Genomic DNA, 72,089 nt, shown 5'->3' on the forward strand with positions numbered 1-72,089 from the left:
TGGTGATTGGAGAGCCAAGAATGCCGCACAACACTGTGCATCACACCACACAACAGACCTCATGCAAGAGATTTATTGGGCGATGGTGGCGCACGCCTTTAATCCCAGCACTCAGGAGGCAGAGGCAGGTGGATCTCTGTGAGTTCGAAGCCAGCTTGGTCTACAGAGGGAGTTCCAGGACAGACAAGGCTACACAGAGAAACCTTGTCTCGGAAAAAAAAAAAGATTTATTGGGGTGGCATGAAAGGCTGCCTCTGAGTGGGGATATGAGAGAGAGAGAGAGAGAGAGAGAGAGAGAGAGAGAGAGAGAGAGAGAGAGAGAGAGAGAGAGAGAGAGAGAGAGAAACATGTCACATTGACCTTTAGTAACAATGAAGATTGAAGGTGGGGTGGAGGATGGGAGAGCACCTGGAATGTGGGCAGTTCTAACAGATGGATCTCTCATTATTCCAGCCCATTTTCTGAAAAGGCTGCTCTTTACCCAATGAATTAGTTTTGCCCTTTTGTCAGAGCTTGGGTCTCCAGTCAGAGTACATCTGGCTGAGCAGAGAAAGCACCTCTACAAATCTGTTCTAACATATACACAATGGGAATTCTGGGAAATCTGGTCCCTGCCAGCCTTATCAGAGCCATGGAAAAATGTAAGGCTTGCAAATAATAATACAAAGGATACTTATTAAAAGCAGATATTTGAATCTTGTAATGGTTAACCAGTCAGTGAAAGGCCAGCCACTGGGTGCTCATACTTGATCAGATTGTTGAAACTGAGAACAGCCACCCTAAAACAATGTCAGCAGAACCTTTGGGTGACAGCCCAGATAAAAAGCAGCAGGAGAAGTCAAGCTATTGCTTTTTGCCTGGCTGTCTTCACTCTCATAGGCAAGTTCATCTACTCTGTTGCTGCCACTGCTGCATTCCTTTACTGATATTAAGAGCCAGCTTATGGCTTCCAGCTTGGACTGAAGACCAGCAGGTCTTCAGGGATCCTCTGGGCCTTAGTACCAGGTTGGGACCACTGTGGTGTTCAGCTTTGTGGACTGAGCATCTACTGGATTCTCAGCCTCTCTGGGTGAGACAGCCATTTTTGGACTACCCAGACTGTATTGTGTAAGCTCCTCAATCTGCTGTTACTGTATATTCAGTCTATCAGTTCCTTTCCTATAGAGAACCCTGACTGATCAAGTCTTAACAGAAATAAGCTTTCTCCTGACTGAGCTTCTCTATTTCCCTCCCATCCTTCTGGAGTAGGACTTGAGCTGCAGTTCCATTGACTGGGGCAGAGGGAGAAGAGTGTGTTGGTAGAACGAGTCATAGGATCCCGTAGTAGAGAGGATGGGTGTTTGAAAAGCTGAGTATGCAGCTAAATACAAGGGCTTTGTGGGAATGGAGTAGTGGTGGGAACAGGGAGGACTGAGATATGGGTGGAACTCAGATCACACACTGCTTGCAACACCAGGCTTTGGACCTTTATCTTCTGCCTCATGGACAGCTCTTGATGGCTGTGTGATTGGAGCTCACCCTTGCTCTTCAGAAGTCCTACTCTTTGGCACAGAGTGGTCAGGTTGGGACTTGTGTGTGTGGGGGGGTGGCAGCCCTTGGAGGAAGTCACCTTCCCTGTGATGGTGGGATGCTGAAAGAAGAGGCCAGGAGAACATCAAAATCCTCCTTGCTCTTTAAAAGAAGTTTTTATTAGCATATATCAATTATGCATAATTATGGGCTTCATTTTGACATTTTCATACATACGTATAATGTATCCTGATCCTGTTTACCTTTTCATTACCCTCTCTTGTCTGCTTCCATGTCTTTTTGTGTGTGTGATTGAATGAGTTCCTCTAGGCCTGCTTAGAGGAGCATGATGGAGGGGTTATTTGCAGGAGCATAGGCACCTCACCAATGGCTATACCATTGAAGAACATAATTCTCCCTCCTCTACCCTTCATTAACAGCCTCTAGCTCCTCAAGCTTGTTTCAAGCATTAGTTCCTTCTGGAATTGCCTGGTGTCTGTCAAGTGTGTAGAGTATTTGAGATGAGGTGGTAGCAGGCTCTCTTGCTCATTCCAGAAGCTCCATAGAAGCTACCTAGAGAGAGGCCGGTGGCCCTCAGCACATGCCACGTGAGTGCCGTCAGGACTAACCACAGAGGACAGCGAACTGTGCAGCCCTTCCTGGTGCCATCCCATAGCAGGATGGTAGTTCACCAAAGGATGGCATGCTGCTCGGATCTTGCCTTTTCCCTGTGAACTTCCTCTGTTCTGAATGGCTAAGGTGTGGGCTGTGCTCCAGAGTACTTCGGTCAGTGTGTGAAGACACACTCTGGGAGTGCAGGGTGGCATTCCGGGAGTCTCACTTCCTGTTCCGTGGTTCAGAATTCTGGGTCCTCATTTGTGTCTCCTGCTCACCAAGAAGAGCTGGGCCTTGGCTGGCCGAACTCCGAGGGAAGTCAACTGTAGAAGAGAAGTGGGGGAAGGGCCAGGTCCATCCCTGGGGGAGCCAGTGCCGGGTGAGAGGGTGAGCTCTTGGGCTGGTCCGGAAGCTGTGTGGGTGGAAGGATTTTTTTTTTCTTTTTGGTGCCTCTTCAATCCTATCAGCGAGACATCCAATTATGCCACTTATCTGAGGCCATAATTATTAAAATATCCCGAATTGTGATGCTAATAGCAAATTTGCTAAATGGAAATGAATTTTTAATATCATAATTTGCCTTCTCCTTTTTATCTGATTCATTTTCTCTGTTGATGTCACTTCATTAAGGGCAAGTGAAACACAGAGGACCTTCAAGCCCTTTCTGCTTAGGACATGTTTAGTTAGGTTTCAGAATGTCTTTGAGTTTTCCAGGACCTGCCTAAGACATCATGCCCAGTGGGCCCATGCTCATGTGTTCTGTGGACCTAGACCTCATATCCAAGAATCACTTCTCCTTAGGCAGAGAGATCTGGTCCTGATGCAACTCTATGATGCCCTGCCATTTGATGTGATCTAAAAGAGGCCCCACTATCCCTAGGCCAAACTAGTTGATGGTCACTTGCGAAGTCACATAAGCAGCATAAGCCAGATAGACAGGAGAGTGTTGTGCATGGTGGCTCAGGATCTCAGCCCTTCGGTGTGTTTAGGAACACACTTTGGAAGTCTCAGATCTGCAGGCTGGTTTGTTCCTGTATTTCACTGAGCCCAGAGGAGCTGGAGCTGTGTGTCCCAAGGAAGATGTTGCTTCTCTCCACTGTAGAGTAGCCTGTCCACAGGTGTTGATGCCAGCATTCAGTGAAACTCCCCTGCATTATGCCTTACATCGAGTCCAGGGGGTAGGAGCTGAATGCCATGCCACCCTGGGATTGTTAATTGTCACTGTCCACTGGACTATATTTAGGCTAACCTAAGAGCTACACCTCTGGGTGTGACTGTGTGTTTAGCTGAGGAGGGAGACCTACTCTGAATGAATCGGAAGGGGAAAAAGAGAAAGTCAGCTGAGCGCCAGCATTCATCTCTCTCTGCTCCCTGACTGTGGACCAGTGTGACCAGGTCTTCCCCGCCATGATGGACTGGACCCTCTCAAACTGTGAGCCAAGCAAAGCCTCCTCCCTTATGTGGCTTTGTCAGGTATTTGATCACAGCCTTTATTAGCTAGCACATACCCAACCCTGAAACCATCCTCCCCTGAAGATGGGCGGCCTCCCAATGGTGCCTCAGGGACAGAACATATTTTTAAAGAAGGAGCCAATAGGACTCAATCAACAACCTGAGAGTGGAATGTAAAGAAAGGATAGAAATAAGCAGAATTGGAGAGAGCAGTTCTTGATCTGAGGAACTGGATGCATGGTGCTGCCTCTCTGAGGTGGAGATCGTAGGGGAGGGACCCTTTGCCCAAAGACCAGGACTTTGGGTTTTGATGGTCTCTGTTTGCAAAGGCAGGTGAAGGTATTTCATAGGTTTGGGGGCATGGAATCCAGAGGTGGAATTTAGGAAACATTAACATTTTGCTATTGTTTGTAGCTAGGAGACTAGAACAGAATGTAGTCCAGGTATCAGAAAACAGGAGTTCTTTAAAAATGCATCATCCTGGGTCTGAAGAGATGACTAAGAGCACTTACTGCTCTTGCAGAGGACTCAGGTTCCAGTCATAGCACCCATATCAAATGCTCACAACCATCTGTAACTCTAGCTCCAGGTGATCCAACACCCTCTTCTGGTCTCTACAGGCATCTGCACTCACATACACATACCCTTCCATATACATAATTAAAAAATAAATCTTTAAAAATATATTCATCAAGCTGAAGGGCATCCACCTATCATCCATCCATCCACCTACCCATCATCTATCTATCCATTCACCCATACATCATCCATCCATCCATCCACCCACATATCACCCATCCATCTACCCACACATCATCTATCTATCTATCGACCCACCCATCATCTATCCATCCACCCACACATCATCTGTCCATCCATCCACACACACACATCATCTATCTATCCACCCACTCACACATCATCTGTCTATCCACTCACCCACCCATCATCTATCCATCTACCCACACATCATCTATCTATCCACCCACCCACACATCATCCATCTATCTACCCACACATCATCTATCTATCCACCCACCCACATGTGATCTATCTATCTACCCACATACACATCATCTATTCATCCACCCACCCATCATCCATCTGTCCATCCACCCACCCATCATCCATCTGTCCATCCCCCCACCCATCTGGTAAGATTCTTTTTCAATATCAGAACAAATTAATTTCTATCCTGTTTCTTTGCCCCACTGTATATTTTATATCTGGATAAAGAAGGGGAAGTTTTCAGCATTGAGAGGGGGAGATTAACATAGAATGGCTCCAAAATTGTAATCAAACTGTGGTTCCCACTCGAGGCACTTTTAGACTAAGCATCCAGGAGTCAATGTTGCCTGGGAATGCTCTTGTGTGCATGCGTGAAAGGGAAACACAGCCTCTAAGCTTCCAGGGTTCTAGAAATAGACTTTCATTTTTTTAAACAGTGAACAGTTGAGAAAAAGCTTTTAACATTTTAAATACCCTTTAACCACAGATATTTATTTCTGTGAACTGATTTACATATAATTAGAATACCTACAGGTTCTAAGGGGGAAAATACATCCTTTTCCTGAGCTATAGAAATCCAATGTCGGAGGCTTTTAGGGAATAGGGAATAATAAAACAGGAAAAAAATACCAGAGTTCAATTTCTTTTATAATTCACCAATATTTTCAAGGCTCCCAAATAGATTTCTTAAAAGTAGTTATGAGGTGAGGTAGTTCTATATTTTCCATCAATTTTTTTCTAATTAAAGCTGGATTTGGAAAAGAAAAAGAAAATGCCTTGTACCCTAGAATAGTTCTTTATGTCGAAGACGCTGTAATGTGAATTTCTTAATGTTATATAATATGATATCGGAGCAGCTTGGCAGGTTCATGAACTGGGGAGTAGAAGCTGTTTCTTTGGTAATTATGTTTTGTTGTTTTGTTTTTAATTGGAGAATTAAAAGATGTGGGGAAATATTCCCATGTTTGACTTTTCTAGGAAGACTTTGGTTAGTATGAGCCTAGTGAGATTAGGGCCTTGCCTAATGGGTACTTTAGCTGCCCAGCCTCACCAGTCCCTGAGTGGTACAGACATGGGATGCTATGTCGGTTTCAACCATGGGTGCTCCAGACAGGCCCTTGAGCAAAGGGCTCTAGGAGGTAGGGCTGGGCCCACCTGGTCCATGCTTCCTTACGGACAGTTGTTTTCATATTTAGAATGCAGAGGAGAGGCACCGTTGTCTCTTCTATTAGGCACCCCCAGTGTACCAAGTGTTCCGGGTTCAGCACATCCAACCCTGGCCTTTGTTTCCAGGACAAGCTTTCTGGAAGAAGTCAGGCTCTACTTTAGTGAGAGAAATGAAGACTGCTTGCACACCAGAGCAAACCTGTATCCCAGTGGCCACCAGCTCCAGAGCCTGGCAGGCAAAATGGAATCCAGGCACTGAGAAAGATGTTCCTGAAGCAAAGTCCTGAGGCAGAGATGTTTTATCAGGTATTTCTCTGGCTTGTGGGGTGTGAGTAAAGGCAATGATATTTCAAAGTAGGTGGAGTTATTTATGTATGTGTATGCACGCGTGCACGTGTGTGTGTGTGTGCGCGCGCGCGTGCGCACACACATGTACACATGCACACATGTGTTTGGAGGTTAGAGGACAACTTTGGATGTCCTCTAGGTGCTTTCTACATTTTTTTTTAAAGATAAGGATATCTACCTGGCCTGGAGCTCACCCAGAGGACTAGACTGGCTGGCCAGCAGGCCCCAGGAGTCTGTCTGTGTCTTGTTTTCTCAGAACTGGAAATATAAAGTCATGCATCCTTCTGCTCCTTCCATTTCCCCCTTCCCCCAACACAGATTGAGAGATTGAACTCGGGTCCTTGTGACTGCAAGGCAATCATTTTACCAATTGGGCTACTCCTCCCCTTAGCCTCCATCTTCTTTATGTCCTCTCTTCTTCCTGCTTTAACAAGATAGAAAGGACTGGATTACTTCCCAAGTCGCCATGGAATGTGACCTAACAGTCCCAGTGAAGCTTTATGCTTTTGTTAGGCTGAGCAACAGGGATTTAAGGACTTGGTTGTTATAGCAGCAGAGTGAAACATTTTCCTTGCAAGTATAAATCCTCTTTCAATGTTATTCCTGTACTTCATGGGGTCTTTCGACACTGGCATGGTTCTGTCCAGAAAGATGCAGCTTCAAGAAGATCCTCATATTGCCTTGGTTGGAGACATTGTTGGGCTCCCACAGCCAACTCCCAAATAACTGCATAGAGACTTCTTATTAACTATGAAAGCTCAGCCTATTGCTTAGACTTGTTCCTACCTAGCTCTTATAACTTATATTAACCCATATTTTTATTAATCTACATTCTTTTACCTCTCTCCCATTCTGCGTGTCTGACTTGTTCCACATCTGTCTGGCTTCTCCACTCTTCTTCCTCCCAGCATTCTCTCTGCCCTGAAAATCCTGCTTAGCTATTGGCCATTTACCTTTTCATTAAACCAATCACAGTGACATATCCTTCACACAGTGTAAAGGAATATTCCACAACAGGCCATCACAGACCTGCTTTGGTGCTGGAAAAATTTCTGAGTGATGATAATCAGCTTAGGGCTTGGAGTCAACTTCTCAGCTCTGGCCTTCGTGGGCATGTGGACATGTGGGTGTGATTCTATTTTCCATTTCCCAAGATATGTAGGAAATGAAATTGTTCTCACATTTTAATCAAGAACACGTGATCTACAGTAGGAAGAGCAGCCTCCCATATAAAATCGTGTGGGGGGTCATCGCTCATCTCCCTTTGAAGTGATTCATGACTCTCTAAGGTAATAAAATACCTTGCTGAAATACAACGATCTGTCCAAGCAAATAAAAACCTGACAGAGTTACTGTATGGTGTTTTCTAGGGAGCTGTAACTATGATAGCTAGTTCAATGAGAACTAAGTGGGAAATCCAAATACTAGCCAAGCTGCAAAGGAGAAATGAATCTCCACCGGGGAAGCTTGTGCCAGGCAGTGCTCAGGGCTCATAAACTATATGGACTTTCAGTGTGAGGGGACTTGAGGTGGGCAAGCAGGCTAGCATCCTGGCATGGATACACCAGAGCCGCCAAACTCCCGGCCTCAGATCCCTACTATCTATATCCTCAGTGACCTAGTGCCAGGCTCTTGGGCATTCTCTCCTCTCTCTGTCTCTGTCTCTGTCTCTGTCTCTGTCTCTGTCTCTCACTCATCATTTGAGGCAAGGTTTCATGTAGCTTAGGCTGACCTTGAACTTCTAACCTCTTTGCCTTCATCTTTCAAGTATTAGAATTAGACATAGGCCACCAGGATCAGTTTAGACCATGTCCCTTACAGAAGGGACATTTTCATTTTTCTGTGGATGTGAGATTTGTTTAGGGACAACATAAACTAATGAAGAGTTAATGAGTTTAGAATTAACTAATGGAATTAAAAAAATAAGAAAGAGGAAACACGGGGAACCTCACCTTTGGATCTGGACTCCTACCCCGTGTCCTCACATAGGCATCATTCTCTCAGGGGTAGGGTGGAGACCCTTAGCTGGGTCCTCTCATAGCATTCTTAACAGCTAGCCAGTTGATCCATGTTCAGATCTTTCCAATGTTTGGGAACACATTGCTTGTCCAGGGAAGCCTGTTGGGGGGCATTTTCTATGTTGAGATGAAGCCAGCTTTCAGCCACAGATACAGTTCCACCCTTCGCTCATGTTCGACAAATCTGGTCATCAGCTCCCTGGGAATTTTTTTCAAAGCACTCCAGTCTTGTGCTCCACACATGCACATAGCTCCTCACAATGTCTCTTCAGGCTGAGGACCCCAGCTTTATTCAGAAGCAAAGCTTGGCTGGCATCCCTGACCTTCTGTGTGGCCTCCCTAGCTTGTTCTTATGGTCCAAGGCCCAAAGGGGAGGTCCTTGCTGTTACGTTCACCTGGTACCAGATGAACTCACAAGTGCTCCACCAGCTCAAAGCAAGCAGAAGATGGCTTCCAGCTTAAACAGTTTTACTCTTTGCTAGGTGTGGTGGCACAGACCTGTCTCTAATCTCAGCACTGGAGAAGCTGAGGCAAGAGGATCTCAAGTGCAAGTCAGCCCAAGCTTTTGCCACAAAACAAAACATAGCCCACAAAACAAAAAACACTTCTTCCCTCCAACTTCTCTCTCTCACAATGATGTCACTAGAAAACACCCCATTTCCTATATCATTCAACTATGACAGAAAGGTTGTCATGATTACAAAAGCATATTGGTGGCCTCTATATACAAAGTACACTTTGCTTATGTTTTGGACACAAAATTCATGTTCTTCTCCCAAATTAAAAGTCTATTAGTTGACTGACAGCTGTAGGAGTGGATCCGTGAAAAGTTACCGGTGAAGAGAGGCTCCCTGGCTTCTTTGAAATTTTATTTTTAAAGAATTAGTTTTATTATTTTATAAGTGTGTGTGTGTGTGTGTGTGTGTGTGTGTACATGTACGTGTGTACACGTGTGTATCTGTGAAGGCCAGAAATGGGCACTGGATCTCCTGGAGAGAGTTATAGGTGGTTGTGAGCCTCACATAGGTGCTGGGAACCGACCTTGGGGCCTCTAGAAGAGCAAGAAGTGTCCTTAACCCCTGAGCGCCATCCCTCCAGCCCCCCAATTTGCTTTCAAATAGTTTACAATTCAGAAGCAGACAAAACCCTGGGTCACTTCATTCATGAAACTCCTGTCAATGATAATATCTTACACAACCAGGATGTATTGTCAGAAGCGGGAAATTCATAGTAGGGCAAGACTTTTAAATCATTTTGGGGCTTTATTTGAATTCCACAAGTGTTGTTTGTTTGTTTACTTAAGGTAGTGAATATCAAACCCAGGGCCTCCCACATGTTAGGCAAAGTACTCTATCAATAACCTTCATCCCCAACCCTCTCTTTACTTATTTTGAAATATGGTCTCACAAAGTTACTCAGGCAAGCCTTGAACTTGTGATCCTTTTATGTCAGCCTCTCAAGTAAGCTAGGATTATAGGCCTGTGCCATCCGGCCTGGCTCCCAAGGTTTTATAGTGTGCATTATCTATGTGTATATCTGTAAGTACATGAATAGATGTCACCCCATTTGCAGTACAGAGCTTTGTCACCAGCACAGTAATTCTCAATCACTTGCATTTCCAGCCCCAATGCCTGGCAAGCACTCCCTATAATTTTGCTTCTTTGAGAATGCTATGATTGACCTTTTAAATTCAATGTAATGCCGCCAATGCAATAGATATCTTCTGCTTTCATGTTCTCATGAGACTAAATTATTGGACAGTTTTTATATGAAACTTGAACAATGTGCCAAAGCCTCCTAGTGTATACAGTTAAATAAATAAGTCATTGACTTATGGATATAAGAATGAATTGTGCCCATGGCCAGATATGGATTGGCCCCCAGGAAGCTCTCAGCTGTCCCTCTGGACTTTGGAGCTGTGAATGAGACACATCTGAGTTCCTGATTTTTTTTTTCTTCTAGCCACCTGTGTGCTTTAAACACTGACCTAAGGCTAGCGAGATGGCTCAGCTAACGAAGGATTTCTGCCAAGAGTGAAAACCTGAGTTTGGTCTCTAGGACCCACAGAGTGGAGAGAACCAAATCCCACAAGTTGTCCTCTGACCTCCACATGGGTGCCATGGCACACGTGCCACCCTTCAGTAAATACATAGTTTAAAAATAAATACTAGCATGTCTTCCTAGCATCTTGAGACAGCAGGAATGTCAGGGAAGCATTTTAGTGGTGGCATTGGGGTGTCACATTTCCAACTCCCTCCTGCATTTGCCCTCAAGAGGAGGAATGCTGTGAGAATTTCAATTCCAGTAAACTCACAGGTGATTAACCCCAGAGTGAAAATATCCACTGTACTTTGGTAAATATTAATGTTTTTATTGAGCACGTCAATTGTAGATGGGAAAAGGAAGATGTATAAAATTGATAATTAGATAGAAAAGATAGAGTCTCACATTTAGGGATGGGAATGATTTTATCTGTTTTTCTATTTATGGTACTATAATTTGCAGAGCATTTGAACCTTGCTTTATACATCCCTTCAATGATCTAGGAAGCTTAACACAATGGGAAATTTCTCTCCATTTTTCCTTTTTTCTTTCTCGATGGGGTCTCACGCATTCCATGCTGACCTTGACCTTGAACTATGTGGATGAGGACAGTCTTAGTCTCTTACCTCCACCTCCTGAGTGCTGGAATGGCAGGCAAGTATCACCACACCCCATTCATGCCCTGCTGCAGAGGAGCCCAGAGGGTCCTACATGATGGCAAATATCCTAGCAACCGAGCTTCATCTCCAGCCCGGAGAACAAAAATTTCTAAAACCCAACCCTCAAGGAGTAAAAATTTATTGGCCACGGGTCAGCTAATTAGTGTCAGAGTTTAAAGAAAGTAAATTTTGTGTTGATTGCATTTACAAATATAATCAAATAGACACGTGTATAGTTGGATACTGGTAATTAATTTCTTTAGTTCAACAGACATTAATTGAATGCCTACTTTGTGCTTCTCTGATAGGCATCCAGGAATTATTTGGTGAATAAATAATAAATGGATGGATGGATGAGGGAACAAATGAGGGAACAAATTTAAGTTGATGAAAACGTGACCAGATGTTTTGGACTCTTAAACCTAAGGATAAGACCAAGATCCACAAAAGAATCTGTTATAGTTTCTTAAATATAAAATGATCTTTATGACTGAGAACTTTGTGTATTCTTCCAGCCAAATTTAGAAAAGAGCATTGAATACTGTATTATATAGCCCTTGGAGACCATGCTTGGTATTTTCTCTATGTTTTGACCAACTATAGAAAACTTCTATCTGAAACATACTTTCAACCAGAAAAAAAAATAGCAGTATTATCTCCCTCATTAGTACTACCAGCCTACAGAATAGCAATGCTAATGCTAACATTAATATGCATGATGATGCTAATTCTAATATGACTATTAAGTGACTCTCTTTCAAAGTCCTTCTTGAGTCCCAAGCTCTGTTTCACATGGCGTCACTTAGTTCCCACTACTACCATGAGAATTATCACAATGTCTTTAAAGATGAGGAAACTGAGGCTTGGGAGCTTCCAGAGTTTTCCCAAGGTCATGATGACAAGTGGTACAATCAACATGAGCACAGTGACTTACTGTCTTGAAGCATGAACAACTGGTTCCATTCTTCAAATATTTGCTCCCTAATCTCTCCAAATTTGTGTATCTGATCATGTGGAAATGAAAATGAAGATGCTGAGCAGATGTGGCACTTAGGCTCAGAGTGAAGGTGGTGGCCTCAGGAAGCAACTAGTCACCCACATTGACATGAGTTTACAACTACCCAATGACTCGAGCTTAGGAGACAGGGTAGGGAGGGACCATGTGAATCCCATGCTAGGCTGCCGGAGAACCCAGGCTGGCCCCTGCTCAGTGCAAGCACTATGCCTTGGCCACACCTAGGATGTTTTCATGTAACCCATAGGATGTGGAGAGCCAGTGTTCAGCAGGAAGGCAGCAGTAGAGCTCACTTCTGTGGTGGTACTGGTACCACCTAAGATATTACATAATACAGGAGAGGTCCCTGGTCCCCACAGACAGGTTGAGCATCTCTTGCTGGATGCTCCCAAGATGCCCCACACTTTCACACTCTGTGGTGATGCTTTGGAACCTACTCACTTGACTGGGAATTTGAGAAACACACTGAACCTTGTTGCTCACTACTTTGTCCCCAGATCTAAAAGAGGGCTTTGAACACAGTGGTTATTCGTAAGTAGTCATCAAATAGTTTAGAATCTTTTCTCAAAAGAAAAACAGTCTTGGGACACTATGAACAGCATCAAGGAAACCTAGAGTTTTCTCACTGTTTGAATTTGGCCGTGTCGTAAATGCAAGATCTCGGCTCCCTTCCCTCAGATCCCAACTCGTGCCTTTTGTCAATTACCCATCTTTCTACTCTCCTTAGCCTCTTGCTTCTTCCTTTATCTCCTTCCCTCCACTCTTCCATCTGTCTCTTCAGTTTTGTCTATGCCTCTGAAATGTGTGTGTGTTCTTGTACATGCATGCATCCTCGCCATTGCATGAGGCTAGAGGATGTCAAGCTATTCTCTTCAGTTACACCTCTACCATGTATTTTTAAAAAGTCTTATTTATTTTTATGTGTTTTTGTTTGCATGTAGGTGTACCATGTGATTGTAGTATCTATAGAGATCAGGAGAGGGCACAGATCCCCTGATTGGAGTTAGAGGTAGTTGTGAGCCACCTTGTAGGTGCTGGGAACTGAACATAGGTTCTTTGTAAGAGAAGCAAGTGGTCTTAGCATCCGAGCTCTCTCTACAGTCCCTTTATATTATTTTTTGAGACAGAGTCTCATTGAACCTCACCATTTCAGCTATACAGACTGGCATGTAAGCTCCCAGGATCTATCTATGTCCACCTTCCAACACTGGGATTACAACAGGTGTACAATACAATGCCGGACTTACACAGAAATTCCTTTTAAAGGGAAAAATACATATTAGTATCTTGAATAATTTAAAGATGAGAAAAAGATGGTTTTGTCAAAACTTTTGTTTCTATTACATATTGTAATTATGTGTATATGTGTCTGTGTGTGGATGTGTGCACATGAATGCCTTGCCCATGGAGGCCAGAAGAGGGCATCAGATCACCTGAAGCTGGAGTTACAGGTGATTTAAGCTGTATGATGTGGGTGTTGGGGACTGAACCCTGGTCCCCTCCAAGAGCAGTGAGAACTCTTAACTGCTGAGACATCTCTTCAGCCCCCTAAGGCCATTCTTAATAGCTGAGGGGCAGCTCCCTGAAGAGGATGAATCTAATGTTTAACTTGCAAACCACCTGAAGAAAATATTAGAAGGAAGGGATACACAGAAAGCACAGGGAACAGAAAACATAAAAAGGCAGAAATAAATGTTAATAAAGAAAGAATTGCAGTCATTATAAGTTACATTATACTCATTAATAAAGCCACAATGGCTCTCTATATGAATCAATTTTGTTTTAATATCCAGCAGTATGTTTACAGGTTATATATTAGAAATGAAAGGCTGTAGAAAAGACAGGAAAACAGTTACCAAGTAATAAGCTGTGATAGATAGACAATTTTTTATTTATTTTACATACCAACCACAGCTTCCCCTCCCTCCTCTCATCCCATTCCTCCCCCACCCCCGCCCACCTCCTATCTACCTCTCCTCATCCACTCCTCAGAAAGAGTAAGGCCTCCCATGGGAGTCAACAACACATGGCATATCAAGTTGATGCAGGACTAAGCTCCTCCCCCTGTATCAAGGCTGAGCAAGGCATCCCACCATAGGGAATAGGTTCCAAAAAGCCAGCTCATGTGCCAGGGACAGATCTTGGTCCCACTGTTAGGGGCCACAAGCAGACCAAGCTACACAACTATCCCTCACATGCAGAGGGCTTAGGTTGGTCCCATGCAGGCTCCCTAGTTGTCTGTCCAGAGTCTGTGAGCTCCTGGGAGCTCAGGTCAGCTGTCTCTGTGGATTTCCCCATCATGATCTTGCCCTGCCCTGTTTGCTCATGTAATCCCTCCTCCCTCTCTTCAACTTGACTCCCAGAACTTGGCCCAGTGCTTGGCTGTGGGTCTCTGCATTTGCTTCCATCCGTTACTGGATGAAAGTTCTATGATAACAATTAGGGTGGTTACCAATCTGATTACAGGAGAAGGCCAGTTCAGTCACCCTCTCCACTATTGCTAGGAGTCTTAGCTGGGGTCATCCTTATGGATTTCTGGGAGTTTCCCTGTCACCAGGTTTCTTCCTAACCCTATAATGGTCCCCTATATCAAGATAGATAGTTAGAAATTTTAACATCAGAGAAGTAGTAATGAAGTCACAAAATAATGGAAGGAGACAAAAAGACATTATATATTGACAAAATAGGTAATAGATCAAGAAATATAATGACCATGAACATTCATGTCCTCACAACATAACATAAAAGTAAATAAAGTAATGGTTATAGAATAGGCTGAGAAATAAAAACCATGTAAGATGCTGATATACCCTAAGCATTTGCCTTAATTATTTTAGTATTAATAAAAACTCAGGAATCAGATACCAGTATCAAAACCTGATTGATCAGAGAAGTGGTGGGTGGGAAAGAGACCAGTGACCTCCTCTTTCTCTTCTTTTTCAATCCAAAAGTGCCCGTGAATCTTTCTGAGCCCCTCCATACTATGTCCTGTGTTTCTCTATATGTCCTGGGTCCTCCAAACCCGCTATGGCTAATTCTGGTCCGCTAGTAGCTAGCTCCATGCTCTGATTCAAGGTAAATTTTACTTTCAGTCTTAGAAGTGTCAGAGCGTGATCAAAATATCCCACAACATTTCCTCCTTTTGTCTACATAAAAATGAAAGGTTTTAACTATAACATGGTAAAACTATATACAATAAGAACAATTAACAGGTAAGAATTACATTCAGAATGTACAGTCCATTTGCATTTGGCAAATTTAAATAAAATACTCCATTATCTATCTTATCTTGGTGAGTTCAAAGTTTTGTGCCTAATTCACTTTCTATCCTAACTTGTATTGCCAACCCAAACCACCTCTAAACATTTTCTTAGATAAACAACTTAAGCTTTTATACACTTAACACCTCTTTTGTGAGTTTCTTTTCTGAATTTGGTAACAAGGAAAACTGTAACTATAACTATCTAGTCTTCAACTTCATCAGAGACCTGGGAAGGCTATAATATTACCCAAGGAAACAAGAAATGCAGAGCAAACAACATGTAGAACTATGGAAATGACAAAGACATCTGGACAGACACCCAAGGTTCCTCTGCAATGGTGCATCCATCTTCAGCCTACAGACCTAGAATATCTGACAGACATTTCTGTGAAGCAAGAATTTTGAAGAACTGTCCTACTTTGTCTTGGCGAAGTTGGGCAGTCACCTTCTTTTGTGTCTTGCTTGTCCAATTTGGACAGCATACTGTCAGCAGTCAAGGCAAGGGTAGTTCTTGCCCAGTGACTAACTTTGTCATAATGAAAGCAAACTCCATATGGAGGTTCTTCAATGCTTATCATCCTTTTTTATGTAAATTGGTTGCTGCCAGGAACAGACATGTCTCACTGTCAAGAAAAGCTGGGTGGTGGTGGTGCATGCCTTTAATCCCAGTACTCGGGAGGCAGAGGAAGGCCGATTTCTGTGAGTTTGAGTCCAGCCTGGGCTACAGAGTGAATTCCAGGAAAGGTGCCAAAGCTACACAAAGAAACCCTGTCTTGAAAAACAAGAAAAAAGAAAAACAAAAAACATAAAATACCTTAAGTGCCATATTCTGTAGGTCTCTGAAGTATTTGAAGACCATCTGTCTATCTAAAATATATCTCTGACCTTGAAAACATACCTAATATGGCCACAAAGTTGATTGTTAGATAACTAACTACTAACCTGTATTTCTTACTTATCCAAATAGTTTGTAATAATAACTTTAAAGGACTAGAAATTTACATTACATTGTTAAATGAGCTGCATAGGTACAATACCTTAAACAAGAGTAGAAACATATACACAGTATAACAAAAATAGCCTCAAATTTGTATCAATATACAAAAATCGATACCAATGTAAAATATTTAAGACTAGTAGTTGCTTTTATAGTTTAAAAGTAGATTGAATAATCTACCCTTTTATCCTATTATTCTTATATCCTCCTTTTTCTTTTTAGAACGAGATCCCTGAATCTAATTTCCTTTGCTTAGTTTCCTCCCTGACTATGATCAATAACAACTTGCAACCAAATCCCCTAAATGATGACAAATATTCATAATCTACCAAAAGACCAAAACCCACATACCCCACCATTTGGGAATGTGGGCATCATGTTTTTAAAATTATTTCCTGCTGTTTCAGGGTGTGTGTGTGTGGCAGCATTTTTAGGGGACCCTGAGAAAATTGAGATAATGGTCAAGTCCTTTGAGAGCTAGCTGTTGTCCAGGTGTGATGGGAAAGTGCAGGGCTCATCTGTAGTCCTGACTGGAGTAGTCTACAAGGCTGTACCATCATAGCTAGCCACTTTGAAGTTGTCCTGAGTAGTTTGTAGTTCAGAGCTAATCTTTGGGTAGTGTTTGTCAGCTTAGTGGCATTACCACTCTCCAAATGGATTCATTGTTATGGGGCCCCATCATCTTCTTAGAGACCTCAAAGGTCATTGACAGGAATGGTCATGTGTCACTTCAGAAGACTTAAACATTTTAAATGTCATATGCAGCAGACCTCTGAGAGGTAAGACCACAATTTGTTAAGTACATCTAGGGTACACAAACTTAATTCCTAGTTACCTACTTCAGACTCAAACCTGAAATCACACACAGGAAGCTAGATGAAGCCTAGTTCTAGAATTAATTAGTACTTTATATGACCATTAAGATCACAACAGAAAGTTTAAATATATACATAAATCTTATAAATTTTGAGATAATATTTAAGAAAAATTCTAAAGAGTCAAAATAAAACTAAAGGATTATGAGATTAATAATAATAGAATAGTTCCTTAATTTTGTTTTTTTTTCTTCTGTCCCATACCTGGCATGAGACAGAGATTTTGGATTTTCTTTTTAAAAAGCATGCTTGAGTTTAGAGAAGAAGAGAGCCATGCCCCAACCCCAAAGCCAGATTTAACTTTTAATTGAATTGGGATTACAAAAAGACCATTTGCTTTATATGTATGTAGAGAATAACAGAAACAAACATTTGGGAAGACTTATGAAATTTTATCCTGTTGGAGGTGTGCTATACTATTAGGCCAATTTACTCATTTTCTTGGAACGTTTTCTCTGGATGATTCATCCTTCTTCTTCAGATGTCTCATTTGTCCAGTGGTCTTCAGATTCCTTAATTGGATGCTTTTATTCTCTTAGAAAGACAAATGCAATACCCTGCCCCAACCCTAATTTGGGGGAGTCTCTATTTTTGGAAGGTTATATCTCATCAAATAAAAGGCATTTGTAAGTCTTATAAGTTAGTTTAAATCAAATGGCCATGCTGTTTGATAAATATTGCCTTTCTTAATTAAGAGGTTTCTCGTTTTCAGATCTAATCTTTATCAATCTTGATATCCATAGATTTTTTTTTTGCTATGGAAACAAAAGAAAAACCTCTTCCCCAATATAAAACATATCCAGCTGGGCCATGGTGGCACACATCTTTAATCCCAGCACTCGGGAGGCAGAGCCAGGTGGATCTCTGTGAGTTCGATGCCAGCCTGGGCTACCAAGTGAGTTCCAGGAGAGGCGCAAAGCTATACAGAGAAACCCTGTCTTGAAAAAAAAAAAAAAAAAAAAAAAAAAAAAAAAAAAAAAAAAACAACTATATCCTGGTTTCCATTCTGTGGTGAACATATCCTTAAAGTATACAGAATGGTTTAATTCAGCAGGTTTTTTTTTCTATCATCCAATGTTTCTCTGCAGCTGCCATTCCTTTCTCATTAGCATTTAAAAAATTTAAAGTTAATAAAGCTTTATATAATCTATCTCTGGGGATCTTTATTACCCCTTTCTGTTTATTGAGCATATCTTTTAAAGTGCAATTAGATCTTTCTATAATTGCTTGTTGTATAAGACTGTGTGGTATACCTGTAATTTGCTTTATATTGTAATATGCAAAAACAGTTTCATTTTACTAGAGTCATATGCTAGAGCATTGTCAGTCTTAATTTTTACATGTATTCCCATGATGGCCCTGACTTCTAATAGATGCGGAATTACGGAATCAGCCTGTTCAGAACTCAAAGCTGTTTCCCATTGAAATCCTGAATATGTATCTGTGGTATGGTACACATACTTTAATTTTCCAAACTCCACAAAATGCAACACATCCATTTATCAAATTTCATTTGAGTACCTTTTGGGTTACTTCCTGCAGGTAATAGAATTACCTGGTTATACAAAAACCAAGTATGACATTTACTTATAATTTCCATGGCTGATTGCCAAGTTATAGAAAAATCTTTTCTCAAACCTTTGCTATTAGCATGAAGTTCTGATGCTTCTAGCATATCTCCTACCAACAGCTGATCAATTTCATCATTACTTTGTGCTAGAGGGCGTGGTAGAACCATATGAGATCTGATATGTGTTATATACAAGGGATGGTTTCTATTTCTGATTATTTTTCGTAATTGAATAAATAACAAAGTTAATTTTGAATTATCTGGAATAAGTTAAGTGGTTTTAATAGATAAAACAACTCTTTCTGCACATTGAGAGTCAATAACTATATTAAGAGGTTCTGGAAAATCTAATGATACCATGAGAATAGCATATAATTCTGACTTTTGAACAGAATCATGGGGGCTTTGAACCACTTTACTTAAATTTCTTGATTTATAACCTGACTTTCCTGATTTATTTGCATCGGTATAGAATGTAGGGGCTCCAGAAACTGGTGTTTCTTGTACAATATGAGGAAGTGTCCAATTAGTTCTTTTTATAAACTGAAGTCTCTTGATTTTGAGATTTTTTTTGCTAATCTCTTCCAAGAAATTACTGCAAGCTCTTTGCCAATGTTCATTTTTCTACCCATATGAGGTAATTTCAGCATTAGTAAAAGGTACCACAATTTCTGTTGAGTCTATTCTTGTTAATTGATGAAGTCTTAATTTTCCTTTCAGAATCCACTCAGAAACCTTTTCTAAATAGGTCTTCAATGTTTTACTGGTAGAAATTTTAATTTATTATGTTATCTTCTCTCTACATAAGAATTCCTGTAGGAGAATGTGTATAAGGATACAATCAATCTCTGGATCCAAGCGATCCACATGTGTATCCTTAATTTCTCTTCTACCAAAGATAATTCTCTCTCAGCCTCAGCTGATAATTTTCTTGGACTATTTAAGTCCTTATCACCTAAGGTTTGAAATAAATTACTTAGTTCTTGAGTTGTCAATCCAATTGTGGGTTATAGCCAGTTAATATCTCCCAGCAATATTTGAAAATCATTAAGGGTTTGTAATTGATCTCTCCTGATTTGTGCTTTCTGTGGTTGAATTTTTTTTGTAAACCTATCTTATATTTTATGCAATTAATAGAATTTCCTCTTTGTATTTTATCAGGAGCAATTTGTAATCCACAACAAGGCAAAATTTTCTTTACTTCTTCAAACATTTTTTTCTAAGGTATCTGCATCTGAATCAGCTGATAAGATATCATCCCTATAATGGTAAATTATGGATTGGGGAAACTGTTTACAAATTATTTCCAATGGCTGTTGTACAAAATATTGACATAAGGTGGGGCTGTTTAACATCCCTTGTGGAAGAATTGTCCACTGATCTCTTTTAACAGGCTGGGAATTTTTGTTAAGTAGGCATTATGAAGGCAAATTTTTTTCTATTCTGTTCTTGTAAAGGTATAGTTAAAAAAAAAACAGTCCTTTAAATCAATAACTATAATAGAACATCCTTTAGGTAATAGAGAAGCCAGGGGAATTTCAGGTTGTAGAGGACCCATCAGCTAAATTATTTTATTTATGGCCCTCAAATCTGTTAACATTATCCATTCTCCATATTTCTTTTTATGACAAATATAGGAGAATTCCAAGGACTGGTCAATTTCTTCGATATGTTGAACATTTAGCTTCTCCTGTACCAGCTGTTCTAGTACCTGTAACTTTTCTGATGTCAAAGGTCATTGTTCCACCCAGACAGGTCTGTCAGTTAACCATTTTAAAGGTAGGGCTGTTGGTACCTCTGAAAGATCAACAACTGTTGTACCATGTTTATGCACAACCTGAATGCTTGGTGACTGTTCTTGATAATACCTTTTACTATTTCTCTCAGAAGCATTCTTTATTTTATGGTTTGTTTCTGAGAATGGAGGAATGTTAATCTGGGTTTTCCATTGTAAGAAATCATGTCCCCATAAATTCATTTCTATGTTATCCATATATGGCTTTAATTTCCCTACCTGTCCTTCTGGCACTATACATCTGACCCACCTTGTACTTTTTTTATTTTACCTCAGATTAAGTTCCAGTCCCTAGAAGCTAAATATTTACTTCCTGAAAAGGCTAACCTAGATGCCAAGATGTGGGTGAAATTGTTACATCTGTGACTATGTCTAGTAAGCCTTCAATTACAATGTCATTTATTTGTATTTTTAGAAGTTAGCCAAAATACTTGTTTTATGGCCTCTCCTAAAAAGTTGTTTCATCTTCTGAAGCTTTTCTGTCATCCAGAGCAGTATGGTTTTTAACAATAGGCATTAAGTCTTTTAATTGCTTTGTGGATGAGTTTTCCCAATGCTGACAATGAATGATTGAACAAAATTTGATATTGGGGCCTATGAGAGGACCCTAAGGCATTTCCCAATGGCAAAGGGTTATATTGCTTGTCCCTTGTTGATCTGCATTCATTAGTCCAATGCTGGCCTTCGCCACATATTCTGCTTATTCTGGAAGGCTAGGGCCTTCTGTTTAGATTTTTTCCTAGAAAAAAAATTGTTTCTAGGAATACCTTGCCTATAATTCCTTTCAGATGACCTGTTTACCACTATCAAACATCTGACCTTTTGATTTTTCTTGAAACTTTTAGAAATCACTTCTCCTATCCAAATATTATCATAAGTGTGAGATCCAATATCAGCTGTATTTCAGGTCCATTCATCTATGGGGGCTGATTTTGCCTTTAAAGGCATAATTACCCTTTTGTATTATGAATTAGCATTTTCAAAAGCCAAATATTCAATTAATATTTGTCTAGCTTCTGGGTCCGATATAATTCTTTTACAGTTGAAGTCAATCTTGGTTAAAAAAAAAATCAGTGAAGGCTTCTTTTGGGCCTTGTGTAATTTTAGTAAATGATTTGGTCCTCTTTCCTGATTATTTAGTCCCAAGTATTCAAAGCTGTTGTACAGCATAGGGCCAAGGTGTGATCATCAAATATAAACTGTCTTTGCAAAATCAGCACACTGTCCTTCACTGAGAAGCTAGTATTGGGAAATTTCTATACCTCTAGCCCTACTTCATTGTACTATGAGCCTAGCTTCCTCTCTCCTCCATGTTCTCCATTGTAACTGAGGACTAGCTTCCAATACTGCTATAGTAAACCTTTCCAGTCTTGTTGAATAATTCTGTTCCAAGTTGCTCATAAATTTACCATCTGCTTCAGAAAGGGTGAATGCATACCATATGAAACTATTGCTTCCTTAAATCTCACATTTCTATAGGATCTCTGTTAACTTCTGAATAGCCTGGGGATATTTATCATCTGGTGGTCATTCTTTAATGGTAACTGGATAAATTAAGGTTGGTTTTCTAATAACTTTGGGCCGCTCCTCTTCAGTTGCATAATGCAGTGGTGAGGTAGGTTATGCTCTAAACTCCTCTGTCTCTGTGTGAATATTTTTCTTAGTTTCATTAGTAGGTCTTGCTAAGGACTGTATCTTATCAGTCAATTTCTCATATTTGGCTTATATCAAACCACTTTTAAAGGATAAAACATGAATTATTGAACTGATAATAATCATAATCTACATTATGCCAATCCAAGGTAAGTTGGTTGTCCCTTTATTTAATTTTTCCATTTTCAAACCATCCATTGAGGAACCATACAGAGACTTAACTCCCTGCATCATAGTATTGTTTCCCATTTTTAACATGTGAAAAACTTTTTTAGTTTTATTTTTTAAAACGAATTCCCCCTTTAAGAATTCCCAGGTGCCTCACCAGATCTGCTGACGATGCCAGCAAAGGTGAAACTATGCAAGGGTAACCAGCTATGAAGGTGGTGCTTGGCTGTGGGGGTGGGGTTGGCCAGGCAGCCAGACTAGCTCTGCTCAGCCCAGGTGCCTGTGCCATGCCATGGGAAGGGGAACAAGAGGCCTGAGAAACAGACACAAGGGGAAAACAGGCAGGAGAAGCCCATGTGGCTAGGACATGGTACGGGATGATACCGGGCCACCTGAATGCCAGAGTCACTGACGGGTGGCTGACTCAGGTGGCTGCAGAGCCAGTGGGTGGCTGCAGCTTCAGCATTTGGAGCCGGGGTGTGCAGCCAGGGGTGCACGGCTTGGGGCAAGGCTGTTGCAGAGAGGTTGCAATGGGAAAAACCCCTGGCAGGAAAAGCTGGTGACCCGTGGTGGCACAGAGAAGTGGCAGCTTAAAAAGTTGCCAGGAGATCTTGCCATACGTTGGATGTCAGATAATACCTTTGCCTTAATTATTCTAGTATTAATAAAAACTTAGAAGTCAGATATAGAGGCAAAAACCTGAATGATCAAAGAAGTGGCAGAGAAGTGACCAGTGACCTCCTCTCTTTCTCCTTCCTCCATCCAAAAGGGCCCAGGAATATTTATTTTTTGTTGTTGTTATTTGTTTGTTTTTCGAGACAGGGTTTCTCTGTGTAGCTTTAGTACCTGTCCTGAATCTCACTCTGTAGCCCAGGCTGGCCTCGAACTCACAGAGATCTGCCTGCCTCTGCCTCCCATGCTGGGATTAAAGGCATGTGCCACCACCACCCAGCGGGCCCAGGAATATTTCTAAGCTCCTCCCTACTACTTCCAGTGTTATGTCCTGCATCCTCCAAAACCTCTATGGATAATTCTGGTCAGCTAGTAGCTAGCTCTGTCCTCTGATTCAAGGTAAACTTGATTATCAGTCTTGGGAGTGTCAGAGTGTGATCAAAATATCCCACAACAACACCCTCTTAAAAATTAGTGACTTAATGGGTACTCTAAAACTGTGACTTCTGCACCCAGGAAGCAGAGGCAGGAGGATCAGGAGTTTACAGAAAATCCTTGCCTAGACATGTTTGAGACTGGTCTGGGCTGCAGGCAGAAATCAGCAAAAACATAGATGACTACAGTAATATAATTTACCAGTACCTAGCTATCTCAAGAAACAAAATACACACTTTTCACAGACATGCAGCAACCCATCAAATTACTACATGCTCAGCAAAATGTCTTGGTGTGTCTTCTGTTGCTATAGCAGGTTATTGCAGACTGGGTCTATATGATTGACTTGGCTCACAATTGTAGAGACCAAGAAGCATAACAGTGTGGTTCTAGCACCATGGCAAAGGGTATGACACAGTCTGGGAGGGGCAGAGAGACATCAGTGCTCACCCTATAGTATAGCAGGTGCTTACTCCTCTGATCACTGACCCCATCCAAAGATAATGCCTTCATATTATATGTCTTAGTCAGTGTCCTATTTTTGTAATGAGATACCATGACCATGGCAACTCTTATAAAGGAAAACATTTAATTGGGGTTTGCTTACAGTTCAGAGGTTAGTCCATTGTTGACATGGTGGGGAGCATGATGGCACACAGGCAGATATAGTGCTGGAGAAGTAGCTTGAGAGTTCTATGTTCTGATCCAGAGGCAGCAGGAAGAGAGAAAGGAGAGGCAGGGTAGGGGGCACTGAGCCTGGCTTGGGCTTTGGAAACCCCAAAGCCTAACCCCCAGTGACATACTTCCTCCAACAAGATCACACCTACTCCAACAATGCCATGCCTCCTAATAGTGCCACTCCCTGGTGACCAAGCATTCAAATTTATGAGCCTATGGGGGCCATTCTTATTCAAATTACCTCATCCTGTATGTCTGTGTGTCAGGGTTTGTGCAGGTCAAAGGGGGTGTCAGGTCTCCTGAAGCTCGAGTTGTAGGTATTTGTGAGCCATCTGATATGATATGGGTACTGGGAACTGAACCTGGGTCCTCTGCAGAAGCAAGTGCTCTTAACTGCTAAGCCATCTGTCTAGCCCCTGACAGTGGCAAATTTCAATGTGAGTTTTTGAGGGGATAGACATCCAAATCATAGTAGCCTTCAAAGCAGCTTTACTAAAAACTTAAAAATCTACAAATTTAAAAGAATTAACATCTTTCATGCAATGTTTCTGACCATGATGCAATTAAATTTTAGAATTATGTCTAGAAATTTCACAAGTACTACCAAATGGCATTGAGCTATAAAAGAATTCAAAGAGAAGCCACTGAATACTTAGAAGGGAAAGACAGTGACATGTGTCAACTTTTATGGATCATGTCCAAAGCAGTACTCAGAAATAAATTTATAGCTTTAAATACACCTATTTGTTAAGAAATAATGACAGCAAGAGAGTTAATCTTTCAACTTACAAAGTTCAAAGAAACAGATTAAGTCCAGATAAGTAGGTTAAAAAGATATGCATAAGAATATAGGGAGGGCTGGACAGTGGTGGCTCGTGCCTTTAATCTCAGCACTTGGGAGGCAGAGGCAGGCGGACTCTGTGAGTTCAAGACCAGCCTAGTCTACAGAGTGAGTTCCAGAAGGTCTACAAAGCTTCACAGAGAAACCTTGTCTCAAAATAAAGAAATAAATAAATAAAAATTTAAAAAATGGATGTATGAATCCAGAGGACAAAAATAATAGGAAGTTAACAATTATGAGAGTGTCCTTTAGAAAGGTTAACTATATCTGTTACTTTGCTGTTGCTGTAATGGAACACCCTGACAAAAAAAAAAAAAGCATCGTTTGTGAGGAAGGGTTTTGTTTGTGTAAAGTTCCAGGAGAGACAGAGTCCATCATGGCGGGGAAAATAGAGTGGCTGAAACCTGAGGCTGGCTGTTTCATCTGTGAACAGGAGGCAGAAAGAGACAAAAAGAAGTGGGGCTGGGCTACAGGACGTCAAAGCCCACCTCCAGTGACGTACTTCCTTCAACAAACCTCCACCTCCTCAAGGTTCCATGACCTCCCAAGTCACACAAGCTGGTATCAGGTGTTTACACGCTCGAGCCTAACGAGGGACATTTGAAATTCAAACCATAACACTCATCAACTAGACAAGACTGATGGGAGAGGAAGAAATACAAGAAAAACATAAGATAAAAGCAAGGAAGATCAAAACTCCGGAAACTGTGGGTTGTAACCCATATGAAGGGTCCCATAATTGAAGGTAGGGATTGCAAAGAATTTGACAACAGCAAAAGTTTCTTAACATGGAATAACCAAAAAGTGATTCAAATGCAAGTATTTAATGAATCCAAGACATTTCTGTCAGAGTTCTCCCATATTGTATGGTGTGTGTGTGTGTGTGTGTGTGTGTGTGTGTGTGTGTGTGTATGTGTGTGTGTGTGTGTGTGTGTGTGTGTGTGTTGAGGCAATTGTTTTAAAATAAATTTCTTTAGATTTATTGCCAATAAATATCTGATTAGTATGGCTATTTTATGCATAGAACACACCCAGAGTTCTGTAAATTATCAGGTCTGAGTTGGGGAGTTGCCTTCATGGTCAAGTGCTTGCTGTTTCAATCTCCAGACTCCATGTAAATTCAGACATGGTGGTATATCTATAGCCCCAGCACAAGGGGTGGGGTGAGGTGGGGTGTAGAAACAGGTAGATTCTGGAGACTTGCTAGCCATCACATTCTAGCTGAAATGGCAAGATCCAGGTTCAGTGAGATACTGTGTCACAAATACTTTAAGATGGAGGGGCTGGAGGGATGGCTCATCAGTTACGAGTGCTTTCTGTTCCTGCAAAGTACTGAAGTTCCATTCTCAGCACCCATGTCAGGTGGCTCACACCACCCAGCTGACACCCTCTTCTAGCCTCTGTGATTATCTACACATGCATGTATATATACTCACACAGTCCCCTTCTCTTCCCCCCTCCGCTACTCTCTCCCTCTCTCACACACACAAAAGAAAAACAAAATCTGCAAAAAAATAAAGTGGGTAAAAATGGAGCAAGACACTCAATATTGACCTCTAGCCTCCACCAGCACACCTGTATACACATGTGCACACACTCATGTGGACATTTACATACACTACACAGTTCCTCAGGTGAAATTCATCGTGGTTGTAAGTGGGAAAAGTTTAAAAACCCTTAACCTAGATAAAACTCTAGAAATACATAAAATGCCAAAGGTGGCCCAAGACCTTGGCAGAACTAGGAGTCTTAATGAAATGGAAATGGAGTTACAATGAAGGCCATAGCACTGTATTGTGACAGCTGTGTTAACAATGCCATCGAAGAGCCGATAATCATACCCTGAAAACACTGCATGGAAGAATAGAAGTCAAGGAAGAGCTGTGACATCATTTTGTCCAGAGAATGTAATCTCGGTTCCTAAACTGAATGAAGATAGTTTGGGTGGGAGATCACTTTGGTTTTACTATAATATGCTATATTAGTTACTTTACTGTTGCTGTGATTAAACAATACCATGATCAAAAGCAACTTAGGAAGAAAGGGTTCATTCTTGCTTACAACTCCATAGGGCTAGAGTTCACCATGGTGGGGGGTGCACAGCATGACAGCTGGAGTGGGAAGTAGAGAGGTCATGTTTTTATCTACACACTCTTAACCTCTGAGCATCTCTCTCTCTCTCCCAGTTGTTTAGTTTTATCACCATATCAACCTGAATTCTTAAGATTCGGAGGGGAAAAGGAAGGAAAAAAGGAAACAGTGTGTATGAGTTACTTCTCTTTTTGCTGTGATAAAATACATGAGGACAGTTACTTAAGGAAAGTTTGAGGGCACAGGCCATCACGGCAGGGAAGTCAGGACAGGAGGAGCGTGGGGGTGGGTGGTCACATTGTAACCACAGCCGGGAAGCAAAGAGAGAGGAATGCTCAGCTCCAGTTCTCCTTTTATCCAGTCCAGGATGCCAGCTCATGAGATGACGTCACCACATTCAGATGAGTCCGCCCTCCTCAGTTAAACCTTTCTGGAAATGCCTCATAGACACATTTAGAGGTGTTTCCCTGGGTGCTCTAAATCTCACCAGGATGACACTGAAGATTAACTAGTGCTATATGGAACCCAGAGTGTTTCTGCAGGAGCAGAGAGTATAGGCTATAGTGAGTAGATGGGGTGGGGGTGCCATGCCCTCTGGCACTATGGAAGGATTGGTCTGCTAGTTAAGATACACACAAGTCCAATCTATCAGTCACCCACAGCCAAGCATAAGATCTTGTTGTTTTTGCTGCCCCATTGCTTCCACAGTGCTCACATGGTTGTTCATGTTCCTAAAGACCACATGCTTTCATTCAGACACTGTCTTGACAGCACAGATGAAAACTATTCCTTGTAGCAAAATTTATAAAGGAGTTTCAGGAAGCCCAGGCAGTCCTCTTCAGAAGATTGGGTAAGAAAATATAACCTAAACATCTATTTTATATTTTTACAATTATTTATTGTAGGGTGTGTGTGTGTGTGTGTGCGTGCGTGTGCGTGCTCATTCTACCACACATGTGTGGTGGTCAGAGGACAACTTTCAGAAGTTGGTTCTTTCCTTCTACCATACAGGTCCCAAGAATGGGACTCAGGTTGTCAGGCTTGGCAGCAGGTACCTTTACCCACTGAGCTATCTGGTCAACCCTTATCTATTTTTTTTTCTTTTTATAACTAGATGCAGTCAGAAAAATAAATTAAATATACTGATAGTAATGCAAATAGATTATAACACAGTATCAAGTAAAGAATATAATTTATAATGTTTTGAGTTATGGGGCAAACATAAACCAACACAATATATTTCTCAAGGATACCTAGATATATAGCAGCATTGATTAATGTATTAGAGGGAAGACTAGACCGGAAATGGGGAACTAGAAGAAATAATCCAATAACACAACCAGAAAAGAGCTCTCAAGGACTAAAGAAGACTTTGCTGGCTGATTTTAAATGTCAAGTTGACACAACTTAGAGTCACCTGGGAAGAGAGGGACCCACCATGATCATGTTGGCCTGAGAGCGTGTTTGCAGGGATTATCTTGATTGTTGATTGATATGGGAAATCCTAACCTACTGTGGGTAGCACCATTCCCTAGGCAGGAGGCCCTGAACTATGAAACAGCTGGAAAAGCTCGATGATTAGCAGGAAAGCAAGCAGGCAACATGGGGGTATTTGTTTCTCTCTGCTCTGGACAATGGTGGATGTTGTGGGATTAGCTGCTGTGAGTTCCTGCCATGACTCCCGCTCAGTGATGAACTGTAACCTGCAACTGTAAACCCAATGGACCCTTTCTTTCTTTAATTTGCTTGTTGCCAGGCTATTTTGTCACAGCAACAGAGATGAAACTAGGACAGGGACTTTGTGCTTGAAATTTAGCAATCTGATCCATTCCACACTCTGCAAGCAAGGCCTGCCAGACCCGAGCAAGCCTCTGCCTATCTTACATCTAAGGTGAGCTGTGCAGCGCTTGGAACCATGGTACCTCATGAGCATTGTTTCTCCTGCTCATCTCGGCTCTCCCCTGTGTTTCTAAGCTCATCAAACCTCTTCCAACTGTGTGCTACCTGTACACTACCTACTAGGAGATTCCTAGTATATCTTGAGGACTTCTCAAGGGGACCTGGAGGTGGTTACAACATTGCACAGCAAGCCTAATTGGACTGTCTTCTGACCTCTAGTCCTTGTGTTTAAGAATCTAGTTACTAGTGTGCCCATCTGTAGCTGGAGAGTTTTCTCTCCGGGTCCCACCAAGCCCCGGCAGTCAGACAGCTCACTTATAAAATAAACACACAGACACTTATATTATTTAAACTGTTTGGCCTAATGGCTCAGGCTTCTAGCTATCTAGTTCTTACATCTTAAATTAATCCTTTTCTATAAATCTATACCTTGCCACGTGGCTTGTGGCTTACCGGCATCTTTACATGCTGCTTGTCATGGCGGCGGCTGGCAGTGTCTCCCTCCACCTTCCTGTTCTCTCAATTCTCCTCTCTGTTAGTCCCGCCTATACTTCCTGCCTGGCCACTGGCCAATCAGTGTTTTATTTATTGACCAATCAGAGCAACACATTTGACATACAGACCATCCCACAGCACCCCTCCAACTTATTGTCTAAAACAGACTTCTCAGTTTCCAACCCCTGCTTCTCTGAGCTTGCACCAGCCCTGATACCTGTCTTGGTAGATGAGCCCTCAGCTCTGTTTGTACCCCAGGATGGACTTTTCCATCTTCAGTTCTTATCAGCTGTCAATTCTAACTATAGTCTGAATCTAAACCCCAACAAAATGCTCCCCTAAGGCAAGGCAACACAACACATGTCACTGGGACTAATATCATGGTCTCCTAAGGATCCCTTCTGTCCTTGAATCTTGCAATCATTTCCCCTCTCAGCAACTAGAAAGACCATTTAAAGTTCTATCTGGCCTCTAGTGCCCTCTCTGGTGGCAATTTCCACCACATAGCTTGGCTCTGTGAGCCTGAGTCTTGCTTCTCCTCTTTGGCATATATACCAAGGTAATCACTGCCCTTGGGACTTCATCCATAGAGGGATCCTTTCTATGTGGAATATTCTAGTAGGTGCTTCTGATGCCTTGACTATATCATATCTGCTTGAGTCTCGGGTTTTAGTGAAGATGGCCAAACTACACCTTCTAGCACCTATGTGTCTTTTTGCCTGCAGCTTTTTCTCTGGTGGGAACCTGTATTGTCCCTTTAAATGAACAGGTCATAAGCACCAGAGATTTGCTCCATGACAGGAGCTATCACCAGAAGAGGTGGGACTTGGCTGGGGAAGATGCAGAGGCTCATGCTTTACACCAGATCCTAGTGTCCCTGGGAGGTAACACACTGTTAATACAGCCTTGACTGGCTTCCTTCCTGTATCAGTTATATCTCTTGTTGCTATGACAAGATACTAGATGAAAAGCAACCTAAAGGTAGAAGGTTTGTTTTGGCTCATAGTTTGAAGGTCCAGCCCATCATGGTTTAAAAGGTGCTGTATCAGAAGCATGAGGCAGCTGGTCATGTTGCTCCCACAGTCCGGAAGCAGAGAGAGGCAGATGCTGGTGCTCAGCCTACTTTTCTCTTCTTACTCAGACCAGGATTCTAGTCCAGGGAACTATGCCTCCTACATTCAGGACGTATCTTCCCTCTTCGGTTAATTTTTTTCTGTAAACATTCTCATAGACATGTAGAATTCCATGGTGATTCTACATCTAGTCAAGGTGACATTGAAGATTAGATGTCACATGTCTGTTCTCTGTCTCACTTCCTCACTCCCTTTCCATGGCTTCTTCCCGAGATCCCCGTTTCACATAAGCCACCTGTTTATGATGGTTTGTCTTAGGCTCACTCCAGGAAGAATCTGTACTCATTAGCCTCTCCTATACCAGGCTTCACCTTGGACATCACCTCCTGGGACAGGTAGCTTACCACAGTGGTAACAACAGGGAAGGGGGCGGAATCAAATTGCCTAGATGAGAAGCCTGGCTATTTTGTGAACATGGATTCCCTATGCTCAACGTTCTCATCTTCAGAATGAGACTAATAGTCTACCTCAGTGGGTTGCTAGGGCAGTTAAATGCATGAATGAATACAATGTACTTAGAATCTGGCCTTTGTGTTCTAAGGGTTTAACCGGCATTATCTTACAATCCATGAACATCCCAGCTAAGACAGGTCTCGACCTTGACACTCATCATTCTTTTCCCGTGCCTTTCCCCCCACTGAGCACACCACTGTCTGACATTCACTTCTGTCCAGCCATTCTTTGTCTCTCACAGTGCTCCCCTTGGTGTGTGAGTACAAGGGCATGGCGTATAGTTACTGCCACCCTCCCATAGCTCCCAGCGTGGGGCCTGGCTCACAGCACATGCTCAAGGGCACTTGTTCAGGAAATAACTCTTAGCTAACACCATTGAAAGACTCTTGAAGTTTCCTCTTACTGTGTACCTCAGATTGGCCAACAAGATAACAGGGAGGTCTAGAACCTGGAGACAGGAACTCTGTTGGAGGTGCTGGCTTAGACAAGAAGTACAGACATAACCTTGGTATCCACTATGGGGGAGGAAAAGAAATGGAGCGAGGTGACATTAGCAAGTAGGGAGATCCCAAGGTCTGCCATCTGCTTCTCACGAAGATAGGGAGGTGAAAGAAATGGGAAGAAATAGGTGTGGGGGAAGGTACTGCATCTAGCTTGGGTCATATTATTTTGGAAGAGGCTGGGTCCTCTGATGGAGACAATTGTTGGTGCTGAGCTGTGTATACTGGTCTTGGGATTGAGGTAGCAGCCATGACATCAGCTTGTTGTGGCCTGAGAGGGTTAAAGCAACAGAGGGGGAATGAGATCACCAGCTTCTGTCCAGAGAGAATCCCAAGGCCAGGGTCCTCCAAAGGCCAGGATGGGGCCCACCCTTGGGACCTTTGTCCCAGTGAGAAGGGCCTGAACTCCAAGGTTCCTATGCATATATATCAGGGTGCACTTGTATACTTTGCTCTCATTGTACAATCACCTAATATTCCTCTGGCTCTGTGGCCAACCCTGGGAGCCTGAAATGCCAGGTTAGAAGACATCTCTTCCACAGGACTAGCACCAGGAGCAGAAAGTCCCAGGAGTAAAGAGGTCATGAAAACATTGCATGGGTGGTAACAAGCCAATCCCTGGAAAACAATAGGGATCAGAAGTAGTGGCCTTGGGGTTTCAGAGGAGTCCAGAGACCTGTAAGAGCACATAACTTCCATGACATTAGCATGTGAGGCCTGGCCTTAGAGTCTGAGGCAGCCTTTAGGAACAGGGTTGTTGTGGGATATTAGTTGAAGATGTGTTACATTTGTTTATGCTATGGAGCATTTGTTTAATGATGCAAAGATGTGTTGCATTCTTTTATGTTTCATTTGTTTAACTCTGTGAAGCTGTTTCTTTGCCTGCCTGAAACACTTGATTGGTGCAATAAAGAGCGGAGTGGCCAATAGTGAGGCAGGAGAGGGATAGGCAGGGCTGGCAGGCAGAGAGAATAAGTAGGAGGAAAATTTGGGAAAAGAAGATCAGGGAGCAAGAAAAGGAGGAGAGGATACCAGGGGCCAGCCACACAGCCACACAGCCAGACATAGAATAAGAAGAAAAGAAAAGATTCAGAAATAGAGAAAGGTAAAAGCCTATAGGCAAAAGGTAGATGGGATAATTTAAGTTCAGAAAAGCTGGCTAGAAACAAGCCAGGCTAAGGCTGGGCATTTATAAGTAAGAAAAGGATTCCGTGTGATTATTTGGGAGCTGGGTGGTGAGTCCCCAAAGAGAAAAAGAGTTAAAAACAACCAGCAGGGCTCTGAAGTTCTACCACATGAGTTTAGATTACCTAGTTTGTGACCTGCAGGTTTGGGGCAGTTTGTACATTGTCTTTGAGCCTTGGATTACAAGGATGTGACAATAGCAAATTTGGAGGCTGCAGAGATGGCCCAGTGGTTAAGAGGACAGACTACTCTTGCAGAGGACCCAAGTTTGGTTCTCAGCACCCACAATTGCCTATAACTACAGGTCCAGAGGATCTGATGCCCTCTTCTGGCCTCTGTGGACACTGTTCTCAAGTGCATGTGTGCGTACACATACACACACACACACACACACACACACACACACACACACACACTTCAGGAATAACAGAAGAATAGCAGGGTGTGGTGGCACACACCTTTAATCCCAGCACTTGGGAGGCAGAGGCAGGTGGATCTCGAGGCCAGCCTGGTCTTGTAGAGAGAGTTCCAGGACAATCAGAGCTACACAGAGAAACCCTGTCTTGAAAAAACAAAAAAAAAAGGAAGAAAAAAAAAAAGAAAAAGAAAAATTCCTAACATTTCCCTCACAGGATTGTAGATTGTGATTAATAATCTGTAGCCAGGACTCCTGTCAGCCCCAGTATACAGCAAGTGTCAGTTAATGGTGGCTTCTGTGATAACTAAACACTTCAGGTTCATCTTTCACTCACGGGGAAGAGAGTACATACGGAACTAACTGGTTTGCATAAGGCTACAGGGCCTGTAAGAGGCAGTGAAATACACATTTAGATTAATTATTGCCAGACTCTTTGGTAGAAAGGGGGCAAACTTTATCTCCCAGAATCCTCTTCTGGTCTAGCACAAGGCTTTTTATAGCAGGCCTGGAAGCTGGTGAGGAAAGATTAAATGAACAAACGGACAGCGGACTGAAGGACTGAGAGAAATGGATAATGAGCCTCCTGTTACGTCTCGTCGGCTGTGGCCTTCCTCTGATTCCACATTTGCAAACGGTTAGAGCCGTGCTTGGGAGGCAGTCTGGTGCAGTCTCTCATTAGCTGGTGTGTATGAGTGTGTGTGCGCGCGCCTGCGCCTGCGCGTGCGTTTATTGAGATTAACATGGGAATAAATCACAGATGTTTAATCTCTTTGGTCTTGGCAGGCCAGTTAAGCAGAAGTTATCAGAGACATAATTTAACTTGCGTTTCTTTTTCCGCTTCCATCAATCTCGGTGTGGACAGTAGTGGACTGCAAAGCACCTCATGAATTAATAAAGAGACGTCAGCGTCTCTGGCCTTTGCTGCTGTATTGACTTCATTGACGGATTTGACCACAATAAACAGCCAGGAACTCATTTCCTGCCCAATATGCAGAAGAGTTAATCCTCAGAAGCAAAAGGGAAGATTCTAGGCAGGGGCCTGAAGTGGAGCAGAGAGAGGGCCATGTTCCTACAGCACAGATTTCCAGAGCTGATGTCCTAATGGGGTGCCTCCAGCTTGTCTGGGGTGCCTTGTAGTGTATCAGTCCAGACAATTCATTGTCTGAGGAAACAAGGCCTTGAGAAACAGACGTGATGAGTGCAGAGGTCTCTGAGGCAGGGTGATGATGAGTTTGAGCTGCGGGAGGGGCTGCATTAGTGAGTTTCCTCATTGCTGCATCCAAGTGCCTGAAAAATCAACTGAAGGAAAGGGAGGGAGGGAAGAAAGGAGGGAAGAAGGAAGGGAGGGAAGGAAAGATGAGGGAAGGAAAGAAGGAAGGGGGGAGAAGGAATGGAGGGAAAGGAGGGAAAGAAGGGGAGGGAGGGAAGATGTAAGGAAGGGAGGGAAGGGGAGGGCGGATGAGGGTTTATTTTGGCTCACAGCTTGAGGAATCAGTCTCTCATGGTGGGGAAGGTGGTGGGAGCTTGCAGTAGCTGGTCATGTTGAATCCACCATCAGGAGGCAGGATAGATGGATGCTGGTGCTCAGCTCGCATTCTCCTTTTTATCCAGTCCAGGACCCCAGCTCGTGGGATGATACTGCCCATGTTTAGAGTGAGTCTTCCAACCTCAGTTAGCCTAATCTAGGAATTCCTTCAAGACATGCCCTCAGGTTTGTCTCCTAGGTGACTCTAGATCTGATGAAGGTGACAATCAATTAATATGAACCGTTACAGGATTTTAGAGTTACTTCCCTCACTTTTTCTGAGTCCCCTCCCCACTATCAGGAGGAGCTTGAGGCACAACATCATTAAAGGGCCCTGAAGTACAAACCACCTAACTGAGCATGTGGTGCTATGAGTATGTGTATGCAGGTATTTATGTGTGTCTGGTTCTGTCTGAAGTCCAAGGCAACGTTTGGCTGGGACAGGGATGAACACTTGCGTGGAGGACATTTCCTGACCTGTGAACCCCCTCCTGACATGGACAGAGGACCTCAGAATGTGGACAATTTCATAATGAGAACAAAACTCCTAAAAGATAGGTTGTGACAAGGACATGTATTGTCACCAATGTAAGTGACAATTGTCTCTTAGCAAGCTGAAGCAGGAAAATTGTGAGTTCAAGGCTAGTCTGGACTACCTAATGAGACCCAGTCTTAAAAAGATTATTAAAATTAGGCTGAGGATATGTTTCAGTGGGTAAGTGTACTTGCTGCACGGGTATGAGGAGGTGAGTTCAGATCCCCAGAACCACACCACTCAACACACACATGCGTGCACACACACACACACACACACACACACACACACACACACAAATACAGAGTATAGCCACGTAGGCCTATACCCCAGAGGCAAGGACAGAAGACACAGGACAATCACCGGGACTTTCTGGCCACCAGTATAGCCAAACATTGATGAGTTCCAGGTTCAGTGAGAGACTCTGGCCCCCATGCACGCACATGGACACAAGCACACACACATGCATGCATATATACACATACAAATTATTAAAATTTATAGAGTACAGTGAACGCAGGGCCTAGACAGAATTTTATATGATGAATTCGAAAGAAGAAAGAGTTAAGATCAGTGACATAAATTTCTACCTTAGGAAGCCAGAAGAATTAGACTGTTCAGAACACAGAATGTAGAAGAAAGGAAGCAATAAGAAATCACAGAAGAAATCAATAAGGTTGAAAACAAGAATCAATAGAGAGAAAAATCAATGAAACCAAAATCCGGTTCTTTTCAAAATACTGATAGAATCAATAGGTATTCAGCCAAGCTGACTGAGAAAAGGGAAAAAGATACCATTTATTAATAATATAAAAAGAGGATGTTGCTACAGATGTACGGGGGATAAATAAAATCAAAGGACAGAGTAAAGAAGTCTAAGCCCATGAAATCAATAAGCTAGATAAAGTGGACCACTTTTTTGTAAACACAACCTGCCAAACTCACTGAGTAGTGGACAATCTGAGTGGGCCTGTATTCATTAAAATTAAATTAATAATTAATCACCTTTCAAAATTGGAAGACACAACAGGCTCAAAAGATTCACAGGTGATTCTACAAACATTTAAGAGAGAATCACACCAAATTCTCTAAAGTCTCTTTCAGAAGATAGAAGCAGAGTAAACATGTCACTCCATGAGACCAGCATTAGCTTAATATCCAAACCAGGCAAAATATTACAAGGAAAGAAAACTACAGACCAGTGCCACCCATACACATGGATGTAAAAAAGCCTTAACAAGATATGTTAGCAAATCAAACAATGTATAAAAAATTACACTCCATAATCAAGTGGGATTTATTCCAAATGTAAGACATAGTCAACTTTTAAAAGATCAGCTAATAGCCGGGTGGTAGTGGCACATGCCTTTAATCCCAGCACTCAGGAGGCAGAGGCAGGCGGCTCTCTGTGAGTTCGAGGCCAGCCTGGGCTACCAAGTGTGTTCCAGGAAAGGCACAAAGCTACACAGAGAAACCCTGTCTCGAAAAACCAAAAAAAAAAAAAAATCAGCTAATAAAATTTATCCCACAGACATGTTAAAGAGGATAAAAACACATAGTCATATCAATAAATAGAAGAAAGAAATTTGAGAAAATTCACACCTATTCATGACTAAAATGACTCAATAAAGGCTAGGTATGGTGGTGCAAATCTTTAATCCCAGCACTTGAGAAGCAGAGACAAGTGGATCTCTGTGAGTTCCAGGACAGCCAGGGCTATTTGTAGTGATACTATCTCTGAGAGAGAGAGAGAGAGAGAGAGAGAGAGAACCAAGTAACTATAAAATATCTCAATAAACCAGGAAAAGAGGGTAATTTCTTCAACTTGATAAATATTATCTATGAAAAAGCCACAGTCAACGTCATATTTGATGCTTGAAAACTTTGCCCACAAAAGAAGACTAACTATGGCAAGGAAGCACTCCTTAGATACTGCTTTTTAACATTGTATCCGAAGTCCTGGTTTATGTAACAAGACAAGAAAAGGAAATAAAATGTGTGCAGAGGAGTAAGGAAGAAATGAAAAAGTCTTTGGAGATTGTCTATGTATAAAATGGTTGAGAACTGATAAAAATATCCTTCAGAAATTAATAACCACTTACAGCAAGGTTACAAATATAAGATTATGATATGTCAATTACTTTTCTTTACATCACCAGTGAATATGTGTAATTTGAAACAAAAGACATAACACTTATAATAAAACACTCAAAAATTAAATACTTTTGATAATATATATAATATATAAATGAAAATAGCTACATGATAGAACTAAGTAGAGAGAGAGAATGATGAATGAATGAATGAATGAATGAATGAATGGAAGAAGAATAATTATTGTCAAGAAGTCAGTTCTTCCAGACTGGATGTGTAGAAGGTATTTTGTGGATGTCAACAAACTGATTTTTCTCCCTATGAAGAGTTAAAAGACCCATTATTGTCTATTGCTATGACAAAATGCCACAACCAAAAAGCAGGTTGGGGAGGAAAGAGTTTATTTGGCTTACACTTCCAGATCATAGTCCATCACTGGAGGAAGTCAGGATAGGAAATCAAACAGAACAGGAACCTGGAGGCAGAGGCCACGAAGGGGTACTGCTTACTGGCTTGCTTCACATGGCTTGCTCAGTCTGTTTTCTTGTAGAATCCAGGATTACTAGTCTAGTTTCACTGCCTGGAGGACCAGCCTCCAGCAGCTGCAGGGCTCAGAGGGAAGTCCACAGAGTCAGTGTACTGTGACTTTTTTTTTATCTGAGGGGGTAAGGGAAAAGACCCTCACACACTCTCTTGATGGTTTCCTTCAGATCTTTGCTTTATTCTTCTTTTGCATTCTCTTTATTCTTTATTTTCCTGGTTATTTCCTTCTCTCATTCTTGATGTTTTCCTTCTAACTCTTTCTATCTTTATTCTTTCCCTTACAGCTTATATACCCCTGCAAAATCTTTCAAGCAATATAAAAATTACAATGTTGTTACATTCTGTTTTTCAAGAGAATGATTACAATGAATATAAGTAAAAAACAGCATGTTTTCCATATCCCTTAACATGATTAAACATTTTATGTATTACAAGTGAAAAACAAATTATTCCAAGAACCCACATAATTCATACTCAAGCAACTTGTTATAGATTAACAGTGTTGGCAAGCAAGGTATTCTTTTACTGGCAGGCTGAGTTTTGCAGTTACAAAGAAAGGACCAATCACGTTATTACTTATCTTGAAAGGTAATTTTATAAGGAATCTTAAAGGAATCACAAATCTAAACTTTTATATATGAAAAGCAAACAGTCAGTTCTACTTTAAATCTTTAGGGTGCATACCCACTCATCAATAGTTTTTTATATCAGGGGATTGAGGGCAGAAATGGGTACAAGGAATTAATCATCACCTTTGATCATCAACCAATCCTAGCCAGAAAGGTATGTCAGCTAATGATAATTGGGCTGCTTTGTTCTTATTCCCTGACCTTAAAGAGTTCCTCACTCAGCTATGTGCCTTTCTAAACTGTAGATTGTCTTCTTTGGTTTTTCACCTCAAAGCTGTTTGACAAAAACATCTTAGTCTAACTTTAAGTTATTTTCAAAGCTTTGTTTCAGCTATGATATACCCTGAAACCTGTGAACACATCTCCCAACATTAAGCTTAAAAGAATTTAAGCTAGCTGGGCTACTGGGACTCAATTGTTGTCCTTAATCATTAATCAAAGTCACAGTCTATACAGTTCCTCAATAGAAACTCATGTGTTTTAGTTGTGTGACACTTCCTTGTTTATATTTTTAATCATCAAAACTCTATTTAAACTATCATTATTATTATATAAAATCATTGTTTTAGTTAGACAGTACAGCCTAGAAAGAAATCATCTTCATAATAATCCACAGGTAAAAATGCCCAGTAGAAGCGGATGTTTCCATGAGATAAACACACTACATTACAGGCAATGGGGATCTCCCCACACCCATTCACACCATGCCAGATACCAGAGAAAGTTGGCAGTGGCAAGCATGTAAAGGCACAGCAGAAGCAAAAGACATTCTGGGGTCTGGGGTCTTGTCTATCCAAAATTCATCCATCAGGGATTTGCCTCCTGGTGGGCTGACACCTTGAACTTCAATTGCCATCTGCCGCTCCTCTGACAAGGCCACTGACAGTCCAGGGATGGCACCACCCACCATGGGCTGGGCCCTCCACCACTGATCACTAATTGAGAAAATGCCTTACAGCTGGATCTCATGGAGGTGGATCTCATGGAGGCATTTCCTCAACTGAGGCTCCTTCCTCTCTGATGATCCTAGCTTATGTCACGTTGACACACAAAACCAGCCAGTACACCCATAATAGCCAGTACAAGCTTGAAAGACAAGAAGACCAGAGGAGGACTTGACTTTTAGACTTTCTGTAAAGCTATAGTCATTGAGAATTTTGTGAAAGAACACACAAACTCTTAAAGGAGCAGAGTCCAGAGCAGATACCAGAGAGTCATATAAATACAGTTAGTTGCTTTGGCAAGGAAAAACATATAATACAGTGGATTATATGTTATTAATTATTATATATATTGAGATAGTTTTCTCAACAAACCATGTTAGAACAGTTAAGTATCTACGTACAAACACAGAATCGAGATTGCACTCCGCTTCCTTGTGGTAGAATCTTTATATCTCTCACAAAAATCAGCTTAAAATAAATCACAGACCATGTGTTATGGTTTGGAGATGAAGTGCCCCCTGACTGGAGATGATTGTTCTGAAGGCTTGATTCCCTGTCCCAGAATGTTCAGAGGTGGGGTTCAGAAAGGTGACGGTGTTGTGAGAGTGTCAGCTTGGTCATTGGGGTAATTCACTGGTGATTTCATAGCTGAATGTGCAGTTAGGAAATAGGACCCCGTTGAGGAAAGGATGTCACTCGGACAGTCCTTTTGAGGCAGGAGTTAGCTCTCCTTAGGCAGTAAGGGGGGAAAGGCCCACAGTAAAACCATAAACTGACCAGGTAACTGGATAAGAAAGGGAACACACACACACACACACACAAAAAAAAAAAAAAAAAAAAAAAAAGAAAGGGAACACAGTTGAAGTAAGAGCCAGGGAGACACCAGCCAGTGTGGGAGACAGGAAACATCCACAAGGCCAGGACGGCAAAGCCAGCCGCAAGTGAGCCAAGGTCAGCCGCTAACAATGCTACAGAGGTGGTTCAACACCTGATTGCACTCCTAACTGAGGAAGCAGAGTGCGATCCTCCCCTTGGTTTGGGCCATATGGGCATGCGCAGAGAGGCCCCTCTTCCCCCGCCATTGGCTCAGTCTGTTATCCACCCAGAGAATGAACCAACCGCAATGGAAATGACCTCAGTCTGCCCACTTCTGCTATTAAGTTCGATGAGCCAATCTGTGTTTTCCTCTCTTGGCCCTCCCAAGCTCTGGAATTCCTCTCACCTTTCCTTAATTTCTCACTTTGCCTGAATAAATAAGTGTTTACTTTGCTCTCTTCTGCTTTTCCCACATCTTCATCTCTCATCCACGTAAGATAAAGAACTCAGAACCACTGACCCAGGGTGACTTTTAGTAACTGTTGACTGACTGCCACCTTAGTCTCTGTGTGAGGCCCATCTGCTCCGAGAGAGGCTCCTTTACTCCCGAAGGCCTGTATCACCGTGGTGAGTGCATCTTGTCACTGGTCCCTTCCTCTGCCTTTATGATCTGCTTGCTGGGTGCCCTGAGGTGGCAGCCTCCTCTGCCACTCTCTGCTGTGATCCTCAGCCTTGTCTGAGGCCTAAAACAATGGACCAGCAAACTAGCCTTTGACTGTGAACCAAAATAAATCCTTTCTACTTTAAGGTGACGTCCACAGGTATTTTGTCACAGTGACAGGAAGGTGAGTAACACATCATCATACATGTAGAAGTCCCAGGACATGAAACAGGAGGAAATCCACACATTTAGATGACCTTAGGTTTGGACTGACGTGTAGTGATCACACCAAAGACATTATCCATGAAGGAAATCATTGATAAACAAAGTTCCTCCACATGAAAATATTCTCTCTGCAAAAAAAAATGCTGCTGTGAGAATGAAAGTAAGCCACAGACACAGAGACAAGTCCATGGATAAAGAAAGAGCTATTATCTAAGCAGGAAGAATGCTTAAAATCCATCAATCAGGACACAGACAGGTCAATGTATTTAGTAGACATCTCATCGAAGAGATAAGCATCTGGAAAATGTGCAGATGTTTTGCATATTACGTCATGTGAAAAACACAAAACAATGACATTCTCCTGCACATTTCACAGAATGATCAGGCCCCAGCATACCCAGACCACCAAACACTGAAGAGGGCCCAGAGCACTCAGAACTCACCCCTTGCCAGTAGGAATATAAAACAGTACAACCACTTTGGAAAACAGATTGGTAGATTCTCATAAAAGTATACATATTTCATTTTTTAACCAAACACATTGTTACCACATGATCCAGCAACCACACTCCTTTATATATATCCAAAGGAGATGAAACCTAGGTCTACACATGGATATTTATGGAAGCTTTATTCATAATTGGCAAAACTTAGTAACAACCAAAACGTGCTTTCATAGAAGAATGGGTAGAAAAACTGTGGTCCATCTAGAAAATGGAGTATTATTCTGGACTGAAAGTCAAAGTACTATCAAGTCATAAAAGGGTAGGGGAGAAAGTTGAATGCATGCTGCCCTGTGAGAAGAGCCAATCTGAGAAGGCTATGTGCTGGGGCATTCCAACAAGAGGAGGGAGGTGGCAGAAAGACCAGAGGTTGCTAGGGATTAAAGGCAAAGAAGTGACAAAGAGACAGAATATAGAGGTAAGGGGGCAGGAGGCAGGAACTAACTCTCTGGTACTGGAGTAGTAGATGTATATCATTTTCTTTTCTAAAGAACGAAGAGAGAATCCTAATGTCAGCTGTGAGTTTTAAATCACGATGTTGTTTCACTCCCTCCCCCTCCCTCCTCCCTCTCCCCCTCTCTCCTCCTCTGTTCCTTTCCTTTCCTCTCTTCTTTTTGCAAGTCTGCACTAAATCCCATCACTCTCGCTGGTGCAGAGCATCACTGTCCAGGAAAGCCTCGGCTGATGACTGTCCTCGGAGGCTGCTGCACAGCTGTTCTTCCCAGGCTCACAACTGTTTTAGATGCATCTTAGTTGATAAATGCCTGCTCTTCTGAGCTGATAACATGGCTTCTCCTGCTGAGGGTCAGGTATGGGGTAGCCCAGGAACATTTTACCTTGGAAATGTTGGCAGAGGACATCCCTCCTGATCCAGTGCTGGGAATCATTTATTAAACCACACAGCAATTCAATGCCAGCCCCTTGAGCTACTGTACTGAGCGGCGATGCTTGTCTGGACACTGTCTGGCCTTGCACTTTCCCAGTTCTTCTTTCTGCTCATCACATCCTTTGTCCTTGGGCTGTCAGCTGCTACCTGATGACATGTGCTGATTCTAGAATTATTTCTCTCCGTTTGCTGGTTATTGCTGCTCATCGCTTGTGAGTTGGAGCTGCCGGTTATCCAGAACTACGTACTATGAGCTGCCTGATGTGCATGTCTGGAACATCTGGATTAAACTAAGAGAGCTTGTAAACCTTGCTGGGAAGGCAGAGAGAGACTGGAGTGAACGGAGCTCTGACTTTCCAGTAAGAAGATACATCAGCCTTCAGTTTATGGCTCAAGGCTCTGTGTGTCCTTTGCCTTTCGACTCTTCCCTGCATCCTAGATAGGAACAGGAAAACAGTCTGCAGGATGGAGAGGTGATTCTTCTGACACTTTCCTCAGAAGATCACCCATCAGCTAAACACATGAGAGTCTGGAGCCGTCTGGCGGGCTTTGTGTGGGCTCCATCATCACAGGCTTTCTGAACCTGCTTTGGGGGAAGGAAAGTATTCTGTTGAAAGCCAGGCATGTCCATCCTTTTGACCTTGTGACATGATGTTGTCATCTACAAAGTTCACACTTAAGGCTCATACAGCCAGCTTACCCAAAATACATCACAGAAACATGCAAAATGTTTTCATTAATTTTATGACTTTGTGTTGGGAATTTATAGTTATCTCGGGCTGCACCAGGATCCAGGGTGCCCGTGGTACACTGTGTGGGCATCCTAGCCATTTCTAGGGCTCCTCTTCTATTTAGATTTGTTTTCATCATTTTAAATTGTGTGTATATTAATTAAATGGTGTACTTATTAATTAAATTAAATTGTGGGTGGGTATGTGCAAGTGAGTGCAGGTGACTGTGGGGATCAGAGAGGGTGTCAGATCCCCTAGAGCTGGAGTTCCAGGGACTATGATCCACCTGATGTGGGTGTTTGGAACTGAACTCAGGTCCTCTGCAAGATCAGTGTTTGCTCATAACCTCTGGGCCACTATGCCAGCACTCTCCCATTTTATATAGAAGAGATGTCGTCAATTCAGAAGCTTGGTTCAGTGAGATGACGTTCAGATAGAATAGAAACTATTTTAGTGGAGTGCTTGGCAGGTGGTAAGGTATTCAGATATTCAGTTATTGCCTTTCTGTATTTTTCAATATATCTTCAGCAATGTCAAGACCATGGTATGTAGATGACCAAGCCATGTAGAAGTCATTACCTCAGATCTCAGGAAACATAAACCTTGATGTACAGTGGACCCTTTTTCATGCAGCCTGGGGCTCAGGACAAATTTCTTTTTGAAGACCTTACTCCTGTTGGTTCTTTCTGTGCTGTCTTGGGTTTCACTGTGTTGTGTGTGGCACCCAAAGGATTAAATAAATCCAGGGGACCAGTGGTCTTAGGAACCTTTTTTTAAAGGCCAAGATATCTGTCCTTAGGACCTCCAATTTAGAAGTAGCACAGTTACGCTGTTGGAAAATTGTGGTAGTGTGAAGGAAGTGAGGGGACACTTCCAGACATGACACATTCCTGTTGTCCTTCTCACCCCTATGCATCTCATCACAGTGATCAGGACTGGACCACCCAGTGACGCTGGCTTTGCGTCTTGGTGTCATACTGCACTAGTGTCTTTCTCTTGTGTTCCACACCCATCGGTTGTTGACCGATTCTAAGACAAATTGCTAAACAGTCTTATTAATTAAAAAAAAAACCCAGAGCCAGATATTGGAGTGAAAACTGAGAGATCAGAGGAAAAGGACAAGCCACAGCCAACCTCACCTCACCAACTCCTCGGCCTCCTGAGAGACCTACTTCCTGTATACCCATGAATATATTCCTTTCTGTCTCTGCCCTCTTACTTCCTCTCTCCACCCAGTTATATATATCACTTTCCTCTTTCCGCCCAGCTCTATCACTTCCTGTCTGTCTGTACAGACCTCCAGACCTCTATGGTTAACCACTGCTGGGGTTAAAGGTGTGTGCTACTATGCCTGGCTCTGTTCCCAGTGTGGCCCTGAACTCACAGAGATCTGGATGAATCTGCCTCTCAAATGCTAGGATTAAAGGCGTGTGCTACCACTGTCTGACCTCTATGTTTACTATAGTGGCTGGCTTTTTCCTCTGATCCTCAGATAAGCTTTATTGGGGTACACAAATAAAATATCTCCACAACAGATGGATCTCTAAGTGATGCCTCCAGTCTACCTCCTCACCCCTCTTGCCTGAAGACTGTGATGCCTACTAACTTCTTTCTTTGCTTTCTCTAGATCCTCTCTACTCCCTAAAATGTCCCCACCAATAAGGAGATAAACTGATAGAAACCCTTCAATTGGTTCATAGTAGTCCATTATTCTGAGCCATCAGGAACCTTCTCACCAAAGAACAGAACCTGGAGACCTTTGCACAAGTTGTACACCCCATGTGTCCTCCTGACTTCATTCCGACGTGGTGTTTCTCAAGCATTCTTATGGCTCCCCTCTAGAGCCTTTGACTTATTCTTGCCTTTGCCAGAGCTTCCTATGGCAAGTTCCCTCTTCTGTTTGGTCTAAGCTAAGAGGTCAGAGGTCCCTTCCTCCAAGAGGCTTTCCTCAGTATCCTCACCACCCATCCTGAGTAAGATGCTCCTCTGTATTGTTCTCTACCTGAGCACACTCGGCTGCCTTCCAGTCACGTTCCTGGAAGCTACACCAACAGATTCCTGGTTCGTCAAGCGAGACTTGGGTGGACTGGCTCCTTCGATCCATTGTCAGGTGCCCTATCTAGATGGAATAGATGATTGTCCATCTCTCCTTGGGAATAGTCAGCTACAAAATAGTCCCCCAGAAGAGAATGACAGCAGGTATGCCAGTTGAGAGACTGAAGAAGCAGGACTCGTCTATTGAGTCAAAGGAAGGGCTTTTACCAAGAAGACAGCACCAGCTGAAGAGAAGGCGGAATGGCCATGGACCGTGCTCTTCGGGGGTTAGAAGTTCAGTGGGCAGTTATGGTTGTGTTCAGGTTGATGAGACAGGGAGGAAGTCATGTCAGCGGAATCTGATCAGAGCTGAAGTGACAGATGTGGGCCACCTGGCAGGAGCGAGAGTTGGGAGAGAACAGGTCAAGTAGGCCAGGGCAGAGGAGGAAACAGCCCCTCTTGCTCATCTCTGAATGACTGGTACATCCTGGTTGAGGAGAAAGGAGCTTAAGCATACTGATGGTCGTCTACAGAGGTCAGCCTCTATGGTCCAGAGCCAGAAGAGGACAAGGTAGGGGCCTGGGGTGAGGCAGATGGGAAATAACTGTCAGAGTGAGTTGCCAGCCAGTGTCTTCGTTTGGCAATCAGAGGAGCAGCAGGGGCTGTCGCTGGACTCAAATGAGCGAACATTAACTGAGAGCCCTAGGCTGGTCCCTCCTCCTCCCTCCACTTCGGCACCCGCCACGCAAGCAGGCAGGGCTGGCAGCGTGGCTTCTGTGCCCCGCCTCAGCCCAGCAGCTGCACTGCTGTTATCGAGCGTTCTGGGGGGGTCCTGTACCCTGACTCTCCCTTACAAGGCTCTGGAGAATGTAGAGGCCAGACTCACAGCGGAGGGAGAAAAAAACCTTATAGAGAACAAAGGGCCAAAGGCCACCAAGACATTAACAAGGACCAGGGAGGGGTGTCTCAGCAAGAACTTTAATTCCATAGCTGGTTTCACGGTTCAGTCCCTCCCTCTGCTATGGGGTTAAGGAGAAAAAAAGAAAACTTTCACTCTTTCCTTACAAGTGGAACAAAGGGAGGGATGAGAATTAGGATGCTCTTTTTCAGCACAGCTGCAAACCTGAACTCTGGTGACCAGGACTGCTTGGGCTATAGATTGCACATCTTCCTGGATGTCCAGGCATACAAGTGCCATGGAGCTTCTTCTCTCATCGAAGGCTCGCATGCCTGTGGTCCTGCAAGAAGGGCACATTTCACAAAGCGGGTGCCTTTGACTTATTCCCACCGTCATTACATTTTGATAGCTGCTGGGATTTGGGAGCTCTTTATTTTATTTTATTTTTGAGATTATAGTATAATTAAAACATTTTTCTCTTTCCTTTCCCCTCTCCTAACCTTCTCATATACTTCTCCTTCTCTACTTCTGTTCATGGCCTCTGTTTTCATTAATTGTTCTTGCATACACAGTAGACGGCCCTGGTGATGTAGGTGCGGGTGAGCTGACGCCGAGGACATGAGAGCGAGGGAAGTGTAGCTGCCCCTTGGTGCTTACTACATAGCCTGGGCGGTGCTGAAGAGCTACCCTGGTGTTGAGGATGAGGGAGATCTGGCGGGCTGACCAACCCAGCAACCACCCAGACCCAGAACCAGAGCTATGAGTTGGCCCATCCCATCATCCACCCCAGCTGTGATCTACTGGAGCATGTGAAGAGGCTTGTCCTGCAGATCCAAAGTTACAGAATCTCCATGACACAGGACAATAACAGATATCCAAGAGGAACCCCAGTATTGATGGTGTACCAAAAACCAGAGACCTCAAACCAGACCAATGACTCGTTGCAATGAACACTTGCAAGTAATAATATATGGACTAAAGGACTGTGTGACTCACTGTGTCACACTACAGCTTCCACAAGGAGGTCTTCCTTCCTTCCTTCCTTCCTTCCTTCCTTTCTTTCTCTTTTCTTTTTTTTTTTTGTCTTGTTTTATCCTGTGGCAGGGGGGAGGTTGCAGTGGTAGAGGGCAGATGGGAAGGGATGGGAAGATAAGTGGGATCAAGATACATGATGTGAAATCCACAAAGAATCAAAAGTTAAATTTGAAAAAATAAAAATTAAAAAATTGTTATTGCATGCATGTATGCATATATATATATTACATATATTATAAATATATATTTATATATATATTAGGAATATATATTCCTAAATAGAACCTGATTAATCTGCATAATGTTACTTGTATGTATATTGTCAAGGCTAGCCATTGGCACTGGACAACCAATTGGTGAGCTCTTCCCTGGGAGGGACCATGTCTCCTGTTCCCAGCCTTCCTCAGTTGCCTATAGTTCTTTGTGTAGGGTTGAGGCCTCAGGAGCTTTTCTCTGTCTATTTTGGCATGCCCCTTAGTGTCATTCTTGTTCAGCTCATGTTTGGATGGTCATGTTGGTGAGATTTTACGGATGTAGCTACTGATACTACTCAGAGACATAACCTCACAGCAAACTCCCCCATCCTCTGACTCCTACAATCTTTCTGTCTAGGGTGGACAGTCTGCTTTGGTTTGAGTTGTAGGCAGAGCTCTCTGTTTACTGGGAAGAACTGCAGAAGACCACCATGAGAGTGTGTACCGCCCATTCTGGTGTGGGGGTGTGAAGTGGCTCCCATCAGTTGTGTTTAAACACTTGGCCCCATGGTGGTGCTGTTTTGGAAGGTTGTGGGACCTTTAGGAGATGGGGACTTACTGGAGGAGATACGTCACTGGAGTTAGCTTTGGAGCATTGAGGTTTGGATGTCTGTCCCCACTTCCTGTGTGCTCTCTACTTCCTGGAAGCATAAGCAGTGTGACAGCTAACTCTGGCTCTTGCCACCGTGCCTCCTTGTCACTATAAGCTGTATCCCTTCAAACTGTGGGACAGAGTAGACCCTCCCTCCCAGAGTTGCCTCTTGTCAGGGATTTGATCATAGCAATGAGGACAGTTATTGATACACCCACTGATATCCACTAATATCAGGGATGGTGGCAAACACCCCAGAGGGGAGGCATGGCAAACCCCAGACCACAGAGCTACCGGAAGGATGGACCAGAAAATATGAAGGTCTCCTGAGCCAGTCCCCATGCGGTGGCCCCTGTGTTTTGAAAAGCTCTGAAGAACCAAGGCTATCCTATCCTTTACAATGGATATATGCCTTTAAGATTTTCAGTGATTGTAACAGTATGTAAATCTTGCTTATTGCAAAACTTTAAGCAATTCAGGTTGCGTGAAATAACAAGAGAAATCCCTGTACCATCTCAACCCACTGAGTTAACAACTTTTTAGTTTGCAGGGGATGCATCTAGAACTTTCTTTCAATGACTACATGAAGCACATACATATATATGCATGCTTACAGACTGAATTCAAGCTTATACACTCCTTCATCCTTCTTATTCTACTTTGGAATCGATGGGCAATCTCCTGTGTTCACACATAATACATGTCTGAAAAAATGTTCAAAAGTTAAATATGCAAAAGTGGATAGCAGATCTACATCTTCAAAGGTGATTGCAATTTCAGAGTTCTAAATTATTCTGGCATCTCATTCTCCATCTTAGGCTCTGCAACTGAACACCAGCCTCAGCGGCTTGTGTCCCACAGGTAGCCAACCCAAGGTAAAGACTTGCTCTGCACAGAGTCCCAGCAACTTCCTCATTTCAATCCCATTAAGCATGTAAGATCTCATCTTCTTGAAAATACCTCCATTTTAATTTCTTTCTTTACTTTCCATTTTATAAGACAACGAGGGACACTGCAATAAAATGTTTGTGCATAAGCATCCGAACAGGTCCTACTATGTAGAGATGGCCACTGTCCTTCAGCTGGGCTGAGGACCACTGTGTAGTAGCACTGTAGAACTTGAACATGCATTCTTCTTGAGTTCTGAACATCTAAACCGCACGTTTGAATCGTGGCTAAGAGGATCTTCATGTTCAGGGTTGTGGATTATTTACAAATTCCAACGATTGAAAGCAAGGGTCACGGATTTTTGTTGTTGTTGTTGTTCAGGCTGATACAATACAGCTCATCAAAAAGGAAAAGAATAGCTGGAGAGGGAGCACAGTGGTTGAGATGCAAACTGCTACAGAGGACCTGAGTTAGGTTCCCGGTGGCTCACAACTACCTGTAACTCCAACTCCAAAGGCTCCAGTGTCGTCTTCTGGCCTCTTCAGGCAACTGTGCTCATGTGCATTCATCCCCACCCACCCCCACAGGCATGTATGTGCACACACAATTAAAAACTAAGGAAAAAAACTTCAGTCAGTACTCAGTTCTCAAGTTAAATAATTTTAAAAAGTGGAGAAGGCTGGACAGCTCACAGAAGCACCAGATGGCTGAAGAATAAGGTTTGGTGCTTTGTTTGGCAAACAATGGTCTAAAACACCATTGCAACAGCCAGTGAAGCAAGCCTGTCTTTGCTGACTCCACCCACCTTGCGCCACCACTGGCCCCACATAGTGCTGTAAGTGCAGAATGACCTTTTTGGCCACTGTTGGCCCTAAGACTGCCTCACTACTTTTGGTTTAACTTACCGTGTGTGTGTGTGTGTGTGTGTGTGTGTGTGTGTGTGTCTCACAGGACACTTGTGGGAGTCAACCTTTTCCTTCTACCACGTGGGTCCTTGGGATTGAACTCAGGTCCTCAGGCTTGGTGGCAAAAGTCTCCCCTGCATCCCAGCCATCTCAACAGGCCCTAAAATCTTACATTTCAGTAAGTTGTCTTCCTACTTGGTAGAGTGAATATCAGTATAGAAATACCACATCTAAAGAATTTGTTAGGAGCTCAGGTAGCTCAGTGGATAAAAGCACTTGCCATGTAAGCCTGACAACCCAAGTTGGATCCTTGGAACATATGATGGAACTAGAGAATGGATTCCTAAAAGTTCTCCTCCAATTTCTACACTTGAGTTATAAATGTCCTCCCCATCACACATACACAAATAATAAAATAATAAAAAAGCTGTTAGGTTTACAGTGTTTTAATGATTTCAAATATTACACACACACACACGCACACACACACACACACACAAATGAGTAACCCACACTTGACACGATGCTTTTATTGAATAGAGTACTGAGTGTCAACAGAAAGCTACTGTATTACTAATTCACAAAGTCTATACATAGATTTTTTTCAGGCTATTGATGTGAATGCTATGTGGCTGGATCTTCGTGACCCATTTTGGGACATTCCACAAGCTTTTAGGAATACTCAGTCCGGGTTCATCAGCACATGGCTGATGCATGGTGTTGTAATGACTCCATCGCTCCTGCAGGTACTGTAGCAACACGTAAACAATGGGAACTGTGTGCAGTACATAACCTGCAATGGTACACGGCACCCCTGCCAAGTAGAGCAAGAGACGCTGCATGGAAGCTCTTCCGATACTTTGTGGACTTGTGATTCATTTGTCTAAGACAACCAATTATGAAACAACAAGCCTGGTTTCCCCTCCAGAGCAGTGAGGCAGCTACAGTGACAGCTCCTAAGTACATAAGAAATGTACGTGGAATTCTGTGACATTTTGCATTCCCAACTCTGCCCAGCGGCCAGTGGTTCCTCCTTCTAAGTGACATATTGATTGGAAGTACATGCAGGCCGAGTATGATTGTGTTCAGTATTTTGAGTTCATCATCTGTTATCCCATTCGTATTGTCATCCCAGGCCCAGACAGTATCAAATTGGAAGCAGTAGTGTAGAAAATTACGAAGAAATCAAAAAAGACCACAGCTGTGAAATGAATCAGGCCAGCGGCCCCTGGTTAGCGCTTCTCCTCCTGTGAACACCCTGGCTCTCTTTCCTCTCCTTGGCAGTGGGTCTTAGAGCCAGGAGTACCCTGGGATGATTACAGATCAACTCTGACCTTGCTTTGAAATTAGGTACAAGGTGTCTCCAAGAGCAGCTGATTTTGCTGTCCTAAGAACTGTGTCACACCCTGAAGTCTGTGGGTGTCTCTTCAAGGTGTGACAGTGAAGAAGCAGGATGGAAACGTGATTGATGTGGCTGGCTGTGCATGGCAATCTTACTCTCCTGGGGAGCTAGGGATGGCCCATTCCCCCAGGTTTTATGAGCTGCTCATGAATCACATCCCTCCAGGTGGATCTGTGACCAGGGCTAATAAGAGCATGCGTGTTGCACGCTGGCGTGAGTGTAGGAGCAGCTCCACCTTGGTGGAGAATTTAATGCATCATCAGGGTGAAAAGCCTTAACAAATTCTATGTCTGAAAAGATGGCTCAGTGGATCAAAGCACTTGCATGCAAGCCTGGGGATCAGAGTTCAGATCCATAGGACCCATGTAAATCTGGGTGCAGTATGTGTCCATGGTTCCCGCACTCCGACAAAAAGATGGGCAGCAGAGACAGAGGATAATCCCTGCACAAAAACTTGGTGGCCAGCTAGCCTGGTGTCTGCAGCAGTGAGGAGCAAGATACCCTCTGTCAAACAAAGAGGACACCAAGAACTGACACCTGAGATTGACCTCTGACCTCAACATGCATGCCATCACACAAGAGCGCCCACCTCCACCCCTCTACAAAATGACACGTATACGACCTGCATCTCGTCACCATGCTAATCATTGGCTCACGTGCCATGCACCTGGCTGGTGGGCATGCTTGTGTTTGCTTAGCACGTCTGTCCTAGCTGTAGATGAGGCCTGCACTATGATGTTAGTCAGAACTAGGGCAACCTCTCTTCCTATTCTACAAAATGCCTACTGACCCCTTTTTTCAGCTCACTGAGAGCCTGGGCCGGGAGACTTGGGTTTAGGGACTGTACCTATCTTGAGAGGTCACTCTGGGGGTGGGATAACAGCTGGGTTGGAGTGCTTCCCTTGTAAGCATGAAAACCTGGGTTCAATTTCCCAAGAGCCTACATAAAAAGCCAGGCATATTGGTGTACGCTTGTAATTAGCTGGGGGAGATGAGACAAGTGGATCCCTGGGGCTTGGGGAGGGGGCAACTAGCTTAGCTTAGCCTGCTTGGCAAGTTCCAAGTCAGCGAGAGGCCCTGTCTCAAAAAACAACGTGAACAATAACTAACATTGTTCTGTGGCCTACCTACACACATGTACACTGTACATCCAGACTCCTACAGACACATGTTTACACATGGATACACACACAGACACATCATTCCATGAAACAGTAAGTGAAAGCTTGCTCTCTGCACCTGTTACAGTGCCTACTGAACCTGGGCCACCAGACAGAATATTCTAGAGAGAAGGCATATTCTGAGAGTGCCTAGCAGGAAGCCTTCCCTGCCCACTGCCCTTCTCTGTCACAGTGGGATTCCAGACAGCCAGAGGAGAGTTTTTACCCTTTCTGTCCTGTCCCACACCTCCTTAGATCTGGGTTCGCTGTAGGCAGATAGGCTCTGATGGCAGATGATAGTCTCCTGCAGCGAAAGGGCAGAGACCATCCCCTTTGCTTGAGAAACTCTGCCCTTTCTAGGCTCTTGTCTCCTGAGCTTCTCATATCTGTTCACTTGGCTTTGGGGAAATCTGATGGACTATTCACAGACTCACCACTATACACCCCACCAAAGGCCAAGTGGGGAGGCCACACTTGCACACTCACTAGGCTGCAGTAAGGTGCCGCAGTCCCTGACCAGAATAGTGTCCTAGAAGACCAGTGTGATAGCTTTCTGTTGCTGTGACAAAAATATCTTAAAAGGAAGAAAGGTTTATTTTGGCCCATAGTTTCAGTTCATGGTCAGCTAGCCCCATTAGTTGGGGGTTTGTTACACACACACACACACACACACACACACACACACACACACTCACACACAGTCGCTGAGCAGTTGATCATTAAGGGAAAAACTAAGCCTTGAGACATACATAGCTTTTATGAACATTCATTCAACATGGATGACAGATTGTGGTTTTTTAAAAATAGGAGAGAATCCTTGGTATTGTTGATTTAGAAGAAAACAAAAGAGAAATTCATACAATGTTGATAAACTTGTGTCACCATTAAGTATTTGCTTCTACAAAAGACTTGTTCAAGGGATGAATAAGCCAGCTATAGATTAGAAAAAACATTTGTGAGCCATGTGCCAATCAAAGACTGGCTTCTAGGATGCATCAGAACTCTCAAAGCTCAAAAGTTGTTTTGTTTTTTTCTAAAATTCCATTTCTAAAAGGGTCAGAGTGAACACAACGGCTCACATTTGTAATCCCAACACTTGGAAGATTGAGGCTGGAGGATTGTCATGAGTTTCAGACTAGTATTCACTACATAGAAAATGGCCAAACGTTATGAAGAGACATTTTACCAAAGAAAACATATAATTAACACAGTAAAAGGTTGGGGCTGGGGATATGGCTCAGTGGGTAACATGTGTGCCACTCAAGCATGAGGGCCTGAGTTTATACCCCCAGAACCCATGGAAAAAGTGTGTCTCTAATAATCTCAGTGTTCCTAAGGTGAGGTTGGAGAGAGAAACAGGAGAATCCCTGGAAAGTCGTGGCTGGCTAGCCTGGTGTGCAGAGTAGCGCGCAACAAGAGACCTCGTTTCAAACAAGCAGAAGGACAAGGACACATATCTAAGATAGCCGTCTGACCTTCAGAGCCCTGGCACAAGTGTGACTACACACACATACCCACATTCTCTCTCTCTCCCTACCTCCCCCTTCCACACACACAAGCACATACACCCAGATTTCTAAAAATGATGTACATCACCATTAGCCATTAAAGAAATGCAAATTAATTTAGGCTATAGTGACCAATGAAACACAACTATAAAATGTGGTTGAAGCTGCAGACATGGAAACATTCATGCTTGGCTGGTGCTGATGCAAAATGGTGCAGCCATTCTGGAGAACAGTTTACCCAATTTCTCTCTTTTTTTTGGAAACACTTTTATTTAAAATTTGTCATTAAAAAAATTGAACATGAAATTATTGTACTAACCAGCAGTTGCATTTGTGGGCATTTGTCCCAGAGAAATGAAAATTTATATTCACATAAAAGTGTTTATAGCAACTTTGTTCATAATAGCCCCAAAGTAGAAACAACTCAGGTGGTTAAATAATGTGGTACATCCACATCAGGGGGTGCTACTCTGTGACACAAAGCAACTGACTGTAGACACACGGGACACTGTAGAGGAGTCTGGGTACTTGCACAGGGTACATTAAAGGGTACATTATAATAGTCTCAAAATGAGAAGATAATAGACATACGAAGATTACTCATTTATAGAGATTGGGGATGGGAAGAGGGATGGATGTGTCCACATGAGACATTCTTGTGCTGGAAAAACTCTTGTCAAGGTCAGGATCCTGGTTGAGATGTTGCACATGGTTTAAAAGATGCTGGTAGAAGATGAGATGGAGTAAGGTGCACACGGGACCTATTTGTGTCATTACTTGAAACTATGAAGGGCTGGAGAGTTTGATAAAGTGACTACTGTACACGTGGGAGGGCCGGAGTTCAGATCGCCAACTCATGTGAAAGCATGGGAAGCATGGTGTGGCATGTGTGTGGCTACCTAGTGCTGGGATTGTAGAGACAGGTGGATGCTGGGGGCTCGCTGGCCGGCGAGGCTAGCCCAAATGAGCAAGTCCAGGTTCAGCGAGGGACCCTGTCTTAAAATAATAAGGTGGAGAGCAACTGAAGAAGACATTTAACATGCCTCTGGCCTCCACACATGCACTCAAGGGTGAGCACATTTGCATATACGCATAACACACACACACACACACACACACACACACACACACACACACACACACTGTCTCTCACTCACTCACTGTGTAAATGGGGACTTGAAGGACAGCTCAGAGGTTCAGAGTGCATATAGCTATTGCAGAGGACCTGAGTTCAGTTCCTAGCACCCACACCAAATGGCTCACAACTGCTTGTAACTCCAGGGGATCTGATGCCCTCTTCTGGTCTCCACAGGCACCTACACTCATTCACATAACCACATACACAGATGTATGTGTAATTTAAAGTTAAAAAAAATCTTTTATAAAGAATTCACAAGTAATTAATTTCTTTCATTTGCAGTGAGATACTTGGGCCTGTTGGAGTGTGGCAGGGGCCACAGGGTGGGTAAGTAAGGTCAGGAGAGGGATACACTGCATCCTTTGCTCAGGTTGTCTTTTGGCTGAAAAGCATGAGCTGTGTGAGATGGCTAGGTTGTTAAATTGTTTTTCTTCTTAGTCATAGATGTTTGATTTGTGCCCATAAAAGACTATGTTTAAAGACGAGAAACATAAGGAACCCACTGATGAAATGCAAGTTAATTAAGGGTGGAAAGAAATGGCAAGTCTACAATACTGCTACAGAATTACCTTTGCCAATCTGTGACTTGCATTCATCTGATAAAGAATCCTCATATGGACCCTCGTGATGCCGTTGGTACTTCAAAAACAGTGTTAAAAAAAAAAAAAGAAAATAGGGTGACAATTACATCCAATTTGGGTTTGCATTTGAGAATAAAGGTTTTATCCACACCTACAATGTGACATTTGCAGAGTACTTGTAAATGGTGGCCTGGAATCTTTCCCTTCCTGTCATTTATAAATTAAACATAGAAAATTTAAAAATAAAACAGTAGTATTTTAAACATACAAATCTAGAAGTTTTAATTTATTTTGTTTTGAAGCAAGGCCTCTTGCATCCCAGGCTATTCTTGAACTTGATATGTAGTCGAGGATGACCTTGAACTTCTGGTTTCCTTGACTCTACCTCCTGAGTGTGTGCTGGGCTTATGTCTTGCTGGGGTCCAAGTCAAGGCTTTGTATTTGATATGCAAGCACGTTACCAGCTGAGCTGTATCCCAGCTCCAGTTCCAGAATTTTAGATGTCAAATTTTGGAAGATATTTTGCTCATGATTAATGCTGTGTCAGGTCTTTTGATTTGCTATGATATCACCTCTTAGTGTATTTGTCAGAAAGTTACACTTTCTTCATAGAATTGAACAAAAATCATTTTCTGTTTGTGATAAAAACTACAAAATAAAATGTGACTGTGACATTTATCTTATGGCTATTATTCCTGATTGAATTAAAGCAAACTTCCAGGCACGATATTTTATGTAATACCCTAAAAGACTTCCTTGAAAACAACAGATCCCACTTTTGGGTGCATACTATACCAAAATGGCAGAATTGTTTAAAAATGGTTTTGAGCAGGGTTGTAGAGAAAGACATTTGCAAGTCACATATGGCTAGGCAAGGCTGATGTGTGTGCACGCATTTGTCAGCTTTAAAGCAGCCTGTCAAGTCGCTTGCGATGTACCCGCTGTCTTTATCTAGTGCAATTAGAACTAGATGATCCTGGCTGATTATCTATTCCCTATAACAGAAAATTGCCCCAATCTGAGGGCTGGGTTAAAGTCCAAACCCTTCGTCCTTTGCCTTGCATGGAGACCTTGTCAAATAACGCGCAGCGCACATTCCCACATGCAAAGTAGAAATGCCTCCCATACGGTACTCTTCACCAGTCACGCACTTTTTTTTACTTATGCTTTGGTTTCTCATGTGATGTTTTTCTACTGCTTGTGGTGAGAAACCCCAAATTCAACTGATTTAGGAACCATGAGAAACCTAAATCCCAATTTAGAAGCTTCAAAGTTGGTTTTATCAGTAGCTCACTCAAGACCTAGAATCTTTCCATGTCCTCCCTCTTCCATCCTCCTGGGTCTTCCTGGGTCAGCTGTTCTCAAGAGCACAAGCTCATGGTCATGAGAATGCAAGACCCTTGTGATGAATGATGGCACCAAGAGAAGAGGTACTATGTCTTCCCGGGATTCTCTTTATTCCCCAGGAAGTTTTCTCTCTGGTTTCCTTGGCTAACACTGGGCCCCCAACTCAGCTCTTTGACCAATCACCATGAATGTCTTGAATGGTACTGACAGTGAGCATTTGAACAGGAGTGACATGCTACAGTCAGGAAAGACTAGAGAAAAGAATTTTGAGTCTTGTTAGAGCCCATCTGGGTTTCCTAGTGACTTTGCCCAGCAGGTCTGCATTAAAGAGGAGGATTGGACCACGGTCCTGAATGCAGGTGTCTGAGATGGTCTGCACTTGGCTGTGCTGGGAGGAGGTCTTTTGCTCCACCCCTTGGCATTCCTTTAAATACCCTAGGGCAGAGACAGTTGGGGCCGATGGAATAGAATAGGTTCCAGGCCCTCTTGAGGCTATCCTATATTTTCTGTTTCTTCCCCTTCTAATCCTTCTATCTAATATTTCCTGCTGCTCCTACTCAAGAACACTCTAGAGAAATGTGGGGGTGGTGGGTAGGCTCCCCTTCAGAGTCTGCAACTAATTTTGAGTCTACCAAGATTACATGCTTGGGTTTTATTTCATGATAAGGGTTTGTGATGAGGAAGACAATGTAAATAGGCTCTCCACATACCTTACCTATTTGTAGGAGTTGGATTTTGAGACGTGTGTTGGCTGCAGTGTATAACTGATGCAGAATGGCCATCATGACCCCAAGGATTCAGGTCAGATCTAGCTCTGCCATTTTCCAGTCAGTTAGTGGTTTTGGTTAGGAACACGTGTTATCGTTTGGGGTTAGGGATAGGGGTTAGAGTGAGAGTTGAGGTTAGGGGTTAAGGTAGGGGTTAGGTGGGGGTTAGGGTGAGTGTGGATAGGGTTTATGGTTAGAGTTAGGGTTAGTATTTAGAGTTAAAGTTAGTGTAAGATGAGGGTTAGGGTTGATGGTTAGGGTTAGGTTTTAGTGGTAGGGTTAGACTTAGTGTTTGGGGTTAGGGTTGGGGGCCAGGGTTAGGGTTGGAATTAAGGTTAGAGTTGAAGGATAGGCTTAGGTTTGGGGTTTATAGTTATGGTTGGGTTCAGGGCTGGAGCCCATGCATAATTATGATTTAATATACATTATATGATGATGTGATGACAATAATGATAATGACGTTCTAGACAGGACTTTGTCTGGACAGCTCAATATCTGGTCTTCTTATCTGCCACTATCTGCAATTTCCTTGTCTATACTGTAGCTGGAATGACTTTTTAAAGATATACCATGAATTATTCCATTTTCCTTGTTCAGAAGCTTCCACTACCTCCCGTGATACCTACAATGAGAGCTCCAGTCTGTCTAATCCTTAGGCCCTGGCTGACATCTCTGTTTTCTCTCCCTTTCCAGCTGGGTCCATGGCTAAGCCACTCTGATCCAGCAGATATCAAAGTCCATTCCCCATTACTGTTCTGGACCTCCTGTGAATGGGCTGCTGCTAGAAGCTCTCACATCTTTCTCTAGCTGCTGACCTTTCTGCTCTAAGCCCCTGCAAAGAGAGGACCTTCTCCTACTTCCCTCCAGGCACAAAGGGCAACCCGTAGGTGCTAACACTTTATTGAGGAGACAATATTAGTGACAAATGATGGAGTTTTTCCACTTTTAAAAATGCAGTTGGCCCCTCCATCCTTTACTCTCCATCTAGGCTCTTCTGTCCTCCCTCTCTCCTGACCTCAGCAGGCTGTGGTACTTAGTGGTGTGGAAGCCTGATCTTCTCATTCTGATTTTAAAATCTGATGTGCTCTGAATTCTTAGAATAATAAGCTCAAGTTCCTCCAACTGCTGGAGCCTTTCTTGGGTTCCTTGTGCCATCAATCTGGCCTCTGGGAGTCGATGGGGCTTTTGTCGTGGAGGAGGGCTTCATTGTTCATCTCCCTCCATCTTTTAGTACCCACAATGCCCTTTTCATCACTGCATCGTCTCATTCATCCTACCTTCTGAATTGAAATTCCTCCTCTACCCGACTGCCTCTTCATTAGCCTTGAAATTCCCTCAATCACAGTTATCTCCTGACTGAATCCCATACTTATCTTTATGCCACTTTTCTCCCTAAACCAAAGCTTAAAGCAATGATCTGGGGCGGGAGAGATGGCTCAGTAGGCCAAATGCCTCCTGCACAAGCCTGGGGATCTGGGTTTTAACCCCCAGCACCCATAGAAAAGCAAAGCATGAAAACATGACCCTATCACCCCAAGGCTGGTAGCCAGAGATAGGTGGATCCAGGGGTTTGCTGTTTATCCAGTATAATGGAAATGACAATTTCCAGGCCCTGTGAGAGACCCTGTCTTAAAAACCAAGGGGGAAAATGACAAGGAAGACACCCAACAGCGAACTGACACACATACCCACACAATTATTTTGAGTGTAATTTTTCATTTAGATTTAGAATTTATTGCTCACATCCTCCAAATCTCTACGTGATTCCATGAATCATTGTTTAAGAAGTCAGTGTTAACGTTGGACTTGGGAGGTTTTGATATCAGGGGTCTTTTCAAATCAAAGTGATACCAACTTCTATAAAGACTTGTGAATGAAAATGAGGACATGATTGCTCCCAGGTATGGTGGAGAAGGTTTATTGTAGATATGAATGAGGAAACAGCCAAAGGCATCTGGAATGGTCCAAACTGAACTGGGCCAGCAGACTGAACTGGGCCATGGGGAGTAGGGAGAGGAAGAGAGAGGAACTAGGAGCCAAGAGGCCACATAGCCCAATGGCTATATAGGAAAGAAAAGCTGGGGGAAGGGAAGGGAAGCTCAGAGGTTGGCGCAGTACAGGGTAGAGGTGGGGTATGCCAGCCAGGATGACTCTGTAATACGTACTTGCTGAGAACCTGCCAGCCAGTATACACTTTGAAATATTAAATAGGCACCTCAGCCATTTGTCCTGAGTTTGAGACCTAACAACTAGTGTGGTAAAGATATGAACATTTTGAATGGAAAGTAGTCTTGGAACTTCATTTCCAGGGCTAGAGAAATCGTTTAGCAGCTGAGAGCACTAACTGCTCTTCCAGAGGACCTGGGTTTAATTCTCAGCACCCACATAGTGGGTCACAATCACCTATAACTCCAGTTCCAGGGGACAAACGCCCTCTTCAGGCCTCCAGGGGCACTGCACATACATGGTGCACAGACATACATGAAGACAAAACACCCATACACATAAAAATAAATAAAAATTCAAAAAGAAGTTCATTTCCTATGTCTGTCTTCCACCCCACCCACCCCTAGCTTTGACACAAGAGAGGGAAAAGCAGGATTATTAAAGGATGAGGCATATTTGGTCCATCAAGTCCAAGTGGGTCACAGAAGGAAAAGGACATTGGAGATAGGAGGGAACAGAATGTTAACTATGGAAGATAAGGAAGGAGGTTGCTTCTGTTTTCCTGCCTTGTCACATGGTTTCCCAGTCTGGCTACCTTACCCATAGCCACTGATGGGGACAGTCTGGGATTGGTCTGGAGGAAATGGGGTATACCCTGGTCTCCTGTGGAATCTGAATAAAAAGAAAGGCAGTATACACTGCTCAACTTCTCATTATAGGCTTGTGGGTTTGGTAAAGAGGAGTAGGAAAGAGTCTTAAAAATGGTAAAGAACCAGCTGCAGAGATGGCTCAGTGGTTAAGAATCAGGACCTCTCTTGCAGAGTTGGATTCCTAGCAACCACGCCTGGTGGCTCACAACCACTTGTAACTCTAGCTCCCAGGGAACCTAATGCCCTCTTCTGGCCTCCTTGGGCACCTACACACACATGTACACCCCCCCCCCAATCCCCACATAAACATAATTAAAAATAAATCTTTAAAAAAACCTAGTAAAGTTTAAAAAAAAAAAAAAAAAGGTCACTGTGGTCACTGTTAGCCTGGGCTGCATAGTGAGAATCTGTCTCAAAACATAGCAAGACAGGAACTGTTTAAACTTCTTGTAGAAAGGTATATTAATCACTCCTTTTGTGTTTCTGAATCTGTATCGCTGAAACACTCATCAACAGCTAAGGCTGTGGGCTAGGGAAGTAGTAAAATTTGTGTCCAGAGCCCTTCCACTCAAACTTACTACATTGTATGAAATTCAAAATTTACCTGAAAACAAAACAAAACAAAACAAAAAGCAAAACTTTTCCAAGCATCCCAGTTAGCTGATGAGAAGTGGTGTGCTCTCAAGTCCTGAAACAAGGATGCAGGTCAGTTCTAGACTCTCTGTGGGAAATCTAGCCTAGTTCCCAACTTGGGGTGTGCAAGTAAACAAAGAATCACTCTGGCAGGTGAAAGCACAAAGCAATGGGAAGAGATGTCCAAGTGTGGCATCTGATGCTGCCTCCTGGAGGCCTGTTTGACCTCCATCTTCACACCTCACCTTCTTTTACTCCAAGGTGACTCGTCATCCCACTCTGGTTTTCTGCCCAGTGGTCACGAAGGCTCACTGTGGAGGTCAGCACCAGCTCTCAGGGAGTAATCAGCACATCTGGTTTACAACAGTTTCACTCCCCTTCCTGGGGAAACATGAAGAAGCCCGCGGTTGTTCAGAACATTAAACATTGTTATTTCTGGTCTTGGTCAGTCTGCAGGCCTTGACTTATGCATGACCTCTAGTTATTAAAAAACAAAAACGAAGTGCCAAAGTCCTGCCTGGAATACTGTTATATGGCCCCTGAGCTGCCTCTATGGCTTGGTGCTTAGAAAAGAGGAATCTGCATTTCTCCCCGACCTTAACTTGGAGAGCTGTGTGGTTTAACCTGGTCGGTAGACTTAGGGTACAAGTTCAGATCCGGGCACAACATCACTGCCCTGCTTCCCTGCTACCTGTTAGATCCACTCCTTCCTATGTCTCAAGATGTAAATTGCTACATCTCCTAGATTCTATTTAGTCGGAGAATCCAGCCTCCGGCCAGCCTCAGGGATTCATTCATGGATGGCCTTGGCAGAAAATCATGGTCAATAAGCAAAGAGCCTCATGCTAGCCACAGCCTCAGGGCACAGAGAACACAGCTGCCTTTTTTATATCTGAGTGCAAATCTTGGTGTTCACAGGGCAAGTCACAGCTGACTAAGACCTAGAAGTGTCCTCGTTTTGCATTTGGGAAGCAGTTACAACGCAGTCTGAGTTGTACCACTCACTGGACAGTGGTTAAAAAAAAAAAAAAAAAAGGGCTAGATACCAGACCAAAAACCCGAGCAAGAAAGGTCCACTCACTGTAGTATCTCCAGCAACCAGCCCAGTGGCTTGTACTCAGTGGAAGGAAAGACTCGACCAACCCTTTAGTATTTCCCCACTTCCTTTTATATTTAACTAACCTTATCTCCAGAAAAGCCCCGTTGCACCCTCCTGCACATCAGGGGAGATCCCAAAGGCATGGGCAGGACACTGTACTCCTAAACCAAAAAGCCACTGGGCATCCATTCAACACAGCAGGAGGCGGCACCTGGAGAGGCTCCGGCCACCCCTGCCTCGCTGCCAGGTGCTGCTTTCTCAGGTGTGAGGTTAGATCGAGCGTGACAAAGGAGTTTTTTGCAACTTATCTGAGCACATATCAAAAGCTGTGGAGGTTGAAGAGAGAGTTGGAAAAGCCAGGAAGCCACGCCGTCTCAGGATCCGGAGAGGGGGAAAATGTTCTTGTTTTAGGAACAAGACACGCTCCCGGCTCAGGTGGGTCAGGCTTGGCAAATGTCACCTGGGACTTCTTTAAGAGCCTCTAATTGGGAGTAACGAAAACTTTGCTCTTTCACAGGTAGTTGTTTCTCAACGCAGGGAGGAGTGTCCCCAGAATTTTGCTCCAGGGACGTCTCTTTTGGTGCAGTGTACCGACCCGCTAGGGCTTCACGAGAAATGGCCGCTGTTTGAGAACAATTCGGCGCTTTGAGCAAAGCACAACCTTGGGGGAGGCTGGCCGGGAAAGGCGCTTGGAGGAGAGAAGGGGTGAGTAGAAGACGGAGGCAGGGGCTTGTCACCTGCTGAGCTTCCCGGGAACCAGGGGAAAGAGTGCCACCCTGCCCAGGTGGTGCAGGGCGCAGGGAAATCCTCGCGCCCCGCGTGCGCGCCGGGCTGCTCCACACCTGCCGCGGGGTCTGACCGGCAGGCGGGCTGGCGGGCGGGCGGGCTGGCGGCGAGCACAGGTGGCGGCGATTGGGCAGGCGGGGCCCGGAGGGTGACGTCACGGGCTCCGGTCCCGGCGGCAGAAATAGGGCAGCCGCGGCAGCGGTGGCACAGCGGCGGGCGACGGAGGCTCAGTGAGCTGGAGCTTGGACAGTCTCTAGCACGCCAGGGTACCAGCCGACAGCCGGAGAGGACCCAACGGAGGACGCGGGGGCCGGGTCGCTGCCGCTGTCGCCGCCACGGGGCGCTCCCTCCCTTCCACCCGAGTCCGGCCACCTGGTCTTCTTCCTCTCGGCCCCTGTCGCCGCAGGTAAGCGGGGCGCCGCGCTCTGGAGAAGATGCGGGTGTCCGAGTCGTGCCACTGCCGCCAGCCCGTCCCGCTGCCGCCCGCCGAGCTCCCGACGCCCGCAGCTCCGCAGCTCGCTGCAGGGCCCGGTGCGGGCGTTCGCTGGTCCTCACTGCCCACGCCTGGAGAGCCAAGTTTGCGCGCCTGGCCGCGGGCACGGGACCGCAGGGCCAGGGCTCGGCAGGGCCACCCTGGATGCGCTAGGACTGGAGGCTAAAGCGGGGGCATCTGGGGCTTGACACCCGGGGATCAGTGGCGGGGAACGGAGCGATCCTTAGAGGGGCGCGCGGGGCGCCACGCAGAGCCGCTCCCGCTGAGCCCGAAGCTCGCGATCCGCACCGAGACCCTGCAGGCGCCGCTCTTGGGTTCTGAACCCCGAATGGCCTCGGCCGAACCTTGGCGAGCAACAGACCCTGACTCGGACCCGTGCCCTTGGCTCGGATCTAGAGTGCGGGGCGGTCATCCTCTACACCTCCTTCCCCTCCGCTTTGCGGGGAAACTTGCGTCCCCTTGTCGCAGCCAAAAGATAAGCTGCGCCTCTCCTGGCCCTCATTTTACACCATAGTCCCCGGTATAGGGAGCTCACAGAGGGCATCCGGGCAGATCCCTGCTCTGGAGACCCTGTGGCTTTAATTCTTCGAGGCCACAGTTGTTGCCAGTAAGGGCTGCTGTAACCCACTGGGAAGTCTCCAGGGATCAGTTTGTCCTGAGGACATTCAGGTTGGGAGCTTGGTGCTAAGACTGACTGTGGTGAGTGATTCCCCCTTAGCCCCAGTGAAGGAAGAGAGACCATTCCCAAGTTTCAGAGGGGGCCTGCGAAACGCAGGCAGAGTGTTGTTCTTGGGGCGCACATCGCTTAGAGTTTGGGTGCCACTGCAGCACGAGGCTTTGAGCATTCCCTGCAGCTGACAAAGCCATGTCCCACTTGGCTTCTCTCATGCCTGCCACCTGAGGACTTCGTGTCCTGAAACTCTTGCGAAGGCAGAAACTGATTGACAAACAGCAGTCGGTAGAGCTCGTGATGCCCTGGATTTGGCGAGCATCTGTGCCGTGCTTTGGTCTACTCAGAATTCCCTGGGAGCTGGGCCCCCGCTAGGTTTACATTTGCTCCCAGAGCTGGTCCACCTTGCACTGCCCAGAGGACTTCCCTCCCTCCAGATAACCGGCCCTTGACACTGATGAATAGCGCTCTGGAGTCTCCCCTCCGCTCCCTCTAGGTGTCGCTTCCACCGAGGTTTCCATGGGTGAAAAACAGCGCCAGTAGCTTTCCTCTGTTGTCTTAGTAAATCTGTTGCAAGCCTGTGCGCCAAGAATTGTACTAGATACCCCCATCGGTGAGGTGCCCAAATTCACCCCCCTTTTATGCACCCAACACAGAAATGGGGTAACTGCCAGGCAAAAACGTGCGCAGCAACACCCCTCGCCGTTTTTTAAGGGGGGAAGGGGCATGAAGAAGCCATCAGGACTTGCCCAGAAAGCCCCCAAGTTATTTTCCTACTCACCAGCCTTCGGTGAAACACGGGTAAATTTTAACGCTCTATTGTCATCCTTGGTAGTGGCCAGTTTCGTTCTAGTCCCTCTGACTCTGAGGACAGGCTCTGGTGTGGGCATGGGTGTGGAAAGCAAATGGGCAGGGGAGTAAGTAGGGCTTGTGTGGTGTCAGAGCCCCAGCACCTCTCCATTCAACCCTCGAACCCCTGTGCCTGACAGAACTCAGTCACTTCCTGTTTCAGTTGGAGGAGAAGGGGTTGCCACTGTCAGGCTACTTCCGCCGCTATCAGCTGAATGCTGACTTTGTTCCTCCCATCCTGGGACCCAACGCCTCCCGCTTCCAAGAAAGACTTCAGCTTGAGCCAAAGGTCATCCAAGGAAAGAGTCCACAGGACACGGCGTAGTAACATTCCTGATGATGTTGTCCCAGCGACTTTTATTTTTCCTCTTAGAACTTTGAGCTCACCGATTTTTGTTAATTCCAGAATGGCTTTTATTTCTTCTTCCCAGAGAGGGACCAGCTTGTTGACCTGGGACTAGGTCACTCACCATGCTTTACCTTCTGCTAAGGACTTGTAGGACCTATTTATTTACTGTGACTTCATGTGGTGATCTTGTGTTTGACTTAACAGTCTTTTCCAGGGACTGGTATTGAGCAGTGAAGATTTCCCAAACCTACCCTATCTCTGAGGTATTTTTTTTCCTCTGCAAGTCCCGCCTTCTTGTGTTGCTTATGCGGAGTTATTGTTGTTCTTCCACACTTAGTGAAATTCAATTTTTCAAGAGACTATCTCTCCTGAAGAGTTTTGCCTCTTAATACATAACACTAAGGCATGGAACATCAAATACAATGGAAAACCACAGTTAAAAGAATGTATTTACACAGTATTACCTGAAAATTGGAAGGATAAGGGTGATCAGAAGTCATAGGTGAGTGTACAGAACTTCAGTTCCAAGATGAATGTCATCAATTTATGCATTGCACGTGAAATAATTCAGGCAGACAATTCACCGGTTGTTGGGAAATACATAGTGCATAGTTAACAGAAAACGCAATGTAGGGCTGATGAGACGATGCAGTGGGTAAAGGCATTTGCTGTCAGGCCTGAGAGTCTGAGTTTGAGCCCTCAGATCTACATGTAGGAGAGAACAGATTCCTGCCACTTCTCTGACTTACACATACACAATCAAATAAATAAATAAATGTGATCAAAATGCAATTCCGCTTAATTATGGTGTTAGTTACATGCTTATCATCTTCAGGTTGAAAATTTAGGGACAATTTGGGGAAATCCGAAATGCTTTTTCTTTTTTCCTAAACCGCACACAAATCAAAACTAGAGTCCTAAACCTTCCAGTAGAAATTATGATGTAGTTCCTGGTTTCAGGTTGGGTTTGGTATGTGCCCTCTCTCCCTAACATTTGGGCTGATACACAGAAGAGGATAACAGGGCTCTGGGACTCCCCATTGATTTCTCTCTGTTGACTGTCAACGGAACATGGTGTAAAATATGGTCCTATTCAAGTATCAAGCAGATGTTTGGAAATGCAGGTGCCTCCTTGCTCTCTTTGAGGCTCTACTGAGGCATCTTTATAATTTCTAAGCCATTTGTGTGTGACTAATCCATAGCGACTGGCCTGGTAATGTTCCCGTGCTCTGGAAAAGAGGTCAAGAGAGAAAGAGAGCTGGTGAGCAGTGTCCCTCCCCGGTGGCAGTATTCCTGCTCGTCCTGAAAGATTTGGTTACAGGAATAGACAAGACTTATCTCAAGTCCACCGCCTGTGTAAGACTCCGGTCACTGATCCTGCACAGTACATACAGCTTACATGTTGGTTTGTGGTCTCTGTGTGGGGGGCAGATCTGCTTTTTTTTTAAAAAAAACATTAATTCATATTAGTTTTAGTCTTTCCCCAATAACTTAAGATTTTAGTCATGGCTTTTCAACTTTCTTCAAAAAGCAACTTGGCATTTGGAATATGACATCATGATAATTTGTCATAACTCTGTAATTTTGAGTATGGAGGGCAAGCACAGACACAAGCTTGTTTTACAATTCCAGGAAGTCCTGTGGTTTGCACAGAGAGGCTATGGCACTGACAAACAGAAGCATAACCTGTGTTATGCATAACAAGAAGACCATGCAAACCTGAGTGCTCTCTATAAGTTTGCAGTAGCATAAGAGCACAGGCAGGTGTCCAGACGGTGGGACGCTGGGTTAGAGTCTAGGTCTGGGCAGTGCCTTGGTTCCAAACCTTAGGCGACGTATTAAAGCTACAGCAGACAGGCTAGCACCTAGTTCTCCTGGCTGTGGGAGAATGTTGAGGACCTGGTGGAGATCAGAGGAAAGTGTGAAGTGACTTTCTTCCACCAAAGATGTTTTATCTGCCAAGTGATTGATGCCCTGAATTGTTTGGAAAAGGAGACTGTCTCAGGGACTCCATCCTGGTGGAGTTGGAACCAGCGCTTGGGGGCTGGTCAGGATTGAATGGAAACATACAATGAATGAAGCATAGTCTCAGAAGGCGGTCTAGACGGATAGAATCTGCAACCTTCTGAGGAGCTCATTCCCAGATCTGTTGTTAAAGGATAGCAAGGCTATTTAAATTGGAGCTGCAATGAGTTCAGTAACAGATCAATGACCTCCAAGTGACTTGTGCTCCCTGGAGTTGGAGGGGCATCCTTGCCCCCTAGAATTCTGTGTGATTTCTCTTGGAGAGTGTGCCAAGTTGTACTCACTCTGGGGTCAGGTACAGAAAGGTGACAGCTTGGCTCTTTCCCCTTGCCCTGAGTCCTTGGCCATGGTCAGAGTCTTGACAAGTACAGCTTTCAGGGGCAAGAAGGGACTCTCAGTTTGCTTTGTATAGATTGACTCTGTCATATGAAAAGAACTGCTTACCAAGATTAAATATTGCCAAGGGTGGAGAGACATTGAGGGACAGGATGTAACGGAACCACCCACCTGCTGACTTACATGCCATGTAGCTTTGACAGGGTACTTACCCTCCCTGTGACCCTGTTGTCTCTGTCATCAGTTGGGGAGGAAGGATAGTCACTGCCTTCTGCAGGGAGTAAGACGAGGGTTATGAGTGAATGCCTGTAAAGCAGTTAGAGTAGTACCTGACACATGGTAATTGCTATGTGAGTGTTAACCAAATAGAGAGTCTCTATTTGGTTATTAGACAGATCATCAAAATTGATTTAGACCCAATATTAATTCTTCTTTTTATTGACTGAGTTGTCATAAAACTCTAGTTGAAATTTTTTAGGCTGTTGCTGCTCTAGATGCAATGAATTGTCAATCACCCTTTGTATAAAATGACATCCAAGACACATCCACAGTGCAAATGAAATCAGCTAGTGGTGGCCAAACTGAGCTGCATTTTATAAAGAAGCTGTGTAGGCTTATTCCAGCAGTTGATCTGGCTCACATGTCTCCCTGTCTTCAAATAAGGTCTTAATAGGGAACGTCAATGCAAACTGGATAAAGATCAGTACCAGCTCAGCTACCAAGGTTGGTTCCTAGGTTCCAAGTGTCCTGAAACACGTCTCAGCATCCAGCCGGCTAATGCTCACCCTCTGGACCTGCCTTGTGAATGAAGCTACATGGTGCTTGCCAAGACAATCATTGAAATGAATGGATTTTATTTTGATACTATCCATTAATAGTAAAACACCATTGGTTTTTTTTTATTACTAATTGGTCTTAGATTACTAAGCAAATTGAAAGTAAAGTGGTTAGATTTTGTGGCTTGCATATTTCATAATTCCAGGAGTTGACAGCTGTACATTAAGTAAGACAGATTTTGACTGTCTCTATTTTTCATGTGTTTGGGCAAGGAGGCATGATAAAAGGAGGTAAGTAGATCTTTAAATGCAGGTGTTTTCCTCACAAGCATTATTTGTAAGAGGACTAATATGGACAAATTTTAAAAAGAATAGAGAGCATAATCTTTCTCTTTCTAGCTTGAATAACTATACTTAGCTCTTAAAATATGCAGAAGTCCAGCAGCTGCCATCTGCAGTCTCTGGAATGTGGCTCCAGGTTCAAAGAGAATACTTCATGAAGAATATGGAGTTGCCTTATTTATTTTTAGAAAAAAAATTAAACAAAACAGTTGCAGTTTGGGAAATACGCTCTTGTAGCTCCGCACGTGGGAGTTCTTTTCCTTCTGCCTTCTCATCCCTCTGAGATGTGTCCATCCTCGGCAGAGTCAGGCAGCTGCTGGTTTTTGTCACAGGCCTCACTCACACAGGCAGCAGCTGAAGCCACACTGTGCAAAGCGCACCTCGGGTGCAGAGCTGGTGACATTCTCATGATAGCTACTGGGCACCTGGGCCACTTTCTCAGTAGCTCAGCTCTGCCGACAGATGTCAAAAACTGAATGGCTAAGGAAATAGAGAAATGGGGGCCTCTGGAGGCCTTCTCTAAAAGATAGCTATCCCCGGTGATCTTGTCATTTCATAAACCAGAGTGTGGGGTTCCAAGTTTTAGTCTGCCTTTTCTTCTTAGTGGGCATTTCTGTCTCACACATGGGGAGGGAGCCAGAGGAGCCCGCACACTGCACAAGTGGCTGTGTTTGGAGGTCATGGCTGTAGCACTGGTGACCAAGTGACAGCCTTTGTCCCTTGTCTAGGTCAGATTTTTAAACTGTTTCTTCTCCTGACCCCTTTCACCTCTTATGTAAATGAGATTACAAAGCAGACATTTACTGATGATAAATCTTAGACTTTTACTTTTTTTTGTTTTGTTTTTGCTTTTGGAGACAAGTTTCCTCTGTGTAATGGCCCTGGCTGTCCTGGAACTCTCTTTGTAGACCAGGCTGGCCTTGGACTCAGAGACCTACCTGCCTTTGTCTCCCAAGTGCTGGGATTAAAGGTGTGCACTACCACACCGGGCTGACTTTTACTTTTAAAGATTTATTTATTTATTCTAAGTGTGTGTATGTATACTAGAGAGGAGGTGCCTCCCACCCCAGCCCAGGCCAGAGTCATCAGATTCCCCTGGAGCTTGAGTTACAGGTGATTTTGAGTAGGCTGATATGGATACTGGGACTCAAACTTGGATCCTCTGAAAGAGTAGAATGTGCTCTTAACCCCTAAACCATGTCTCCAGCCCCCAAGAAATTTATTTGAAAACAATTCTTTAGTATATATGTACTTTTATTATTTGTTAAAGATGAAAGTAAATTTGTATACTCATAAGATGGCTGTGCATAAGGAATTCAATTTTGGCGTATGTTTGATACTGCAGGAGGAAGAGCATCTTTGGTGTTTCTCGCAGAGCTGATTAATATTTTGATTTTATAATTGTCAGTGTTGAACACCATGTCACTTAAATACATAGTACAAAATGGCAGAAGGGTGTTCAGGACCATTTCAGAAACGGTTGGAAATTCTGTCCTGCTTCTGAGCCAAAATTCACTTAACAAGTTTTATGGAATTCTAGCCAGCAACTCAAATAGCAATTTTAAAAATCAAACATTCTTACACACTACCATCCAAATATATATACTCATTTGATACTTACATGCTGAGGAACGATGGTAGGAAAATATTAAAAGACTTCGTCGTCTATAATCAAATCATTGTTTCCATAAGAGCAGAAAACTTTGCTAAGTGAAACACTGTGGTTCAGAGCATGCAGTAGTCCTGGATCTGAGCCATGGTGTTTCAGGCAGCACTTGGTGGTAGTGTGTTAGGTCACACGGTGTGTGTGAGGCAAAGTCTGGTGTGTTTGGAGCCAAGGCTGCCATGAGGTGGTGAGATATAGCAGATAAGCATTGCCAGAACCTCCTTGGTTTCATTGTGCGTTTACTTTTTAATTAATTGTTGGTTCTGTATTTTACTGTTTACTATATTCTACCATTGTCCAATTTTTAACATTCCCCCCAGGAGAAACTATATAAGCCCCTTTGAGTTTGGGATCCACAGTTGAAAAGGCTGGGGTTCAGAGTGTAGGAGTTATCCAAGGCTGTTGACTTGAGTACAGGGATGGGACTCTTCTTCAAGCTACAAGCTCTCTCAAGTCAAGTTTTTGAATCAGATGCCAGCTGTAGCCCAGTCTCCAGGCCAGGTCATCTGGGGTGCTGGCCTCTAAAGGGAACTATGTGTTTCTCTCTCTCTGAGAACAGTCAGGATGTAGCATGGAGAGTCTGCAATTAAATACCATCAAAATTATGGCTAACATACACTTACAGTGGAAACTTTACTTAAAAAGTAAGCAGGTGGGCCAGTGAGATGGCTCAGCAGGTAAAGGTACCTGCCATCAAGCCTGGTGACCTGAGTTTAATCCCCAGGATCCACATGGGGGAGGGAGATAACTGACTCCTGCAAGTAGTTTTCTGACCTCCAACATATCCCCCACAACACACACACACACACACACACACACACACACACACACACACACACACCATCCTAAATATAAATTTTTAAAAATGCAGTTACTAGGACTCCTGGAGCAGTCTGTCCTCACTGCATTAGCACAGCAGTTTAGCACATCTGGTTTCTTCTTTTTTTCTTTTCTTTTCTTTTTTTTTTTTTGTTTTAATTTTTGAGACAGTGTTTCTCTGTGTAGCTCTGGCTGTCCTGGAACTCGCTTTGTAGACCAAGCTAGCCTTGAACTCACAGAGATCCACTCGCCTCTGCCTCCCGAGTGCTGGGATTAGAGGCATGCACCACCACCACCAGCACACATGAGGTTTCTTAAACACTGTTCATATCTGAGCCTCAATGTCTTGGCTGTGCGGCTCCTATGTCTTTGGTTACCTTGAATTGCCCCTTTGTTTTATTCTAGGACTTCAGGTGAGAATGTTACTTCCAGGTTATTGGGATTTAATTGGTATTGGCTGCTTAGATTCTGCTACAAAAGCTAAAATACTAGACCTTATGATGCTATTTTGAAGTTCATTTTGTTAACCGAGGTGTAAGGTATAGAGAAGTTGTTACACACTTAATATTATTCCTCATCAACATTTCTTTAACTGTGTTTATTTATTTAGTGTATGTATACATGGGGGTATGTATGCCATGGAAGACAGCTTACGGGAGTCAGCTTTGGGGGATCAAACTTAGGTCATCAGGCTTTTCCTAAGCTTCCTGTGCCTAGCTCCAAATGTCTTCTCAGGAAATTGAGGCATGGATATGCCCGGTAGATGTGACTTGGCAGACTCATCCTGGTTGTCCTTGTAGATGTGGTGGTGGTGCTTGGCATTTCAAGTGGGACACAATCTAATGGCTTACATGAGCAGAGTTCTACTCTGTGCC

This window comes from Peromyscus eremicus, chromosome 8a, assembly GCF_949786415.1.
Source record: "Peromyscus eremicus chromosome 8a, PerEre_H2_v1, whole genome shotgun sequence".
Taxonomy (NCBI): Eukaryota; Metazoa; Chordata; class Mammalia; order Rodentia; family Cricetidae; genus Peromyscus; species Peromyscus eremicus.